We start from the raw sequence: 71,139 nt of genomic DNA, 5'->3' as shown, positions 1-71,139 counted from the left end.
AACACAGTGCCATGCTCTCCTTAGCATACCTTTGGGAGTTCCATTTTCTCTAGAGATGTAGGCTTTGTGGCTCTCTGAATCCTGACCCTAACCCTAATCCTAATTTTTATGGTATCTTGAAGCTAAAGGTGACGTCCTGCAGCAGAATGGGTGTCCCAGATATGAAAGGTGTTGAGGGAGCAATGTTGGTGCAGTGCCATGCTCCCCTTGGCATGCCTTTAATAGCCACAGTATCTCTGCAGCTGTAGGCTTTGTGGCTCTCTGAATCGTAACCATAACCCTAATTTTTGTGGCATCTTGTAGCTGAGGCTGATGTCCTGCGGCTGAATGGGTGTCCCAGATGTGAAAGATGTTGAAGGAGCAGAGTTGGTGAAATCCCGTGCTCCCCTTGGCACATCTTTGGTATCCCCAGTTTTCTGGAGCTATAGGCTTTGTGGCTCTCTGAACCCTAACCCTATTTTTTAAAGCATCTTGGAGCTGAGCCTGACATCCTGAGCAGGATTGATGTCTCAGGTGTGAAAAGTGTTGAAGGAGCAAGGTTGGTGTAGTGCCATGCACCCCTTGACATGCCTTTGGCAGCCCCAGTATCTCTGGAGCTCTAGGCTTTGTAGCTCTCTGAATCTCTTTGTAACTCCCTGAAAATAACCCTAATTTTTATGCTACACTGGAGCCGAGGCTGATATATTACAGCAGAATGGGTGTCCCAGATGTGAAAGGTGTTGGAGCAATGTTGGTGAGTGCTGTGCTCTGCATGGCATGAAAGCATGGACTGCATGTTTTTAGGTAACACAGTCTGCTTGCAGATTTTATCAACCTTTCTGCTTTTCCTCTGTATTAACAGAAACTCAGTGCCCTGAGGTGAGCAAGAACAAACCTCTGTGGTGCAAACCTGGCTCTGGAGGAAGCAAACTGAGTCCATTAATGAAAGGTATGTTACAGTTACAGTGTCAAGACAGTCATTCTATATTGCTGTTTCTTCCTCCTATGCAGTAGCTGTTTTTTAAGTGCAGCTCTTTGGCCTTGACATAAACAAGAGCAACTGCGATTAAGATCCCACAGAATGGAGTCAGAGATGTCACACACTGTCCTATGTACTATGTCTTACGTCCTATGTTGAATCCTTGCTCTCAACTGAGCAAGCCGTCATAGAACCATGGTTCTCAACTCTTTGTCACCACACACCACCTGGCTTCTTCAAAGCCTGGAGTGGACTCTGGTAAAGCATCCACCACAACTGGAAGTTAAGTGCATGAAAAACTCCTTTTTCAAATTCTTTGTGGAAACTGGCATCAGAAAATTCAGGAGGACTCTGCTCCTGCCTCTACTACAGAACTCCTATGTACCAACCTAATCACTTCAATTAGAATGTTTCTGGTTTTCTAATGTCAAATAGTTGCATATATGGCTCTTAAGCAGCTGAAACACTGAGTACTTCCAAACTGCAGCTCAGGTTTGCTCTATGGCTATATACATACATACACAAAGTTATAAACACATATACCTGGTTAGTGATATCCAAGCTGGCTCATTTAAAAATAATTCTGTTAAATTACAGTTCTGTACTGAATTTATATACATATAAATATATGCATTTATATACATATAAATATATGCATTTATATACATATAATGCATGTATAAGTGTCTATACAGGTGTACATATGTGCATGTGTGTGAGCTGTGGGTTTTTTCAGAATTAACTTAAACTAGTTTGGATACCAGTACCATTCTTGCAGCAAGCACCACCTTCCCTATGAGTTATAGAACAGTTTCTTGATGGCAGACACTGCAACTTTCCAGGCAGCTGGTGAGAAATATTTGTGCCTTAATGTCTTTTCAGCCTTCAGAACTGCTGCTTACTCTGTAAGTGCTGAAGCCTTCCTCTACCAACTGGGCCTTGTGCCCTATTGATCAGGAATATGACTTTAATCAGAAAGCTCATTAAATGCATTAATGTTCAGGACTCCTATGTTACAGTAAGATGCCTGTAAAACGACCAAATCAAAGATCAAGCAAAGTTTGACACGGGCAACCACACTTCTCAAAGAAGCAGTTTTAGTTAATTGAATTGTATCTTTCCTGCTTCTTCTTGAGCTAAGGGATACAGCGGTTTGCTGTAAAATTGGTCTGCAAATAAATGCCTTTAGTTAGAGGTTATTTTGAGAAAAGGAGAGCTTACCTTCTGCAAAAGGGAAAATTAATCATCTTCTCCCCTTTAAGACAATTGCATTTTCAGGCCTCTGTGAGTTACAGAAAGTGATGACTATTTGGAGATGAAGGTTATAAAATACATGGAAAAATATAAAAAAGTGGAGACTATTTGGTCTTTGTGAGATGCAGATTATAAAATACATGGAAAAATCATCAAGAATCATACAGGAATTCTTTTTTTTTTTTTTGTAAATTCTTTTGTAATCCATTCTTACAAACCTTCATACAATACTTAGAAAATATTGAATATAAAGCTGAAAAGTCAGTAAGAGGCTATCGCAAAAGTTGTCTGAAAGCTCCCCCTGTACATGTGGCTTACTTCTCTGAAGGTTAACCTGAAATTCATTGCTTACATTTACAGTAATAAGTTTTGGAATAATTCCCACATTGTTATAAGTTACTTTAAATCACTGCCAGATATTTCTACCTCCTATTTTAACATGGTTTGTCTGGAAATATACCAAATATTAATAACAAAGTAATAGGTTATACAGTATTTGATTCCAAACTGTTAAGCACCCATTCATTCACATTCTAATTTGTAATTTATAACGTGGTCCTTTTCATTGGAGGCACACAAACCAATGACTTAATTCCTGCCACCACCTGTCCACTGCAAATTAGCAGTAAGGAAAAAAAACCCCAAACCAAAAAATGCATTGTGCAATGCTGTCATTCATTCTGTAAGTGGAGTTTTCAATACACAGCACCAGATGTTCTGTGGTATATCTGATATAAGTCTCAGGAATGGCAAGCTTTATAACACAGTGGCTCCAGTCTTCTCTAGAAAGAGAAAGAATAGTTTACACTAGGGCTTATAGATAAAAACAAAAACAAAAACAAACAAAAAAAACCCAAACCCAGTATGTTTTTATAATGTAAAAAGCTGTTACCATGAAGAATAACCTCCTAAGCACATTAAAAAAAAAAAAAATTAACAGATAGTCACACTAATCCCACAAATGTAACTGACCACAGGTACACTAAATAGGGTGAGCTTGGTGAGCTGCAAGGAAGACTATTGTAGCACTCCTGAAAACCTCATAACTAAAGATGAAAGGAAGGGAGGAACAGTCTGTTAGCATCCTAATCCTTCACCTGCATGTAAATTGACTTTTTAATGATACATTTCCTAGTACTGAGGTTAGAATGGCTTTAAAGGCCTACACAGAAAAGCTCTTCATTCCTTGGAAAGAGTACAACCTAACTTAAAAAATGACAAATATACATAAAAAAGCAGAATACTTATTTTAATAATAAAATACTGTTCTTAAAACAGGTCCTTAACCATCTGACCTAATCTGATCTGATCATGACCCATCTTGAGAAGAATATTCTTCTCAAGATCTACACCTATTTCATTAGCCTAAGCTCCCCAGCCTCAGCAATTTGGGCTGCTAGCAATCATTTCCAGAATGCCCACAAAAGCAGACATGTCATTGTGCAAAGATATGCTTGAGCACTGGACTAGGTTTCAGAAATATGCATCTTATTGCTCAAGTTTCTTCATCTTACAGACAAATGATATTCACCAGCTTTTAAAAAACATTTTAAGATATATGTGATTAATTATTAAGCAGTGTGGATTCTCCCCTGTAACACATGGCTGCTAATACACTGACTTACCATCTTTCATAGTAGCATCTTTATTTAAACATGATTCACTATTCCTACTGAGACATAGCAAAACATTCATTTTGTCAAACAGCAATTGTAAAGAAGCTTTTATCCAGCACAAGTGTAACTAGAATAGTAGAGAAGTAATAAGATGATTGTCATCAGTTTTGAGTTCGAGGGACTATCTGGTATTTTAAGTTCAAATAACTGCAGTAGCGAAAATAGTTTCCAATTCAACTCTGCCCTCTGTGGCTTTAATGAAACACTGTTAATAAATTTTGGATCAACTGTGTCTTTCTGCAATGAAGTAGAGGAACTAAATTAACAGAAGCTGATACAACTTACTGAGGCCTGTAGTCATTTCTTTTTTATTTTTAATAGTAGTTAAGTAACTTTAGATTTATTTTAAAGTCCCATCAATGCTTTCTGGCAGATTCTTGTTCTTTGGGTTTTCAAAAGCCTACCAACATACCATTCACATCACAGTTGCTGGAACGAATATACAATATGGGAAGGAACAGTCTGCACATGGTTTTAAAGACATTTACTAGAAAAGCAACAGAAAAGTATTTTGCTATGACACAATTAATGTTACATATAGTGCTAAATATACTAGTCAAGTACTAATGTCCTAAAAGACAGTAGTCTAGTACTGTAATTAGGGGCAGCCTTTCCCCGTAAAATGCGACAGAACTTTCATTACCATGCTTATTTTAGAGATTTTTCCATCACAAATCCCACATGCAATTAACTCATCTCTTTAACTCAGGAAGTCTCATTTTCCTTTATATATTTAAAGTAGGAAGGTTACTGGGGGAGGAAAAAAGCTATTTTAATTACCCTTACTCACATGGATTCATCTAGCATAATTTCAACCCCAAGGTGATACTTGTGTCTGGAATACAAAATCTGTACCATTATGAACTGGAGGATGTGATCAATTTGAAAAGCCTCTGGCTCATTTATCTTGTCATCTTCATGCTTCATTACACTTAACAGCACCTAATATCTTGTGACTGCTACCTAAATCTAAAATAAAGGAGTAAAATGTGGTTTCTTCAGATGTGTACTTTATATGTAATACTCACTATCCTCATAGTACAGAATTTCTTCCTAGTGTCTAATCTAAACCTCCTCTTTCTCAGTTTAAAGCCATTCCCCCTTGTCCTATCCCTAAACATCCTTGTAAAAAATCCCTCTCCAGGTTTCATGTAGGCCACTTTAGGCACCAGGAGCTGCTCAAAGGCCTCCCCAGAGTCTTCTCTTCTCCAGGCTGAACAAGCCCAGCTCTCTCAGCCTGTCTCTATAGCAGAGGTGCTCCAGCTCTCTGTCATCTTCTTGGCCTCCTCTGGGCTCACTCAAGCAAGTCCATGTCCCTCTTGTGGGCCCCAAAGCTGGATGCAGGACTGCAGGTGGAGTCTCACAAGAGCAGAGGGGGAAAATGACCTCCCTGACCTGCTGGACACACTCCTTTTGGTGCAGCCCAGGGTACATTTGACTTTCTGGTCTGGGTCAATTCAACTTCTCCTCACTCAACACACCCAAGTCTCCCCAGGCCTGCTCTTAATCGATTCTCCACCCAGCCTATAGTTGTGCCTGGGATTGCCCCAACCCAGGTGCAGAGGGTTATTTTTAATAATCCTAACTGAAAAGCAGCAGCATTGCCACACTGAAACAATAACAGATGATACATTCTTGAAAGGTCATTGGTGGTCTATGCGTTAGTGGAAAGAATCTAAGAGGAACTTACAGAGAGGTGAATTGGCTGTCAATATATAGAGAAGATATACTTGTGTGTCTACTTAATATTTTAAAATTAATAAAATATAAAAACATTTTTCTGGGATAAATATGGCATATGATTATGCTAAAATAGACAAAGCTGGACAGATATTATGTTGACAGGCAAAGATACACCATTTTAAGATATTAAGTTTTATTTTAATAGAATAGTAAAACCATGAGTTGCATTTCATTTAACCCTGACAGCACTACAGGAGACTTGCAAAGGAAGAAAAGAGCTTTCCTTGATCACCCCCTGTTATCTACAAAAGGCCTTAATTATTCCTTATTATAATTCTCAATTACTGATTATAATCCTCCACATATTGAAGATCTCAAAGAATTTTCAGTGAAATCTGAGCTACTGAAATGTGAACAATACAGACAGGCACAAATGCTGATACTTTTGTCAACATTGGTTCCATTTCAAGTTCTGAAAGGCAGTAAGTTCTTCTTGGAGTGTCACCTTTAGTAGACAGCTCATGCAATGTGTTCTGATGGAGCTCGGCAGGACAACTGTTCCTCACCTTGCTGGTCACATTTAGGCCATGCTGAATTAGGAATATGAGAAAAGGGTTGTCCTTAAATTTCTGAAGCTAATTCACCCAAAGGGAACAATCAAGATAAATTAATACCTACATTCAGTTAACCTAACTAATTTGTTCAACATTTAGATATAGCTAGAAAGATTTAGTTTATGAATATACATGACACATTTACTTTGTTGATTGGGTAATCTTATTCAAGATCTGAAAAGATACATATTTTACCTTTGCTATTATAATTTGACCTCTCTAGTTTGCATTGCATGTTGTTAAAAACTATTACAATGACAATGCTACAATATAGACTCTGAAGAATTAAAGCTATGCTTTATTAATTATATAATTTTATTAAATGTATACTATTTAATTCTATTCAAATGTAAGATGTTACATTAAAATTTAATTTATACCTTTAAAAAAAATATTAATTTTAACAAACAGCCTTCCTGTTTGGGAAGTGCCAGAGGAAAAGGATACTTAGGGATATACACAGCAACTGACCAGAAAGAAAAACAAACATTCTAGCAGAAAACCCACAGGGAACTGTTCTACATCCACCTGGTATATTTCAGCTTAGAAGTCCTTCCTTTTGCTTTACTACTTGCTTTCTCTTTGCTTATAACCAGGAGATAATTAGTAGCTGGTTGTTGTATACATTTACCATGTAAAATTTAAAAGAGTGCATCCAAAAGGATTACTGTGAAGCCAATGCTGTGCATCAATCACGATTTTAGAATATTTCATTGTCAGGAAAAGGGGTTTCAGCAGCATGTTTATTTTGTAAACACATGCTAAGAGAGACTGTTACAACAAATGCTCACTGAAGAGAGGAAGCAGAAATACGACTTTTAATTACAATTCTTATTTTTCAAATGATCCAGTTTTATGTTCTGCATTAAAGAAAAATATTGCATTTTCATGTGCAATGCTGTCAACGGATTGCAAAGGCTTACATTCTCAATTTCATGGCTGCTTGCCTTAATACAATGTACTAAGGTCAGAACTGCAATAAAAACAAGTACACTGAGAGCAAAGACTGTTTTGGAAACTATAGTATATTCACTGGTTTTCTCATCTTGTTTCAGTGCCGCAGAAAATATATGGACTCAGTCAGAGATCAATATGATCAGACAAAAAGCCATTTATTACAAAGCCTTAACCCCTTAAATAGTATTTCTACTTGCACTTACAGTGATTTGGCATACTATGATTGGATACATGTCTTGAAGACCCTTTGCAACTAGCATATAATTGGTTAAGCAAAGGTGTGGGAACTTGACCTCAAAAGCTTGCCAACAGTCCACAGTTCTCATTACATCAGTGAATTCTAGCTTCTTCTTATCTTGCTTGCTTAAGCTTCCTTGGGCCTCTCACGGCCTTGCTGTATCTTTCAGGATTATTCAGAGTTTATGTACCAATTATCCATTCTCCTGTGAGAACACTGTCTCCACATCTCCCCCTTTTTGTTTTATATATGTTTTGGGTGACCCTACTTGAGCAGGGGATTTGGGCTAGATCATATCTCCAACATATGCCAACTACAGGCTGCTGGGCCTGCCCCTTTTTTCTCCTTTATGGCTCTCTGACAACAGGGGAGGCCATCCTTCACATCAAGGTCTGGCATGGCATGTGTCCCCACCGCTCCACGCCTGCTGGGTTGCAGCCAACGGCGGAGCTAAAGGTTCTTCTTGGTGGCAAACACAGAGGCCAACCCAGTCTTGCCCTTGGTTGTGGTAGCAGGCATTTTGTCAGCCTCAGTCCTTGCACCTTGTTGTCAATGCAGAGTTTCACCTGCTTCATCCAGTAACAAGTTGCTACTACAGCAAGGCACACACAAATTTACATTAGCAGAGTAACTATTACAGGGTGCAGCAGCGTGTTGAAGATGCTGGTGGTAGCAAGGGACTAGCCAAAGAAATTTCTTACCAGTGGAATTCTCCCACCCTCTTAATTTGTTCCATCACCTGCTTTATAACACTACCATTGTATTAAAATCTTTCTAGCTTTTGCCTTAGCATTTTCTAGCAGCTACTGCAAATTTCCATACTCTAACATCTCTTTTACAAGTGACAAATCTATAACAATACAAGGTGTAGTTTCTTATTAGCAACTAGTTAGTAAATACAGGTGGTTTTATACACGAAATCACAGCCTCTAATAATAGCTACTTTACAAGCACACATATTCAGGATGTTACTTTTCAGGTGTCCCCAAGTGATGCTTTGCAGTTATTCGTTTTTTCTCTTCCTCTATCTCATTCTGCTTGGGGTATTCACGGTCAGCTCCTGTAGCCGAGGCATCAGGTTTTTCCATTTGTCTGTCCAGCTCATGGCAAGGCTTCACAAACTTTGCAGGCAGTCCCGGTTATCAGTTCTTGAGAAGTAGACAGGATAAACTGCATATTTGCAGCATCATTGCTCTTTCCCCCTTTTCCATTTTTTTTTTTTTTTTTTTACCCCTGCAAAAGCCAGCCTGCTGGGCAGCAGCTACAGCTGCCTGCCTGCTTCAGCAGCGACTATAAATACCTGCCGGCAGCCGCACTTTTACATTAACTGTTTCATGCCCGAAATGTTAAACAGCTACCTGTTAAAAACTTTTACTTGAACCCAACAATACACAAAACACCGACTGCCCTCAACACACACACACGTGTGGGATCCCACAAGCACACTCCACACAAGTACAGTATCTGAAACACAAAAAGACAATTATTACTCTCACTACACGGTCCCACGTACAGAACGTAGCATAAGGACCCTGTGGAGACTAACAGAAAAACAGCTCCGAGAAGCACTGTTGCAGTGCAAGGTGGCACTCATCCTTAGCGGGCGTCCCCGCAGAGACTCTGCCTCCCCCACAGTGCATGAGGCTTGGGCTTTTATACTGACCAAAACGCACACTCATTCCAACACATGTGGCCAGCCTATGCTGGAAGAAGTGGCCAGCAATATCTACAAAGGTCTCCAAAGGTTGATAGAAACCTGGACATACTTATTTTTACTAACTTCTAGTTCATAAGTATCACAGAGAGACTGTATTAAATGAGACACTGTATGCCAAATACCCCTGATAAGAGCATACGAAAGACCTTCCCACCACCGAAAACACACACAATATGCCTGTATCCTGTGTTTGTCTCGCTGTAGGTTCTGGGGCGTGGGTGGAGGGTGGTGGGTTTTTTTGTTTGTTTTTTTTTTTTTGTGTGTGCTTTTTTGTTGTTTTTTTTGTTGTTTTTTTCTTTAAAGTAAAAGATTGCTCCCTTCACTTTAAGAAGGACTGAAAACATCCATAAAACGGAAGTCCTAAGCTGAAATTTCAATTAATTCAATCATGGACAAGGGGGTTGCCCTGGGGTGGTGCTGGCTCTTTCCAGGCTTTCACCCATCGAGCCGGCACCCACCGCAGATCGGAATCTGTAATTACGCATACAAAACCTCGACCAGTTAGTTTTACTTTCACAGGACCTTTCCAAATACTGGTTTCCAAATCCTTGTACTGGACCAAAATACCCAGAGTTTTAGTCATATAACCTGAACCTAATGCCTGACCATGTATTATAGCAGGGGGGTCATTAAAGTCTCCTGTCAATTGCACAAAATTCATAACATATACAGCTTTCTGTATCCTTGCTACAGGTGTATGTCCTTCTTCCCGTTTTTTGTTTTTCCAACAGTTGTTTCAAAGTTTGATGTGTTCGTTCAATAATAGCTTGTCCTTTAGTACCCCCACAATCACCCTGACCTTGTTGTAGAAGGGGTTTAACAGCAGCGACAAAGGCAGTAGCCATGTATCCAGCCTTTTCCTCTGCTGTGCCCACTTTAGAACATGCATCCATCATTTCTTGAAGACCAGCAGATTTTGGCAAAACCTGCAAAATACGCTTACAAGCTGGGTTAGCATTTTCCATAGCCAGAGACATAAGCATGGATTCTTTAGCATTAGATGCCAGATCAATATTCTTTTCGATAGCCTCTGTCAATCTGTCAATAAATTGCATATATGGCTCAGTAGGTCCCTGCTTTACTGATGTATATGAAGGATTAGGTTTTCCCGCTTCCGGCACAGCTTTCAGAGCAGCTAAAGCCAATTGCTGTACTTGCTGTAAAACTTCAATTTTCATACGAGCTTGTACTCCATCAGGGTGAAATTGTCCCTTTCCCAGTAACATTTCAGATGAAACACCGTGCAAAGGGTGATGAGGATCACACTCTAAATTCTCATCTGCAGCCTTTGCAGCAAGCTCCTCAAACCCACTTCTAAAATGTAGGAGCTGTGAAGGAGTTACACTCTGCTCCTCAGGAGACTCCCACCCCAGCAAAAATTCTTGGGGACTAAGTTCAGGGGCAGTAGCAGCATGAAAAGGGTTAACATCAGTTTGTTTTGGTTGCTCAGTAGCTACTGACTCCCGAGTATCAGCTGGAGCTACCACCGGTAAAGGCGTTGTTGACACAGGATAGAGGAAAGGTGCAGGGTCCTCAAGCTTTCATACTGTACTGCACTCCAGTTTTTGGCCAGAATGTTTTATGCCTGAAGCAGACGACACTACCATGGCTGTAGCACTGGGTGCTAAATCTAATGTAGGTGCCGAGCCCTGCTGTTGTGAAGGTGAGTCAGAGAGGGCTGTAAAAACGGATTTTGCCGCCTGTTTCTCAGCCTTCATTGCAGCTAGAGTCCCTTTTAGTAGTAACTAGGGGGCAGCAAGAGACTTCACCTCTTTAAACCCACAAGTAACTTGATCCCACAGGCATGCCCCAATTTTTTTCCAAGTCCCGAGATCAAAAGCTTCATTAACCCCCTTGATCAGCTCTTTTTCTTTACTCCAGAGCAACAATCTTTTTAACAGATTATCGTCATATTCTATCCCTCTCACTGAGAGGATATGCTGGAAGAGCTTAAGGATGACCATTTTTTCTTTACTTAATTGATTCCCCATCCTAACCCTTTTCCAGACCCCGTCGGCTGTTACCTTATTTGCACTGCGCAGTGTCTTCCGGGCTCACTAGGCTCCGCTCCGAGGCGACTACCTCCCGATCCTGGTCCTGCCGGATCGAACCCAGCCGACGTCCCTGCAGTTCCGCGTTTTCCACTTTCTTCGGTGCCATGCGCTTTAATTCCTTCAGTTTCAATATGAAAAATATGGGGGGTCCCTGTTCGGGCGCCATTTGCCGCAGAATATATATGGACTCAGTCAGAGATCAATATGATCAGACAAAAAGCCGTTTATTACAAAGCCTTAACCCCTTAAATACTATTTCTTACATGCACTTACAGTGATTTGGCATATTATGATTGGATACATGTCTTGAAGACCCTTTGCAACTAGCATATAATTGGTTAAGCAAAGGTGTGGGAACTTGACCTCAAAAGCTTGCCAACAGTGCACAGTTCTCATTACATCAGTGAATTCCAGCTTCTTCTTATCTTGCTTGCTTAAGCTTCCTTGGGCCTCTCACGGCCTTGCTGTATCTTTCAGGATTATTCAGAGTTTATGTACCAATTATCCATTCTCCTGTGAGAACACTGTCTCCACATTTCAGTCATACTAAAAATCTGCCTAAACCAAACATCTTTTAAATCCTTTAAAATCTTTATAAACGCGTGCTCTCATAACAATATGTTCTTCAGCAACAAAAGCCTAGCTGAGATTATTGACAAATACATTCAAATATTTTTAGAGGAAAACCCTCCCAGAGATACTGAAACCTTCACTGCCCACATGCCCCCCCCCCCCCCAAAAAAAAATAAAAAAAAATTCAAGCTTAATTTAAAACCAAAGAATGAGTAAATATGGATATCAGTTTTGGCCTCAGAAAATCCTTTAATCCATCAGATTTTTGCGTATCACTGAAAGTATGCAAGGAATCAGATGATGGTTTTCATCCTTGGCCAAGTACTGCTAGCATAAAAACATGTATTTAAGAACTGTTGTTTCTTCAGACGAACTACCTATGGTAAAAGGTAGCATTATCTTTAAATATAACACTTCATTTTCATCATTAAATGAAGACTGGGAGAATTGGAAACTAAGGTTTTAAACAAAAGTTTTGCAGCAGGTCATATTCAATTTTCAAGCACAACAGCAGTTCTTCTTGAAGGCCTCTAAAAGCACTTGATGAGCTTCTGTTGAATGCTGTCTCCCCTCAGACTGTTGTCTGTCCTTCACTGGCCTCAGAAGCTGTAAGGAAAAGTAATGAAGTTATTACTGTTTGCACCCAACTCCATATTACTTTCAGCTGCGGTTTACTGTATTGATTATACAAAATTACTCCACTTTGCTTTTTGTTCCTACCACTCTGATCACTTTACCGATTTTCTAGATGGGCATTTGACAGAATCAGTTTTCTTGGAAATACTATCAAACAGTGACCAAAGTACAGCTAATGAGTGTCACAGAGAAATTCATATGAGATATTCCAATGTGGACAGAATTTTTTCGTATATGCATTACTGCTCTGTATTCCAAGTATGTTTTGAAAATAGGATATATGGAAAAACTCAAACATATTCACCCTCAAGTAACCCAGATCTTACCAACATTCAAGAAAGAGACATTTAAAATCCTGATGTTTCCCATGTGACATAATTGGACAGCCTCAGTCTTTTTTATTTTGACTGCAGTGCTTTCCATTTTTGTCTCTTTTTAAATCAACAAGGAACGTCTCCCAGACCAGTAGTTCAGCATAGCTGGGATTTATTAGACTAAATCAATGGGAATACTAAAATGGGATGGAAGAAAAGGACCATCATTGCTAAGTCACAACAAAAATAGAAAGTTTAATTGTAGTACTAAAGTGAGATAGAGTCTCTAGTCATAACATAGGACCTTTTCTACTGAAATTGTAAAGAATCAGTCTGCAATGGAAATCTGTTAAATTCCTCTTACTTATGTTCTCGCATTATTTGCACAGATTTACAATGTAATTCTCAAGAATGAAATACCTCTGGAGTATCTTTGAAATATAAGTTCCTCCTAAATAGTCATTCAAAGCTTTGTTACCAAGCAGATGAATTTAATGTCAGGGAACTGCATTACATTAAAGGGAAAATATCAAAAGTGCATAATGGAGGCCTGCAGGAATTGCCTACATAGAGTTTATGGTGATTTTTCACAAACTTTTATGTGTCACTTCAGTTTGTCTCCTTCTTCAGCCTTCTGAGGTGCGTGCACTGTTGTGGGGTTTTACTCTGAAGTGTGTTGACATTAAACTTCAGAGGTCAGGAATTCAACCTGACATGTACCTTCTGCACCAAAAAACAAAGACAAGCTAAATCCATTAAGCAGAAGGACATTTCCCTGAACTACAGACTGACACACAAGTGATTCAGACATGTCTGTAAGAATCTCAGTTCTCTCCTTTACCCATAAAACCAGAAGAATTTGGCTGGTTTGTAGTGACTGTTTAGTGATATTTATTTGCCATGAAAACACACATTTGTGAAATTACTGTTCATCAAGTTAATAAAACAGCAGGGATTCACATTCTTACTCTCCTAGCTAAAACCAATGCAATTTTATTTCTGATTTTATTGTTGCTGCTGATTACATGAACTACGAGACAAAATAAATTCAAAAAGGTTTTTGTAACAAAAAACTGTCAAGCATATATGGTATTACTGATTTTCTTTTGTCACTTCAGCAACTGGAGCTTGTTTTTCATATTTACTGAATGCACCATTTCAAGTGTATTTCTCTTCATTATCAGCCATAAGGAAAAAAAAAAAAAAAATCAAGTAAATCCAATATCCTTCATGGAAGGATAATAAATTATTAACATTAACTAGTCCCAACGCATTCCCACAACATCCTCCTCCTGTCTTCTACCAATTTCTCTGGGTATTACTTCTCCCTTCAAAACAGCTCATTGTTTCATGCCCCGTCATTGGCATCTTTGCTTTTAGAGACCAATTTCCAGTATTTCAGTTATCTGAATAGTGCTGCCCCACCAGCTTCAATGTGCCAGGAAGATGACGGGTGCTCTTTTACCCTTTGGCTAAGTCATGAGCTCACCAAAGGACTGCTGAGCCCTTATAGCCTCTACCTTCCTAGGTGCAACAGGAGCCAAATAAAGGCACAGAAAACTCCTGGAGTTAGTGCAACCCTTTATCCTTGGCATGATCTGGGTTTTGTGTTGTTTTTGTGTTTTTGTTTTCTTGGGGGGGGGGGGGGGGGGTTGCTGGTTTTTTGTTTGGTTTACTGCAAATACGATACTTTGGATAGTATGAGATTATATGTGTTATGATGGAAGAAGTGCTGTTCTCCAGTCACTTTCCTTAGTTTACAGATATGCTTTCTCAGCTTCAGCCTGTAACACTATATCAATTTGGCCCACTAGCTATACAGAATCAACTTTCTTCACTTGCATATGAAACACATGCACTTGCGCTCTTCTAAGCCACACAGATTTTGTTTGCAAGAAAATTATGGCAAAGAAATACTAACTTTTCTGCTATTCAATTCCTGGCTTCTATAGTTAAAGGAAATAACCTACAAGGTTTTAGTCAAACATTAGAATTAGCAAACATGAGAAATGTGAGCTACCAAGGTAAGTTTCTGTGCTCTGGAAATTATTCCTTAACTTGGTATTGTGAAGGAATGAAGAGAAGCAGCTGGTACATATGGCACATTTCTGTGAATACCCTTCTTCAAGAACATCCACAGTAAGAATATACTGTATTACGTGTGACACTTAAACCCATTTATAATCAAAGGAGACAGAGCTGTTTAATCATTTGGATCAGTTGCTTAATCTATTTGACCTTCTGAATCTCACACTAAGGAAAATATCTTCTGGACTGAATTAAAATACAGTGGGTCACATTCTATTTATAAGAGATTATTAACAAGCTGTGTGCTGTAATGAACAGTTGGTTCTGTATGTTTAAAAAGAACACGCTGTAACAGTAACTACATTGTGGGAACAGGTATGATTTGGTCTACAGAGAAAATCAGTACAGTTCAAACTACTGAAAAACAGGTTCCTGCAGCAACCACTTCTCCTTTGCAAGGGTCAGAAAAGAATGCTGCTTTCAGCTTTTTCTCATTTGACAAGCCACTGCTGACGAATGAGCTTTCACTACAACTGTTCAAAAGAATGGTAACTTTCTATTTTTGAATGTTTGTGCAATTCGACTAGTTTGGAAAGTCTGACATCAGCGATATACCAAAAAAACCTGAAAGGTAATGCAAACCTGTGGATAGAAAGACTTGCTACCTCAATTTCAAGACTGAACTCACAGTTTGAAGAAAAGACTAAGCCAAAAGTAATTTAACAATAATTACGTAGTACCCATTTCAGGAGCAATCCACTGATATACAAGTACCAGGCCAGGTATGACAAAGTAGGAACAGGTGACCACACTGGTAAGTACAAACTCACCTTTAACACCATCCAGAAATAAAGCAACAAACAGCAGTTCAGAGGCAGCTCTGTCTTTTATGGATGAATTATTTCTATTACTAGCTGGCAAGGCTTACACAGGAAAGTGGACCTTAGAATTTATGGAAGATACTACTCCATTTGTATCTTCCATAAATTCTTGATTACTGAAAGTGTTACATTAATCTGGAGGTACTATTTTGACGTAACATCATCTTGGTTGCTGAATAGCCAACTGCAAAAGGCCCTACCTGCAAGATGATACTTTAAAAGTAAAATGAAGGTATCTCAGCTAGGATTTTTCTACCTATCCCAGCAGCTTAACTTCTGCAGAAAAGTGGAGTAAGCCAAAACTGACTGTTAAAAAACTTCACCAAGCAACACTAACTCTTACACAGTCAGTTGAAACAACTGTGCTTCCATTATTATGTGATATTATTTGAAGCACACTTTGTTGACCCCAGTGGCTGAAAATATATAAAGAAAATAGGAGATATGATCACATCATGTGCCATATGTCATGAGCACATGCTCTTTTGGGAAAGATGTAGGCTTACAATCCATGTTTCATACTGATGTTCATCTGCAGATGAACTACAGCACTGGTGCCTAACCTTTCTTTAGGGATAAGCTATTCAGTTCATAAAGAAACCACTCACAAATGCTACGTCTCTGCTTTATTTGTTGGGTATCATTAAATGTGCATCAGTCACATCAACACATTTAATGCACATGAAAGCACAATACATATTGATTGGTTCACACAAGGAAAGGCCTTCTGTGCATTCTGTAACATAACCGCATGTTTGTGCTATCACATCACCAAAACATTCTTTTATCCTCCACATTTTGATTACGGGTAGACCATGGCAAAAGCAAGCTGTGGGCTGCAAGAATCCCTCATGTGGCTTGCAGTTTGCTACCTATCCACACCTGGAAAGCAAGGGGCCACCTATAAGATTGTATTTTTATAATCTCAGAATGGCAGAGCAGGCATCCACACATTGGAAGACAAAATAAGGGATCTGTGCAAGTGATATTTATTACAGCCCTGAATTCTTTTTTTGATCTAAAAGCACTGACATGTTGTTATTCCCAATGTGACAAAATGGCTACAAAACTCAAAATAATTGCCTTAGGCAAAGCAGTACATAACATGCAGAACTTTAAATGTGTCTGTTCAGTAAATCATGGCTGTGAACAAAACTGAATAGATTTCTGCACTGTCACACAGAGTGACTTCTAAGAACATTTTCCAGAGTTTCCACATGTAATTAAATTTCCTTCAAACTATGACTGGAGTTTCATATAGTTAGCAGACATGTTATAGACTGCTGATGTTAAATACTGTAGCCACGTAAGTAGTACTAGCACCTGAAGACCTGGATCTGGCATTACAGCAAAAAGCAGGAACACTACATGAGAGAGCACAAAAACATGGTACAGATATGACATAACTGGCTGAGTCAAGGCCACAGACATCACACAGCAAGATGTCTCATAAGTAGCGGTGTTAAACAGATAATAGCTTGGTGATTTGGGCACTGCAAGGGTTTTTTGCAGAGACCAATCATTTATCAGTCAGAAAACAAAGTGTCCCAGTACTTATCCGGGCTTTGAGTTTGTAAGAACAATAGGCCCTAAGCTCTGTACTGGCATATTGTCCTTCCCCATGTAGGCAGTAAACTTTCACTCCCAGAACTCTATGTTTCCACACACTCGTCACATTGCATAGTATGCTATCAAAGATGGAGAGTCAATTCCAATTTTACCCAGAAATACTTTCCTTATAACTCCAACCTCTACCTTGCACTTACCAAAAGGCATTCCCGCCAGCCTCCGCAGGCAGTGTGCAAAGAGCGTGCACACCTTGACAGCTCCAGGAAAGAAACACAAATACATGAGCGCAGTGGCTGCAGGCAGATGGATAAGACTCACAGCTTTGTAACTCCCTCACCCTCGAACAAACACCCCGATTCTGACGGACTGCCGTTCGCCCATCGCCCCCAGCTTGCGGACCCGATACCCGCCGGACGATCCCTTCAGGGCTGCGGTCCGAGCGTCAGCACCACACATGCGCGCTGGCGGCCGAGGAGCAAAACGGAAACCACGGCTGCCATTTTCTCGCCCTTCTCAGGGCAGGCCAGGACCGCCCCTCACTGTTGCCGCCGCCACCACCACCGCCGCCAAGGCGGTGTCTCGTCCCTGTCACTCACCGGCGGCGCGATGGGGTTCCGCCCACCGCCGCTAGCGCAGGGTTGCAAGGGCAGTTGGGCTCCTCCTCATCTCTCCGTGGCCGCCGGAATGCCGAAGCTTAGCAAAGAGGCCAAGCAGCGGTTACAGCAGCTCTTTAAGGGCGGGCAGTTCGCCATTCGCTGGGGCTTCATCCCCGTTGTGCTGTATCTCGGTCAGTGCCGGACGGGGCACCGAAGGAGGGGTCTGGGGGGCTGGGAAGGTGGGGGCCGTTGTCGAGGCTGAGAGACGGGGGCGCACACACCCCTCGCTCCCATCCCGCCAGGGCCGTTACTGCCCGTCCGGTAGTAAGCGGGGGGGGGAGGGGGGAGGGGGAGAGAGGGCACGTGCGTGGGCGAGGCGCCCGGCGCCGCAACCTGGGCTCCGCGGCCTGTCCCCGCGCATGCGCGGATGGATGAGACAGGGGAGTGCTGAGGGTAAAGTGGCTGCTGGGATGGGTGTGGCGAAGTAGGGTGAAGGTTCGCCCTTGGCAGAACGGCGAGACGGGTTTTTTGTTTGTTTTCTTTTTTTCCCGTCTTTCAAAAAGGCTTTTCTGCCCGTTTTCCTTCCGGGTGGATGTTTCCGCATGCCCAGTGAGGGGAGGACCTCCATTTGGGCCGCGGGGGGAGCAGGCATCGGAGCAGCTTAACAGCAAGCGAAGCTGCGATTAGACCATGCGTTAGAGACTGCGGGCTTTAGCAGGCTCGCCTGCGTGTTTTTTGCAGTAGGCAGCCGTGTGTGAGGAAGAACTCTGTGCGTCCGGAGTTCTGCTTCGTAGCGCCTCAGCTTCGTGACTGAGATTGAATTTCCAGCTAGGTGCAGGTTACAGTCTCTCCCAAAATGGTGTGGGTGCTATTTATGAACTGCTGTGGTTGCCCCGATGTCATGGCTGGCGGCCCAGGGTGTGTTTCACTTGCTCCTGTCATGGGGCTGGCTAGGCATCACTACCACATGGTAGTTGTCCTGCCGAGTTTGGGCGGTGTGCCATCAGCTGTCCTCATTAAAGAACCTGACCCACTTAAAATACGAATGTGTGCAACAGGCCTGACATTTTTTTTTGCTTCTTTTATGACAAGAGGTCCCAGGAAGACCGATTCCTGCTGTTAATCTGTTTTACCATTGGGCTTTTGGGAAAAACACCTTAGGCAGGTGTGCTCTGCCTTGAATGCAAACATTAAGGAGGGTTGGGAGTTTGGTATGTTTACAGTCCAAACTGATAGGTTTTTTTAATTGAAGGGAATACAGCCCTGCAGATTTGCAGGGCTTTGATTGTTCATGTAGTAGATACAATTAGGAAAAAGTTGGTCTCTTTAAGTTGCATTCATGCTTTAACAAGTACAAGAGGTCCCTTCAAACACACACACACAAAAACCCAACCCTGAATTGGCAGTATTAAGTTTAAACTTCAATTGCATTTCCATTTTTAGTTTATCAGTTGTTTTAAATTGGTATCTTGTGGGTGGGAATTTCGGCAGTGTTTTGTGACCTAGTTTTGTGCTTGCTGAGTTTTTGTTTTAATTTTAACTTTATGACATTATCTGTGAATATTGGAAAAATGCTCTTTGTTCTGAGGGACGCCAGAGGAAATAAGTTAACTTCAAGTCATATTAAGCCATCTAATTGTGTTTATGGTTGTACTAGTATCAGTGTGCCTAGTATATTTGTTATGTTGCAGTGAGAAGCTAAGTTGTAGTAGTTTAACCTCATGCCTCCAGAAAATAAGTGTGCTATTCCACATCTGTATTGCTGCCTTCTGAATTTGTCTGCTCTAAGTGTGAGCAGATGGGAGGGGGGTGTGCAGGTGCCACCTTTACTTGCCTTTACTTTGGAGGTGGCATGCACTTGAATTCTGGTAGAATTGGAAGAACCTCTTTTGTTCTGGGATTACATTCGAGTCTGAGAGGGAACGTGTGATGCAGCACAACTGCAAGAGGCTACACAGCTCTTGATGTCACTAGTTGAAAGTAAATTTGTGTATTGACCCTTGTGTATATGAAATAGACACTAAACTAAACATAGGAAAGGAAACTTTCAGAATTAGCTTTAAACTTTTTCTGAAAGGCTTTCTGGGTCTCTAGGTCAGGATGGCATGCTCATGGGATGTAAGAGGGAGCTTGGTATGTGGAAGTGCAATTATAGGTAACTGGTCTGCGTTTTTTTTTTACACTTGCTTTGAAGTGTCTGCCCTTGTTGTGTAGGTAAATTAGACCAGTGAGGGTTTGTTAAATCTGCCTTTTTATTTTAACGTACTGGGAAGAGAGGAAGCCAGACACATTCACACACATGGAGTGTAACTCCATGTCACTGGAGTGTAACTCCAGTGTCACAAATTTTAAAGTGATTTTGCTGGACAGCATGGCAACCAAAGAAAGTGGATCAGTATGTTTAATAGTCTCAAATCACATAAGGTGGGTTAGCTCTTCAAAGAGCTAACGCAGTGCCCATGAAGTTGATGGAAGTTTTTCCATTAACCTTCATGGCCTATGTTTCAGTCAAGCCAACATTATTCATTTTCTGTAAACAAGGGAGATAATATATTTTTCATATAACATCAATTTCTAGGTAGCAAGTGTGGGAGACCGCATGTTGAACAGTGCATGAAATATATTATTCTGCTTCAAGACTTAAATTATGGTCCAGTGGGCAAAGATATTTCATACAGTGAACCTTCAGTTGCTTCTCTAGTTTGTTTTGATCAGTTGGTATTTGAGTTATTATCTGGGCATGAACTCTTCATAATTAACTTTCCATTTTCCTGGGTGTGAGTAGATTCACAAACATCTTATTTCTTTGCAGGCTTTAGAACTAGGTGGGTTTTCAGAAAGTGCCAGTAAAAGTAGAAGATTTTAGGGTTTAATTGATTCAGCATTTAGAATTCTGTCATTCTACATTGAGTGAACTGTTACTGAAATATTACTCGTAAGTTCTGTATCAGGTGTTATTGCAGAACATTGCCTGTTAGGACTCAAGGGTGCTCACTTGTACCAGTTATAGGTGTCACTGGTGGTACTAAATTGCTTTCTGAACAACATTTAAAATCTGTGTGTTTGTGTGTATGTCTTGATAACTTCCTCCGTCCCACATAGCTAGTTGACCCTGAATTTTAAATCAGATAAAGATGCAGGTAAGAATTAAAGGAAAACTATAAAAATGTACACTCATACTTATTTTCTCTGTTTTCTAACCCTGATTAGAACGTGCATTTTTTATTCATGTTTATACAGGACTTCATAAATTGCAGTTTTCAGTGGGTTTTCTTTTTTTATTGCAGCTTAATGGGCTGGAATAATTTGACAGTGATTTAAGTACTTTGGCATCTGCACATACATATTTTTCCATATATGTATATAATGTATGTTTCACTTCAGGTTTTAAGAGAGGTGCAGATCCTGGAATGCCTGAGCCAACCATCTGGAGGTATGTATCTGTTCCAAATGTACATGCAAATCCAGTGCAGGTAGTCACTCTTTTGAGTATTATCTCTGGACAGCAACAGTTGGAAAGGTTGCTTTCAGCCATTTTGTTGTTTTTATTATTTAGGGTGAAAGCATAGCTGCTTGAGGTTCTTTGTTTCTTTAGAAATTCAAATGAGAAGGCAAGCAAACACAGGTTCTTGGGATGGCCTTTCTCTTAGCCTTCCATGGCTTTTAATATATGGGACTTTCTGTACCTTTTCAGTGGAAGCTGCCCCTCTAATCTGTTGTAGGGCTAGTTTATGCAAGCTCCTGCACTTCTCAGCTCCTTACCATGAATTTAAACCAAAACCAAGTCTTCCTCTGCCTTTGAAGATATGGTAGCAACACTGCATAAAGGCTGCATGAAATAAATGGCTCTGTCCTTCAGTATTAGCCATTGTCGTGAAGCAAGTGCATTTGCTCATGTTGCCTCTTCTGTAGGGGTGTTTATTAATGCTGCAATATCATAGCATTAGTAATACTTGAATTCTTGTGGTATGTGAGTTTTATTGGAGGGCTCCCTTGTGTCAAAATAATTAAAGCTCTGAAGAAGGGGTGACACTTCTGTTTTTCTTGAAATAACTTTGATTAATATAAAGAACCAGGTATTACTAAGACAGAGAATTGATAGACTGTATTGTTTGCAAAGTCACGTATTAACTCTTTTAGCATTCACAGAGTTACAGTGTGTAGGAATCCCCTTTTCAAGATACGGTGATTCAAGGGAGCTACTTCTAACAGTAGAAAATGTGGAAAAAAGTGTCAAGATCATGTTAGAATTTCAGTAAACTCTGTTGTCTTAAGAACTGACTTGGAGTTGTTTGTTGTTTGGACAGTGTTTCCATGTTTAGCTTCACTAGCAGTTTGAGACCTGGTCGACTGTGTCTGCAGAGTACACTTACATGCATTTCATACCAGAATGTTATGTACATAGATACCGGAACCATGTGTTTGCTCTAATACAAAGCTTACAAATGCTTATTTCTCTGAGCACATGTTCATGCTCTGTAGGCTTAAATTTTATTTTAAAGGTGGCATTATTTCAGTATTTTGGGGCTAGCATTTATTCTATACATTTATAGGGCTGTTCCTCCAGCTTTGTGTTTTCCAAATATCCATTTAAAAGGAGGTACATGCTGCAAATCTGACTTTCGTTTCCTTCCTCTCCCCTTCCAGTCTACTTTGGGGATGAAGGAAGTGGTGGTCCTGTTCTAGAACCAGCTGATGGACAGAGAAAGTATCTGAAGATGCGCATTCCAGAGGATGGGGCGGACACTTAACCAGCTGGCTCAATCAGCTTTCTAATGCCATAGGTTGTACATACAACAAAATGGAGTTTATATGGACCTAACTTATTTGCATAACAGTGTAATTAAATAAATACAATTTGAATGGATATGCATTGTTTTTAAGTCTTTACATAAGTTTAATGTAGTAATACCTCTGTTACAGAAAGGATAACCCATTCCAAAATGTGGTGACATTCAACCCCCATATTTATCTCAGTTAAAATAGTCTTTTGGGTGGATTCCTTTTTATCTTCAGAGTAACCAGAAAAGTGAGCTAATGTTTTAAATACTTCAATAATCTTCAAAGATTTCTTTCCCAAATGTTGGTAAGCCTCTGCAGCTGGTCATTGTGGTTTTGTGGTTGGATATGTTTTGGGCTTTTTTCCCCTTCCTCTTGGACTTGTTCATCTCTGGAGGCATTAAGAGTTGAGAGATGTATATGTTTTTAACTCTCTTAGTCAGAAAGTGAAAAATATACTTTTCTGCCAGATTTACCTTTAAACATTATGTACATTTTCCATAATTTGGAATAGGATGGGAGAACACAATAAAAGTGCCCTTTGTGTGTTTATGTATATAGTGCTTTTGTTGTAAGAGAACATTATTAATATATAATGGAAGGAAGAAAACAAGGTATCTGCTTTAGTTTTACTCCAAAGTCTTGCTCTTTGGAATATTATTGGTTTGGCTTCAGTTGGTTTTCCCCCTTTTATATTTCAAAAAAAAGGTGGGAAACATTAAGGAGAGTTAATGCAAACCATTAAATTAAAATTCCATTAATCACAGTAATTAAATCAAATATCATGACACAGTGGAATAGTTAATAGATCGCTGACGGGGAACAGAGCAAGGACTGAACACAAAACATTTTTCATGTTACTCTGTATCCTGTTGCTAGTGCTGCTTTTCTAGTGCCTTTGTTCTAATGGTGACGTGAGATTAATGTAACTGCTCATATGTCTTAAATCATGAAAGAAGTTCAAATTTTGATCCTTCTGCTTGACTGATTCTAATTACAATAGTAATGAAATAATTGGTTGGTACTTGATAGTGGCTTTAATGGTGATCAGAAATATTTTCCTTCTCTTGAATCTAGAGGAATAACCTGAGATATCAATATTAAGAGATAGGGTATTCAGTGTAAAGTAACTTGGGTTTCTCAAAATCTGATTTTGTGTTTCACAGAGTTTACAATATCCAAAGTGCAGCTGTGGGTGGATGGACGCACACACCTGCAGGAGGGTATTTCATGTGCTCAGATATTTGAGGATATGGTTTGTGTGTCTTAACCGCCACATGGGTGCTCTGGCTACTCTCCAGGAATAATAGTATTTGGCAGGATGCAGAGAAACAGGGAAATGTTTTTATCTCTTTTGTGAAGTTTTACATAAGCATGGGTAGACCAGGGACAGGCCGGATTCCTTGACTTCAGCATGCTGAAAATGTCCCTTAAAAATAGGAGTAATTCAGGTTTTTTTGAGGCTTGGAATTATTGGATAAATGTTGCTTATGTAATTCTTCCAGAATTTCACTTTATACGCGTTGGATAGCAAATTTTTGATAATTCACTGTTGTGGAAATATGGGAAATTCTTGTACTCTTAAAAAAAGATCAAGTATAGTTCAGGAAGGATGTTGGCATAGAACTTTGGGGTTTCAAATTGAGGGAAAAAGTCTTTCATGGTACATTTAAGTTAAATGGAATGCCCCTATGTAGTATAACACCACCAGACACTTTGATTCAGTATAGTGTGCTCTCTGTAACTAAAAGGTGAGTGAAACTCCTTAAATAAGCACTTTTTTTTCTTCCTCCTGAAAGAAACCCCAACAGAATAAGCATTATTCATAGGTGTTTGTAATTAATTGGAAGGTAGCAAAAAAACAGAATGGGAGAAATAATTTTTTTTTTTCAAGTTTAAAAATGAAAGCATCTTTAGTAGCAATACCTTGAAATTACTTTGCAGTTAATTCTTTTGCACAAAATTTAGATGTGCATATTAAGAGTGAACTTTTGTGAAGTTGTATGTTAGTTTCCTGTGAAGAACCTTAGTTCCTTAAAATAACTTCAGCAAATATGCTAGTTTTATCAAGTCTTTGTTTTGGTGGTGGTGCTGGGGAGGACAGGTCTGCGGAGTAAAGTGGAGTGGCATTTGTCAAGCTGTGAGCTAGGGACTTGGGCTCCTCTACTTGACTGTATTGATCTCTGTCAAGTGAATTGTTGGCTTCTGCAGCCAAGTATGGATGCTTCCCTGTAGTGGAGTTTGTGATGCAGTTCTACAAGAACAGGTATGAACTCAGTGTTGGAATAAAGTCGATGAGTGTAGTTTGCTGAAAATTGAGCTGTGACTTCCACAAATGAGCTCAAGTCTACAGTCTGAGCTGTGTGAAATAGTCACTGATGCCTTCCTGTGTGCTGTGAAGATAGTACGAGCTTTGAAGTATCCAGCTGATTTTACATGGAGATATGAATTCTTTGTGCCTCAAAGTGGAGGTGGAGTGTCCTTGTGGTTGCCTTAGTGTTGGGGAAATACACCAGTGAGAGGCTATGCTGGAGCCTGTTGAACCTGGTTACAAGCAGTTGCACAAGGGGCCAAGAGGAATGGTTCCACCTGGACCAGTCTTAAGAAAATCAAGGGTTGCAGTGGTTAAATGAAGGTCAAAAATAAAGGCATCTTAAATTAAGGCATCTTGAGGATTTTAATGCAAGAGGAATGTCCTGTTCTCCATCTTGAATGACCTGCAATCCCATGCCCATGGTGCTTTCACATCAGGACAGCATTCCTCCTTGTCAGAAGGTGCTGGTCTGCCTTTTGGCCTCCTCCTGTGAGGGTGACAATGGCAGCAGTAATTGTTGCTTGGCCTCTGAAGAGGGTGTCTGTGAACAAGAGATTGTCCTTAACCCAGGACTGAATAAACAGGCTGTTTCTCCTCCTCTAGCCAGACTGTGTGTGGAATGCTGCCAAAGTGTCAGAAGGTTATAATGGGCAAGGAACAATATGGTATCCTGTCTTTCCTGGTTTCAGCTGTAAGAGTTATTTTGCTTCCTAGTAGCTGGTGCAGTGCTATGTTTTGGCTTTAGTCTGAGAACAGTGCTGGTAACACACTGATGTTTTAGTTGTTGATAAGTAGCACTTACCTTGATCAAGGATTTTTCAGTCTCATGCTCTGCCAGTGAGGGGGAGCACAAGAAGCTGGAAGGAAGCAGATACAGGACACCTGACCCAAACTAGCCAAAGGAGTATTCCATACCACGGCACCTCATGCCCAGTATATAAACTGCAGGGAGTCACTCGGAAGGCCGAATCCGTGTTCTGTCGGGCTAGGTATGGGTTGGTGGGTGAAGAGAAATTGTATTTTGCATCACTAAGGTTTTCTGAGCTTTCATTTCTTCTCATTGTTTCCTGTTATTGTTGGTATTCTTTCTATTATCACTGTTCTGATTAAAACAGTTCTTATTAAAACAGTTATTAAACTGTTCTTATGTAAACCCGTGTGGTTTTACATGCTTCTCCCATCATTGTATTCAGCTGGATTTCTGATTGGGAAATGGAAGGCAACATGGTGGCCAGCACCTCTTCAGCCCACAGTTGTGACAACCCCTTTAGCAAAGCACCTCTTGCAAGCTTGGTTCTGAGGAGATGCGCTAGGGTGTGGGCAAAGATGTTGGGCTAAGAGACAGAGAGGCAGGAAGGTAGGGAGAAAAGTTAGGGTTCCGGAAAGAGAATAAAGACAAGGAGGTTGGTCAGAAGAAGAATAAAGAGTAGGATAAACTGATGAGGTTTTTAAAGGTGAAATGAAGTAAGAAGTGAGAAAAAGGTGTGCTTATCAGAGAAGCCACAGAACCCTGTGGTGTTTGGTGTGTGATGCTGAGGGAGTCTTGGTGGTGGAGTTTGGTGGTTGTCTTGGTCTTGATATGAGGACTGGGGATCTCTTGGTAGTAGGGGGTGAAAAATTACTCCATTTTGTGTCAGCGTTAAAGAAGGGAGGGGAAAAAGAAGTTACCTGGCTTTCAGTATAAATTTGTACTTTGTAAGAGGATCCACAAAGGAACCTAATTGTTTGCTCCAAAAACTTTTCAAGGCCTGGCTGTGAGGTAAAAATGAAGCTCATAAGAAATTTGGAGCAAGTATTTAATTCTGCTACAAATTCCTGGTGTAGACATGGCTGGTATAAAAACACTGTACTGCATCTCATCACAGTTATAAACCAGAAGATACGTGCTTTTATTTCTTGAATTCAGCAGCAAAACTAACATGAACTTAAACCTATAGCTTTCAGGTATGTGATCTCTGCACACTAAAGCAATGTTCATAACTTGGTCACAACAAAGTGCTTCTGAAAATGTGTTTTCATTGCATTGTGTTGTAGGTGAAATGGATCTAACACATTGGTTTTTATCTGGAAAAAAAAATGTTTAAAAGAGCTATATACCCTGGATATTTGTTACAGACTTGGAATTTAAGCTATGATGATATATTTGGAAATAAAAGCTCATTACGTCTGTTCTCGCCACAGGAGCAGAGACCACATCCTGGTTAAATGTCATATGACTAATTTAATTTTTACAAATGACTATCTAATTGCAATAATTTCTAAATAACTTTTCCATGATCGTGTGCAATGCATTAGCTATTTCTTGGTTAAACTTGTGGGTTGCATACATTGTTTCTTGGTTATGCTTAGGTTAATTCAGTATTAAGGGGTGGGTAAGACCGGAGGGATGCTTATCTGCTGAGTGGAAATAGGTATATACACTTTGATTATTTCCTCTGGTAAAGAAATGGATTCCAAATTTCTATCAAAAATAAGAAGTTTGGGCAACTGCAAAGCAGGGGGTAGTTATTAGCCCGGGAAGTGAGTAAAGTCCGGATTTCCAGTTATGTTCCAATTCTGTTTCTCAAGGTTCACTTTATTCTTGTAGAGATCCTCCCAAACAGTGCAGTTTGTTCAGTGCAACCTGAAAGCAGTTCTTTTCCAGCCGGGCTGGAAGTTTAGCTGTACATCTGCTTTCATCCCTGATGGTCTCTCTTTTATCAAATTCCATTTGCTTTTATAGTCCTGTCCCAGGCCACTGAGCTATAAGTTTAGGAGGGATATATCTTTGATATCTTTGAAATTGATTCTGTTTGTTAATGCATGCTAATGTGGGACCCATGGGCATAGTCAATATATGGGAACTTTGTATATGTTCCCAAATTGTTAGACATGTAAGAGGACTATTGCTGTGCAGTGGTGATGGTGTAGCAGCTAATTTTTCTCTTGAGCTAAGGATGTGACTTCAAGCTTTCCATAGGTGATTTTACTTTTGTGTGTGTGGCAGCTCTAAGTGATTCTCTTGGGTAATAAACCTGTTAATATAATTTGCTTATACATCATATTGTTCTTATAGTATAGAAAGTAAAGAATGTAGTACTGTATCTATTAATACTGAAGTTCAAAGGGATAAAGAAGAAACTAATCATAAATACATTTGTGTTATCAAAACCAGTCAGAATTCTGCCCTCAGAATGGTTGAAATGCAATAAAATCTTGAAAATAATGTTAGATAAGCACTGTCTGGTGGCAGTAGGTATGGCAGAGCAAATGAAATCTCTGTCGTTAATCTGAAGATTAATGTTTAATTTCTTTAAAAATATATTTTTCTCATGAAAGATTTAATCTTAGATTCTGAGCACTGAATAGAAATTCAGATTGCAAAATTTATGTAGCGCTTTTTTTTTTTTTTTGACTGCCAAAATCAGTCTTGAAAGTATACTAATGTTTGATTAAATAAGTTTAGATGACAGAAATCAGTTGATTTTGGTAAGAGTTCAGGGAGGAAATGGTATTTCAGTGTTGGTGCCTAAAGAAGTTGCATTTTCTGGAGGTGAGGGGATGAGTTTTGTTTCTTCTCTTATCAAGAAGAAGAAAGAAATCCACGGAGAGCAGAAATTGTTGTCTAATCATTTGACTAGAGAAGCAAGGATTTACAGAAAGCTTTCTACCCAGTATCACATGATTTGTAGTAATATGCATAGATCTGGTAGCACTTCTTGACCATTAAGATCTGACTTTGTTGTGCAGTACTGAATATGTACCTTTCCACCATTTTATCTTTGAAACTGAATACAGAAAAGTATTACTTGCAAATAATAGTGGCAGACTTAGCTGAATGGGAACCTTCCCCCTAAGCCAACCTAATGGCTCATTACCACTGAAAAAGTGATCCTGCTCCCCTTGCTTCACTGGTGGTGTAACTCTTCCAACTCCTGTAGCATCATCTCTGACTTGCTAACCTCGCTTGCCATCAGCTGCTGATAAAATCTGTGAAGGTGCTAGAGATGCAGACAGTCTCTTTCAGTAGCTGTTGTTCTTTCTGACAGAACTTACCAGTGTCTACATCAATACAGTATGGTTAATAAATCAGAAAATGATATTTCAGACACTGTCATTGTGAAACAGAAGTAATTTTGCATTACAGATGAGTATTAGGTTGCATTGTCTTCCTTATGTAGCATTTTAGTGTCTTTCCCACAGTACTGAAGAATTTTTGTTTCTCATCTTTATCACTGTCTCTAAACACCCTGGGCTTTTTCTTGCATACTGTATAGTGTATGCATGCTTTTTAACATAGCTTTACCCTCTTCCTGCATTGGGAAAGCAAATTCAGGGTGAAGGGAGTTAGTAAGCTGTTGAGCATTCCAAAACCTCTTTGTGAAGTTAATGAGTAGGGATGCAATGGGAATGCAGGGAAGGGCTAGATGGGATCTGCAGGGAAAGGGGAAGAGGCTCGTTGTGTACAGCAGCAGTCAAAATGCTGCTTTGCTGGGTAGTTTCCTAGGGATTTTTTGGCAATTGTTAGCAGGGCTTTTTGGATTTGGTTTTGGTGGTGGTGGTTTTTTTTTCCTTGCTCTCCAGTAGATGCAATGAGATATTTCATTGTTGCAAAAGTACTACAGTTGTTTTTGAGGATTCATTTATAAGAGTTAGGAATGCTCATTTTTACTATTGTTGGGTGTGTTTTGTGTTTGCGCTGGTCTGACAAGTAAAATAAATGTCCATGTGTGTTTACTGATTATTGTAAAATACTTTCTACACAGCAAACTGGAAAAAGGACAGTAAGTTCGTTAGTTTGAGAAGTGCCATAACATCCTCAGCAGTGTGTAGTTCTCCTCTGACTGCAATGTGGGTCATGTGCCCCAAGCACCAGTGAGTGTAGATTTCAGCAAGTGGTGCTTCCCTTTGGGACATCCCCTACAGTTGGCACAGTGAAATAATGGCCAGCCAGGCAGCTGCTGCATTGAAGTACCCTGAGAATTGCAGGTGGCTGTGGAGGAGCTACAGGTAAAGTATGGCAGCTCAGTAGCAGCATCAGTAATACCCTTCACTCCAGGCAGGACTTGGAATTTTACATCCCCACCCAGCAAGTGGTTCATTTTTACTCATCTTGTACATTGTGAATGCTTCACCCCTGGCAGTGTTTAAGGCCAGGTTGGATGGAGTCTTGGGTGACATGGTTTGGTGTGTGGTGTCCCTGCCCATATGAGGGGGGTTGGAACTAGATGATCTTAAGGTCCTTCCAACCCTAACTATTCTATGATTCTGTGATTCTGTGTCTTTGCTAGAATTGTGGACAACCTGCGGTGGCCACTAGCTGAAGGGTGCTGGTGGGATGTGTGGACACTTGTCCATCAATTGTAGAAGATTTCAGTACCCCGTATCTTAGATACTTGCTGGCAGTCAAGGAGGAAATCGGTGCAAGTTTGTTTAGGTGTACATAGTGACTAATGGTGATCTCAGGCAGCCACCTACTACTGGGAGAGGTGAGGCCGGGAGATGCCTTTCCTTTTGGTCGATCCATCTTTTTTCCTCCCCCGTGTTCTTCTTACATAGTAATGAAGTCTTTCAAAGGTCCACATGTGGGATCCACATTCAGGTCTCATAGCTATTACAGATACAGTAAGGACCAGAGTGGTCTCTAACCTAATGATCACTAAGAAAATCTCTGTGAAAGTAAGCTGTGAAAAAGCCAAACTAGGCTTTCCTGTGTCTTCTAGAGCACATGCCAGGGCAGCTAAAGCAGGATCTTGTGTGGTGAGAAAATACTGTTCACCATGGACATCCTCAAAGTGACCAACTTGAGGTCTCCTTATTCCTTCTTGAGATGTTGCATAACTGAAGGCATTGGTTTTACCATATTGGGCAAAGCTGTGGTTTGTTTTGAGCCTCTGAGATGTGGGCTCTGGGTGGACTGGTCACTGTTTTGGCATCCCCAGCAGTGGAATACATGTGTGGACAATCACTCAGAGGAAGAGGAAAATTCACTGACTTCCTTATCCACATTCCAGGGCTTGCCTTTCATCTTCTCATCTGCACTGCTGTGCTGCAAGAAAGAGGATAATTAATGTTCTGCCACTTGTAGGGACAAAGCTGGAGGGGTTCCTGCTGCTTGAATCCCTTGTGAGTGCTGTGAATTCCCCTCAGTTTGGCTATACAGGTATCTGCATAGCCACAGTGAAGCAGATGATACACATAAGAAGCGTTTCAGCAGTTTGGTACTCAGGCAAAGGACCTAGTTTGTTGGTTTTTTTTTCCCTATACAGTATTGAAGAGTATGCATACATGTTACATGTATGCCTTTCTGTGCTAGTGGAATATAAATGACAAAAGACAAACGCATTAGGTTGTTGATGGTGATTGACATCTTAGCAGTAGTACATTGAGTTATATCACCTAAGGAAAGAACCTAAGATTTTTGTTTTTCTGCTTCTTTGGGGAGGGAAAAGAAATGTTTAGTCAAATTTGGAAAATTCCCTTGGATGACAACAATAAATCTAATCAGGTCATAGCGTTCTTGTCAAAGCTGTTAGTTTGGTATCTTACCATTTTATTTGTTTAAAAGAGATTGCTTGACATGTAAGCAGGTGCTTACAGTTACTATTTTATGGTGTGTTCCTTGTTAAATATAGGGGACTCATTGTTCATTTGTTTCTTGAGAGCAGTGGTGCTTTATTGTGTTCATTCTTAAGTGCTATGTTCAGTGTGTCTGGTTCCATTATATCCCAGTTTAAGAACTGTATCTTGATCAAGCTGTCTATCTGTGTATGTGCTATGTAGATAACTGAACTAATTATATAGATAAAATTCTTGAAAGTGGTTATTTTGGTAATTGCAGGTATAAAAAAATGGGTATGTTACAGTTCCTTAGTATTATTTAAAGTTCAAACAGATTATATGGTTTGTTTTTACAAATTGTTTTTCTTTATTAAAAAATATAAATAAGTCATAAATACCATTTCTCAAATATTTAAGAAGTATAAGTTATAAAACAATTTTTCTGGCTTCTGAAAATATTTTTTGTTGAATACATATTTAATAAGTTGATATTCTGAATAGTACCATTAGCAGTGAAATAAAATACAGCCTTTGTTTAAATTATTACTAAGTATTGAAAATATAAATAGAAAACGTTAGAAAGTAATAAATATTTTAAATACAATAAATAGGTTCCTAGAAGGAAATGAGAACATATCTAAATGCAAACTATTGTTACTCTTTCTAGTTCCTAAAACAGAACAACACTGTCATCTGCCACATGACAGATTTATAACAAAGGATTGTGCCTGAATTAAAACATTCAGACACTGAAACTCCTGGTGTTTTTCAAATAGCGAACAGCCCTCACTGTTTTCTCCATAAATGAAGTAAAGTCTCGGAGGATGAGGTGGGTGGTGATTTTCTCTATCCAAGTCTTATCAGACTTCAGCTTTGCCTGGAGGGATTCCTGGGTAGCTGAGTCCGGGATAATAATTTCTTCGGGATTGATCACCTGTGAAAAAGACAATATTGGGGTGTTCTGGTTAAATCATTGTAATTGAACTTGTTGGGGAGCAGCAGTTTAGGTGTGTGACGTTCCCAACCAGCTACAAATCCACCCTTTCTGTAATGTGGACAACAGACTTCTCTGGGACCTACGCTTCCCTACAGCCCCACTTCTGTCTTGGGGTTTGAGGTATGTTGATGCCTGCTATGGTTACTGTGGAACAATCAAGAGTGTCTTGTCTGATCTATACTGTTTGTCCTGGTTTGAATGTGACATCTGCCATTGCAGTCCAACACGCTGCACTGAACAGATCCATACGCTTTTCCTGCTATCGGCCAACCATGTGGTGAGTTGGGAAGATGTGGACTGTGATTTGTCCCAAACTGTTTTGGCTGCTCCATCCTGAGTCATAAGTTAACTGGATGACGTTGGAGTACTCTCCTGTTTTGTAGTAGAGTAACAGTTTCCAAAGATGTCAAACTTGTTTAGCTGCCTAACTTTTACTTTCTAGGCATTTAGGCACGTGGGTGTCTTGATGTCACCAACTTTCACTCCTGTGTAGGATCCTGACTGCAAGATGAGTAAAAGAAGTTATGTAGTTAATGCTGACTGACAGCACTGGGCACCTGGTACCCAGATGTCTTTTAAGAACTTGTCCCATGAACTGAGTAGGTGACTTCTGAAAATGGGAGTTACTCACCCAAATCATGGACCTGGTTTAGATGATTTATGGTCTAGAAGTCTAAAGTATCAGCTTCATCCTGGTTTTAGAATCTCTCCTACCCATTAACAAGTGACAAAAGCATGTGCACCTCCTTCTGGAACATCTTCTTTGTGAAATTCAGTAAGATATTAATTGCTTTCTGTCCAGACTACTTGGAAGTGGTGTATCCAACTACTTGTAGCGTGCTCTGAAAATTTTTTGTATCTGGATATACATTCAGCTAGCATGCAGATAGATCAACCTGAGCACAAATGACAGATTCTGTCCTTGCTCTCCTTGCCTTAAACAGCAGATGGGCTGCTTTTGTAAAGAAAGGATTTCAAACCTGGAGATCAAGATACCTCTTTCTCAAAAACCTACTTTCTCAGAAGTTTTGCTTTTGGTTAGTGTGTATGATTCTGCCTGTTACAGTTGCCTCAATCCTACTAATTTTCCACAGAAAGCTGTTCTCCCCCAGTTATGAAACAAACTTTCTGCAGACTATTACATCAAGTTGGAAGCCAGCAGTCAGTTGCTGTCTTTGTGACAGGACTATTATTCTTAGCTAGCACAGTGGGAAAAAAGCAGTTCAGCTCCCTTTCGCTTAAAGAATGATGGACATAAGTAAATGTTAGGCAAGGTATGGCAAACACACAAAGGGCTTTTCAGGTGCTGAAAAACACCTTGAAGGAAATCATGCCCTGAGATTTCTGCAGATCTTACTCACCTGAATGGTTCTTACTCAGGCAAATAGTTTCCCTGATTACAAAAGGAAATATTCATGTTAAGGGTTATTAATGTGAGTAAGAACTGCAGGAATGAGGTGAATTTTTGGAGCATGAACTTTCCAAGCTCTCCAAAATGATTGTCAGAGATGAATAGCATTTAGTTTACTGAATCGAAAGAGAATTTTTATTAGTGCTAGGTTTACAATCAAAATGTGTGCTTTTCAATAGGCAGCACCTTTTGTTTAGTCAAGTCACTAATATTCTGACTTTAACTGTCTTCCTTCATTTGTAAGCTAGATGGTATATGGAGATACCAGTATCTTGGCTTAAAAGTTTGGTCTGGAGCATATTAAAGATAAATAATATTGCAAAGATGTATTTGCTTCTATTTATGTGGGTTCTTAAAAAAAAAAAAAGGCTTTTTTTTTTTTTTCTACTTCTCAGGGGGTTGCAACATTAGAAAAATTGGAACTGCAGTTCCAATTAGGAACAAGCTCCTTGCGAAATCTCATTTCTGTCAGCCAGGCAGTGTTAGTGTATTCATTCTTGAAACAACTATGCATTTAATTGTTAGTTTGGAAATTAGAAATAGCAATAACAAGTAGGATGAAGAGTTGTTTCCTTAAGAAAAGGAAACCAAACCTTGTGAAACTGGTAAGTTAGTCATAAGGGTGAGTGAGCAGAAGGAACCATCATGTCTATCTGGGGAGAGAAGTGAAAGTGGGAGATGTTGAGCTTCACACAGCATCCTCATTCTCTGACTACACATCAGTGCCAAGCCATAACAATTATTGGAGAGAATATAAAACCAACTCACCATCTGTTTTATGGTATGTGCCAGGTGCTCTGTAGCATAGCACAGTGATTCTATGTTCTGCTTTTCACTAGTAAAAGTTTCTTGTATGAATTGAAGATATGTCTGAAATGTATAAAGCCCACTGGAGATTTTCCTCAGGCATTTATCCTGAAGTGAGAGAAAAGTAAGAAGGTCACTTAACAGCTCAGGAACGCTTTGATAGTGGCATTGTGTGTGCAGCACAGGTAACTGGATGGTGCTGATACAGTGGAAGTCTGTGCCATGGCAAAGCCAGCTGGAGCCGGCACAAATCTTTAGGTCAACTTCCACAGGTTTTTTTAAGCAGACAAAAATTACCCCAGGTATAGAGGATTAGACCAGAAAGGAGAGCAGTGGTTCCTTGCCTCATTGAAGCCGGTGAGCAGACACCCGTCCTCCTCTGTCACCTTGGGGAGGTTGAGATTGTTCTGGATGAGCATTTCCATGCTATTCTCGCAGACGGTAAACTTCTCGCACATCTAGGGAGAGACATCGAGAGGTTTCATTGCACCTTGGCCGGTGGCAGCAACCTCCGGGTCTGGTGTGTGTGTCGCCCGAACCCACCTCCTCCTGTAGCTGTGCGGCCCGGGCGTGCAGCAGCCGCGCCAGCCGCTCGCAGTCGGGCAGCGCAGCCCGCCGCCCCGCCGCCTCCTCCAGCTCTGCCTCCCCCGAGGAGTCGGCTGCAGGCAGCGGCGCGGCGGCTGCCCGCGGCAGCAATAGGAGCAGCAGCAGCTGCAGGACGGCGCGGAGGAAGGTCTGGCGGCGGCGGGCGGCGCGGTTACGATCATGGTCACAGGCACAGCCCTGGGGAAACCTCATGGTGCGGCTCCTAGGCTCCGGCACCGGCCCTTTCTCGTCGGCGGGGCTGGCGGGTTGAATGAGCTCCGGACATCCTTGAACGTGTATTTATTGAGGGGGCTTCGAGATTATTCATGGACAAGGGAAAATCCGACATGAGAACACGGGGGTGTGTGCGCGGCGAAACACTGCTTTGGACAGTGCGGCGATTGTGAAACTACATGAAGTCATCGTGCTACTGCACCGTAATTCATTGAGGACCGGGCTATCTCCCATCCCTGCCGCCGGCAACGGCTTACCTGGCTCCACCGGGCAGGGGCTGCGGTCGGGTCCAGCTGCCGGCAGCCTTCGAGTCTGCCAGCTCCAGGTGCACAGAACATCTCTGAAATTGCATGCACCTACTACCTGTGTACACACATACTTACATTATATATATGCGTGTGTGTGTACATACACTTATGTGTGTACCTATACCTATGTGTGTACATATGTGTGTATGTATGTATATTTTTCCATATATTTTAAAGTGGTTTAGTGTTCTATAAATTTTATGTTATGTGTATTTATATTCTAGCTATTTTCATTAGTTGTGACCTCCAGCTGTCCCTGGAGGTCCCTTCCTACACTAACAATTTTGTGATTCTGTGATATATCTGAAACTAAATGCTGGATATGTGTAAGTCATAAGTGACCTCTCTCCCTGTTGACCTGTGTATGGCTGAAATGAAATACATCATGCTCACGCTCTTTAAGTGCGCCTTGAATAGGCCAAATCCAGCTCTGACAAGAGGGTGGCTGTAGGAAACATCACCCAGTTCCCTGCTATCTGCTGCCTTATCTCTTTCTGCCCATCTGGGAGGGGAGGTGGGATTTTTAACCTTTCACATAGGGGCTCTTTACCCAGGGCAAGTATGGCTATTCAGCTCAATTGTGTAGAGTGTGGACTGAGTCAAACTGTGCAAGGCATTCTGAAGTTGAACTTTTGGAATGTCTTAAACTGATTTTGGACAAGGTGACTTTTATCTTTTTTCTTTTTTAATGAAATTGGTGTTTTCTTACTTAAGGAAGACAGAAAAAGGCCTGATTCTGCTTCAGGAGGTGTTAGCAGGAGGGCACAAAGGGGAGAGAACAGGACATGGGACATAAGAGACAACACAGTGACCGAACTTGGGTGTCCTCATTTAGACTCTCCAAAAACCCCAGATATTTCTAATTCATTTTCTAAGGACATCCTGGATAGAGAGCTGCAGGAAAGAAGAGGGTACTACTGCATTTTTATTTAATGTCCTATTCCTCCAGTAGAGAGAAGCAGCTGCGGTTATTTTGCCCAGTAAAGAGATGTTAACACTGAAATGCAGGTGTGAGAGAGCCATTTCCAACAGCAGCAATCCCCCTCTGCCCAGTTTCCTGAGTGCAGCAGCGGGGAGCAACAGCAATAATGTTCTGTCATGTTAGCTCTCCCTCAGCAGGTCTGTGTCATTAGGCATAAGAATAAAGCACCCCACTAACAGTCTGTTTCATTAATATCAAATGAAAAGACCAAGGTGCCAAAGGATTAAAACAGCCAGAGCAGATGAGCTCAGTGCTCCTGACAGTCTGATAACCATCAGGGGCAGATACAACAGGATGGGAACTCGTGCATCCTCCTCTGTTTGTGATAGCACGTGGGTGTACATGTCTTGGATAGGGATTTCCTTCCACTGCCGGGTGGCTCTTGGGCTCTTCCCTCCAGACAGCCAAACTTTTCCTTTGCCTATCCAAAGGTTAAATATTAACGATTCCTAAAATCACCAAAACTCAGTAAAAGGCTGCATTTCCTTAAAAATATATTTTCAGCAGGTATTCTGTAAGTTAATCTTGTTTGTAGCTCTGGAATTTTTAATTCTGTAACTTTATTTTGTGAGCTGTCCTTTTCTCCTGGTGTCATGAAAATATTTGTGCCCTAGCAGTCTACAGAGAACCTTTTTGTGCTGAGCACTGCTGTACAGGGCCAAGTCTTACTAATGTGTGTAGTTATGTTTTCAGAGTGAAATAGAAGCAAATTTCAGCTGTTGTTCCTCATCTAAAAGCCTCTCAGCCTTCAGTTATTAGTGTCTCCTTTTGGGGTTTCATTTACTCTTTTACATCATTGTCTGTACGACTTTTCAGAAATACAAAGTGTGCTTACATACAACAGTGGAAGTTGTTCACTAATGCCTTAGAAACTCAGTTCGACAATCTAGGACAAAGCGTAGCATTCAAGGAAAGGAGGAACTGGAATTTACACAGTAGCATTAATATATTTCTGCTATTGCAGCTTCTTATGGAAAACCCACTTTTTAAATTGGTACTGCACGTCAAAGAAATACTTTGTGCTAATCTATCTATAATAACGGTTGAAGTCTGGTTTAAAGGGCGTTTATTAATCTGCACTGTACTACACTGAGTTACACTGATTCATCAGTAGCCACATTATTCAAAATGTAGTAAGCTCTGAACAAACAGCCCTTGCTCATGAGTTAGCTACCAGTCAGGAGATTTGCCTGTTGGTACTTTAAAATGTACAAGTAGTATTACTGAGACTCTGAGGTGTAATTCCTAGATACAGAAGAATTTCTTTCCTGCATAGCATCTTTGTAATACTGCATATTACTGTTCTGATGCCCTTTTGTTGCTATGGTTCTTCACGCCACTGTACAGGTTTTTTCTCCTGTAATTTATACTATAAGCCAGATCTTCTTAAGGTCGGATTTCAGAAGTTCTCAGTGTTTATCCAGCTTTCTCTTCTGTCTGAGCAATGAGCATTACTCCTGTACATTTCTGTGGGAAAAGAGGGGTCCTTTCTGAATGTTGTAAAATTCTCTCCTCTCAGACATGAAAATGACTCCTGGTTACAGTTCGAGTTTATAGCGAGGGAGCCCACCCAGGATCATCCCATGCATCAAACTCTAGGATCAGTGTGGCAACTCAGAGGCCCATTTCTAAACAGGTTCTGTTTCTTCTAGAATTGTTCTGCCTGGGAGCAAGCCCATATCACTTTTGTTCCTGATACCTGAGAAATTTGCAAACAAGAGGCTGTTTTCACGAGAGGTGGGTGACAGCAGTGTGGAAATGCTGCTGCCACTGAAGAATTCAACAGGCTGTGGAGCTGTCATGGTCAAAGCTTGTCACCCTTCTTCTGTCAACCACCAGGCACATGTCGTCAAGGAGTCCCACCATCAGCCAAGGTAAAACCCAGCAGTAGGAGACCTTGCGTGCTGAATTCTACAAGTCAATTAAATGGCTGTATAAGTGCAATTCCTAGATGGAAAAATAAGGTCTTTTAATAAAGCAGGAGGATTACTAAGGCTGCAGTATGTTCTACTCTGATTTATTTGGGTATTTGGTTCGACTGTTTTTTTCTTTCTAATAAACTACACTATTCTATGGTAGTAATACAAACCACTAATGTTTATTCAGAGATTATGATTTCAGATTGTACTGTTGGTAATAAGAGAAGAAATACAACTAAAAATGCAGTTCTTCCATAAGTGTTAGTTTTTGTGTGGAAGAAAATGCCAATGGTTGGTAGACTGTTCAAGTGGGATCATGACAATGACTGAAAAAAATAACTTCTGAATGTCTTGAATGAGGTTGGAAGATTATGTCCAATTCCCCTGACATATTTTTGGTTGAATCAAAGCTAGGAATGAGGAGCCTTGAGTTTCTACAGATCTTGTAAAAAGTGGAGATGAATTCTTTGTTGTCTATCAAGATGTGAACACTTCATCTTTTCTAGAGCTTGTTTCTTTTAAGGATCTTTATATTCAGCATTCACTGACATTACAGTCACTTATCTCTAAACGCTTATGTGCCTCTTCTCTACTTTTTCTGGAGTTTTTTGTGTCACAAAGCATTAGCAGAATCATCTTCAGCAGTCTCCATCAAAAATCACTAGCTTCAAAAACTAATTCATTTTTGTCCATGCATTTTCAAATAAATGGTCACCATTGGCTCTGCTAAGAGATGAAAGCATGAGGCTTAAAGCAAGCTGCCCTGTGCTGCATTTGAACTGAATGGGTTGAAGAGGTCATTAATGTCATGTGTTCATGTTTCTCGTAAGCAAACATTGCTTTCAGAAGCTGCACATCACCAAAAGGCACTGGTGGACTTGACTAATGGCCCTTGGATTTTGTGGCTTTGCAAACTGGTTCTCTCTTTGTTGTTTCCCAGGTAAATGCAGAGTTGTTTGTGGATTTTTGGTGAAAAGCTTTGGGGATTGCTCATTTTACTTCATTTTACGTCATTAAAGGTAGACTTGCATCATTTTCAAGTAATACTGGGATGTGTAGTAATAGACATTCCCCCCTGCCCCCCCCCAGTGTTTTATGTGCAAATACCATGAATTTCCATGCCTTAAGCTAAATCAGAGGTTTAGAGGAAAAATTCTTAGTTAGCTTTAGATTATGTCCTTATTTTCAGCTTTACCTTCTTAATGTTGAGGAGAGAAATCATGTCAATGAGAAATGAGACCATGAGAAATCATGGTCTTCTCTAGTCAGCTTCTCTAGTCTCTTCTAGTCTCTAGAAAGGCAGGTATGCAGCTGTAAGTGAAAGATCTAGAAACTGTTCTTGGGGGATATCTGAATGCCACAGGTCACTTTAAGTAGACGCATCTTCAAATCAAAACAATTGCAGATGGTTTAGCACTGCAATAGAATATCGAAACGCTCACCAGTGAACCTAGATTTGCACAAGGAGCACTTTGCTGCTGTTGCTGCACTGATGGTGTCACAAAGCAATTCCACAAACTTTTCCCATGGAAGAAAGGTAGCTCTTGCATTGTCTCCACCATGGCACAGTGTTCCTTATGTGGTGATGCTTCTTTGTAGGGCTGCATGAATCACAAAAGCAGAGAACTGGCCATATTAGAAATACCCCGGTGGCCTTCTGTCTTTCACAAGCAAGCATGATACCTGCATGCTGTTATCTGCCTTGTCTGTGATCATAGTCCACCATAGTCCACCATGGCAACACACTGTTTTGACAAAGACCCCATCTTATGAGTACTATGTCGGTCTGCACTTGTTGGTCTGCACTTCTATAGAAAATGTTATTTGAACTAAATTCCACTTGTGTTTAAGGAACTTCTTAGTTCCCTTTGAGTTCTCTTCTATGCATGAAAGATGAAAATTTGAAGAAGTTGTATGACAGAGGTGAAGAGTGAGGCTTTTCGGACACTGGGGAAGATGATGAATCTGAAAAGAGAACACTGAGGAGCCTGAGTGTATGGGAGGTACTTAACAGTATGTTTGTTATCTTTCTAGTTTGATGCTTTTAACATAATACAGTAGACAGAGATTTGGGTTAGAAAGCGTTCAAAAGACAAGTTCTCTCTCTGAGATGCTTGCTCAGTGCCAAAGAAAACTGAAGGGGTGTCAATGTTTACCCATAAAGTAATCACACTTGTGAATGCATACCAAGCCTAATTCGGTTCAGTAACCATCGCATCTATTTCACTCTTACATAAAAGTTTGATATGTTGCTCAATGAGACGTTTGTAGATCTAAATGTGTTTACCCTCATTCATGCCAAAAATTTTGGTGCCCATAATCTCATTATTGGAGTGTTCTCTTGCTCGGTTTCACATTTAGCCATGCATTCTTGTTCTGCTTTTCCTTCTGATTGCCTCTCTGTGATGTTGTAAATCACCTACACATGACCCAAGGCGCTTAATAGTATTTTTAATATTTTTTTCCCAGAAAGCAACAGTTTCTTTCTGCACTGAGAACAGAAGTTGGGTGGCATCAGTGGTTATTTTTGCCATTCTATGCGGAATGATGCAAGAGATAGTACCTTTCATGCTTCAGAGAGCTTTATTTCTCCATTGGGGGTTATAATAGGGAAATAGAGCTGAAAGTTGGTAGGTGCAAATTATTTCCCTTCTGAGTATAATGAGACCTTTAGAGTGTCCAGCTGGAGGTCTATCTTTTACACATGCTATAATGTGGTAGTGCTGCTGATGAAAGTATTGTAACTCCATCACCAGAATCAGATGCAGTATATTCCTTTTAGGAGATAACATTTAATTAGCAGTTCATATGTGTTGCAAATTTTTCTTAGGAGATGGGTAACTAGAAAACCAAAATATACCTGCAATAACTGTTGTGTGGTTCCATGAAGGTTTTCTAGCTCAAGGATCCTGTAGTGACATGGTGGAAGTGCTGTGGAATTTGGCACTTATGGTCACATTTTTGGCCTTACAACCTTGTTGAGAAACCTGAATATCAGTACTTGGAAAGTGCCTTACACATTGGGTGTTTCAGGTCTTTCTTCGTTTCTGGGTGAGTTCTAGTAAACTCCTTTATTGTTCTAAACTGAATTTGTAAAAGGAAACCTACTTACTATAGTGGGAGCCCTTTCTAATTACATGCCAGCACACTATAATAGGATTAATAGGTTGTGCTGGATCTGTAATCTTCATTCTTCCTATGCTGCTGCTTTTGAAGTAAAGGTATCCTGGGGTCCAGGCTAGCTATAAGGACATTGATTATTGATTCCATTATCAGAGGATTCAAGTGGTCTAGATCCAACAAGATTTTTCCTTGAGATGACCAATTAAATGGTCAGGTGCTTTTTGTTTATATTGCTCAACCAGGATGTGGAGATTTTGAATCATATCCCTTCCCTATCTAAAGGGCTTATGAACCCAGATTTGCTACTTTACAGGAAAGTCCCCCAACTCCTAAGAATAATCTTGGCCAAGATGGTTTCCAGTCTCTCTTCCTAAAGTGGACCATTTTTTATCAGAAAGTCTGAGGTCCACGGTACCACCTTGGACTGATCTGGATTCCAGGTGATATTTGCTCGATACAAGAAATTCAGCCTTTGGGCAGAAATACGAATTGATTCCGAGGAAGCACTCTGACCTCAAAGCTGTTGGGTAAGCCTGGGCATGGGTGAGGGCCTCAATTCCTCCATGGGGTGTATTTTGAGAGGAGAAGCTGATCTGTATAGTGAAACCCAGGAGGACCGGGTGTTGGATCCTCCACAGCAAAGATCCTGGCTGCTTCTCAGGAAGAGACACCTGCTTTCTAAGGAAGGAAAAGTTTTTCTCCCTCGAGTTTCTTATGGGCTGGTGCAAGAGCTCCTCACACAAAAAAAAACCAGTTCTCACTCATTTCTCAGTGGGGGCCCTGCCCATGGCTGGTGAACACCATGGCTCTGCCCTGCCCCAGTCAGGCTCCTCTTGCTATGAAGTCCCCTGGTACTGCTCATCCCCAACTCAGTGTGCACTGTTTCTCCCTGCTGATGTTAAAAATACAAGAGAAACTGGAAGTTAAATATAAGAACCAGAAGCAGGCTGGTTGGAACTGAAAACTCCCCAGCTCTTCCCTGTGCCTGAATTCTGGTGTGGAGAGGGAAAGCGTTGTTTATCTCCCTTTGAACTTTAGCTATGCAGCATCAAGCGTCACTCCCTGCTGCTCTTGCTTTGGTCTTCATTTCTTGTAATTTATAGTTACTCAAATCTTGGGATTTCTATGGTTTGCTTTTTTTCTGATATTAGTTGTCTGGGCTTGTCAGGGTAAAGTGCTTAGACTTCCAACACAAGTCATGGTGAATGCAGCAAAGTGTATTTTCCTTATTCGCTCAATAACCACTGGCAAGCATCAACAGTGAGCAAAGACTTTGATCAGAATTACAGGCACTTTTAAGAAAGGATAAATTAAACATCTCTGTTTCATTTTGCAGTGATTTTATTATGTGTTTGCAACAGTCTATGCAAAATGTCTGGCGTGAATTTCCATATTTTATACATTTTGTAAAATTACAAATTTCTGGAAGTTTATTTTCTACTGTTTTTTTATAGAATCATAGAATACTTAGGGTTGGAAAGGACCTTAAGATCATCTAGTTCCAACCCCCCTGCCATGGGCAGGGACACCTCACACTAAACCATATCACCCAAGGCCTTGTCCAGCCTGGTCTTGAACACTGCCAAGGATGGAGCATTCACAACCTCCCTGGGCAACCTATTCCAGTGCCTCACCACCCTCACAGGAAAGAATTTCCTCCTTATATCCAATCTAAACTTCCCCTGTTTAAGTTTTAACCTGTTACCTCTTGTCCTATCACTACAGTCCCTAATGAAGAGTCCCTCCCAGCATCCCTATAGGCCCCCTTCAGATACTGGAAGGCTGCTATGAGGCCTCCACGCAGCCTTCTCTTCTCCAGGCTGAACAGCCCCAACTTCCTCAGCCTCTTCATACGGGAGGTGCTCCAGTCCCCTGATCATCCTCGTGGCCCTTCTCTGGACTTGTTCCAACAGTTCCATGTCCTTTTTATGTTGAGGACACCAGAACTGCACTCAATACTCCAGGTGAGGTCTCACAAGAGCAGAGTAAAGGGGCATTTTTAATAGGAAATTTTTAAAGTCATATAGAAGACATTCCTTGTACACTGCTATGCCATCATCAGCTAAGTGCTGTGTCTCCCATTTAGTCTGGGTGGCACATGCCTGTTTTAGTGAAATCTGCTTCTAATTCCTATGTGACCATTATCTGGCACTTCTGTGGTTTCTAACACACTACCAATGTGTGTCTTTGCTGACACATGCATCTCCATCCTATACCTCCATGGCAGACTGAAGGACCTTGCTAGCACACTGTTCCTCAAACACTGGGGTGCCGTCTCCAGATTTATCTCTGGCGAGCCTGGTTTCCCCCTTCAAATCTAATTTAAAGTTCTTTCAATGAGCCCTGCTAACTCTTGGGAGGTGGGAATGTGCTACCAAATGGGTGATAATGTGGGAAAGATGCTACCAAAAAGAGTATCAGGCTAATCCATAATCTGCCTTCTGCCGTGAGTCACTTTTTCTCACCACCTCCCATGTGTGTCAGTGCTGAGCAGTTGTGTCAGACTAGGGAGAGGATCTAGTTGGAAACTGAGACACCAAAGGAATTTAATACAAAACAATTTTAACCAGGATCTTTTGTGTGATCTGAGTCACTGAACGTCTACCCAAATGCTTGTGTCAGTGTGATGGAGGCAGCTGCAATGCCTGACTACTAGGACCATACCAATTACAGCTTTATGTTGAACATGAGAAATGTTTTACCTCATCTCAAATAACATTCACCTCTCGCATTTCCAAAGCAGCAGATACTCTTGAAACCACGTAATAAAAAGAGAAAGTTTTAAGACATTAACATGTTCATCACTCTATTAACAGACAAATTCAAATTGATTTCATGAGGACTTTTGTCTCCTCACCTCCTTTCAGCTCCAGATCATGCTTTGGGCATATTTGCTATTCCCTGAATGGTTGTCTTGGCCTACAGAAAGCAATTGCATATGTTTTGTGCTGTTTTAACTACTCTGATTTTGACAGGACTCATCTGATGAAACAGCAGAGAAAGTCAAGTTGAAGAGTTTTGCAGCCACACACCACTGTCAGTGCATGCTTTGCAATCCAAATAGGTAAATCCACAACTGACAATTTTTTCTACTAAGCAATGTGATGGGGTTGCACAACCTGTTAGACAACAAATTTTGCCAGAGCTCCCAGTGATCTTGGGTCTACTGAGAGCCTCTGCAGAATCAAAAGCCTGCAAAGAGTCAGCAAAACAGAGCTGATGTTTTTTGGCTTCTGACGATGATAAGAAATGTGTGGGAGGCTCCTTTCACATCTCCAGAATTCCATTACTTCATTCTTCATAGTTTCCTTTTCGTGTCCCTGTTGAGCAAATTTTTATATATTGTTTCAGAGAACCAGTCACAGGGGTAATGAAAATAGCTGCTTCTCAAAAGCGAAAGATCAATGCCACACAGAGGGAAAGCTGTTTTAAAACTTTCTCAATGGTATGGTAAAATTACTGCAAGGGGGTGAACTCAATGGCAACATTTCTATTAAATCCATTATGAACCTGGCAGGAAAGACAGACAAATGGGTAAAGTGGGAAATATTTTCTACCATCCCTCCTACCTTCTGTACTATTTGTTCACTTTCTTTTGACCTTCAGCTCCTTCTCAAAAAAATTTTTCTAGAAGTAGTACCATCAGAACAAACACTACCACAGAGAGATAGATATCCTCAAAGAAGAAAATGAGTCAGAGCATATATATCAGAAAAGGAGGAACTAATGGTTCCAAACATTAGATGACATCTGCTTGAAATTCTTTGCTTGCCATTGACTAGGACACTTCTTTGCCAGGGGACAAAGTCACTCTGCCTGTTCTGCCACTTGTTCCTTTGGGTTAGGCCCTTAAGCACTAATAATCTTCACATACCCTGGAGTAACAAGGAGAATGTAATGATTAATTGTCACAAAGTACATGATGGGACCATGACATTTTGTAATTCCAAAATGAAGTTCCAGGATTTCTGGAGTAACAAGCTTTTCATTTTGAAATGAATTTTACGTGGTTGCTTGTGAGAAGTGATACCTTTTTTCAAAGATTTTTAAATAGTTGTGGGTTGGTTTTGTTTTTTTTAATTTGAAAAAAAAGTTGAAATACTTTAAAGTGATTCATTAAGGACCTTTTCCTGAATAGCTTTTTATGAACAGGGACATGTAGGGACCTGTAATCCCACACAGCAGTGTCTCTTGATACTCCTGAAGTTTGGCATTAATTCCCTGCTGATAGGCATACTTGCTGTATCCTCAAAGCCTGCCCTGCACTTAGGTTCTCTTTCACCAAAATGTCTTTTCCCTCAAATCAGATTTTGCCTAGCATGTTCCCTTGTACACGTGCAGTGGGCTTCCTTTCAATGTTAATACAGCATCACACTATAAAGTATAGACAATTTCAGGTTTGACCTGGACTGAAAAAGACATGGCATGCCATTTCCTCTGTTAGCATCAGACAATACGTTTTATTACCTGTAGATCACTGTTCCAGCTTCTGTGGGTATTTATCCTACTTCTGCTCTTTCCTATCTTTTTTTCTTCTTTACTTCCCTCTTGCTTTAGCACTTCAAACCTGCCATTCTCAAGCTATCAGGAAGAAAAAAAAGTCACATGGAAAGCATCCTTATGGTACTCTACCACAACCCAAGGCTACTCTGCAACCTTGCAAAAGAAATATCAATGACAGTTTTGCATCACTTTAATTTTCTTCCCTTCAGTAACCCGGAATGGTTTTAATAAATCAGAAGTAATTTATATGAAATAGAAAATGTTTCTTTTTAGCTGGGAATGCTCTAAAATATCAGGAGCGGCTCTTGGCACCTCCAAATTGCAGGACAGCTGTGATAGCTGCTCAGCTTTCTTGTCTTGACCAGAAAGTGAATTAGAAATGACAGCCTACAATGTGTTAGCTATTTATAAACTTACATTATATTAAGTGATGTGTGAGAAATCCTTCCAGTGGACCATTGTCCCTGATGTCCCTTGCTCTGCAGCTTGGTAGCAATGCTCTGTGGATGCTGTCACACTGCTGCAGGGCCTGGTTGGCACTGAGCGCTGCCACAAAGCTTATAAGAAGCCACAGTGTCAGACTTTCTGAACCACAGCTCCTATTTTCTTAAATATCACCCTCAGTGATACTGCTGTTCTCTTCCTGATACAAAAAAGGAGCAGAATTTCATCAGCTATACTACATACCTACACTACAGACAGTATTTGCACTGTACTATAGTCAGCTGTACTATGTCAGCTATACTGATAGTGACAGGAGAGAGGGGAAGCTGGAGCTGGTTAGCCATCTGGGGGCATTCCCATGCCCTGGGTTCAAGCTCCCTCAAGCTGATTCATAGCAAAGCTGCTGAAAGCTCAACACTGTTTTACACTCCAGAGAAAGGAGGAATCGGCTCCTTTCCCCTGGTGGACAAACAGCAGCTGTGATCATGCTGCAGTCTGGAGTAACTCTGGTTAGAGAGACAGTCTGTAAATTTTAGTCTTGGCTCTGAAAGGAGAAAAAGACATGTGATGCCTTTTGATGGCATAAACCATTATGTTTTACATAGTAACTAGTTGGGTTTATGTAAATAATGTTGTCTTATTCTATTATAAATAACCATTCACATTCACATGGTTTGTGTTACTTCTCTCTGCTGGCTTCCAACTTCCCAGTCTTCTGCATTTTATTCACTACAGTTAGTTTCCAGTACTGATAAATCTAATCTTTGACTATCCATACCATGCAGGTACCATTTTTCCTAACTAAATAACAGCACCCACAAAATTCATCTTTTAAGATTAGTGCTGTTACCATTGAGCTGCAACAGAAGGTTAAGGTTATTCTTGTTGGCAGTTTTACTTCTGTTGTGTTTTGTTTTTTTTTAATGATGGTTTTGTAAGGAACTGAGCAGATGAAAGAATTAGGTCTGGTTTAAATTTCTAGGATGAAATTCCAGAAGTTCCACTTGGCATGCTTAAGACATTTATATTATGTTTTGAGCAGGGGATCAGGGTTTTTATTCATAACTGTGGTTGAAATTAGAAAGTGAAACTCCTTAAATGTGGAGCATGACATTAAAATTTTTTAAGAATCTATTTCTATGTGTAGATTTCTTAAAGATTACTGGGGAAAAGATTTTCTTGTACCAAGTGATTTTTTGCCCCTTCAAGAAGAGTTCAAGAAAATTGGCAGGAGGCCAACAAAATCCATCTTGTTGATATTCCCCATATTGCAAAACTATTTTAGCTATGGGTACTACAAAATCAGTGCTGGTAACTGTTTTTCTGGGAAAGCTGATTGAAAAGGATAACACACTGGGATAATAAGCCATGTGTCAACAAACAGAGAGATTAGAAGGAAACTGAAATCTCTCCTATTGGTAGCTAACTCCTAAGCCTTGATTTCACCTCTGCTCATGTTTCTCCAGCTAGTAACTCCAGAAATGAAACTGAGCACTATGGCAGCATTTTGTATCCCCATGACCAAACAGATAAGCTCTGACAATAGAGATACGGTTGAAGCTATGAACACACTGTCAGCTACGGTGCAGTTAGTTTGTCTCTTTTTTCACACTTTTGGGATAATCATAAGTCATTTTGGATCACAAGTGTGTCATCATTTTTTCTGCCCCTTCTGCCATTCAAGATACAGCAAGTCTGGCATTTTCCCAGAAAACTTCTAGATTATTGTGGGGCAAAGTGTGCCTGTGAATTTTGGAGGGACTAGTACATGGAAGCAGAGCCCTGGGAGCAAGTATTCTTAGTTTCAGACCTCTCAGATGAGGACAATAACACACATGAAGAAAAGCAAACCTGGGCCATTTAGTTAAGAGGGTGGGGAGAGGAGATGACCCAGGAAGCCTTATGTGATTGGCTGCTATAGTATGCAAAGCTCTCAAGAAAACTTTGGATGAAGGGACAAACTGGGAGGTGAACAGGATAAAATTAAACATGTCTTTACAGCACTGGATAGTGTCAGCCCAATAGACTCTTTGAGAAGCGATACATGTTTTCTTCCCGGGAATTTCAGTTAAGCCTTTTCAGAGTCTTGTGTGATGTAGGGATGAGGGAGCTGTGAGAAAACAGGGATTAGGTGTGTACAGAGTTGGCTAAAAGGGAGATATCACTGCTTAGTGTTAGTATGTATCAGAGAGGAATTCATGAGCTGGGTGCTGTGATGGCAGTAAATATATTGGATGGAAATAATTGTGGAATGGAAGGAGCCTGGTGTATACAGTGGATGGGCTGTTAATGTGCCAGAGTGGTCTGGTGAGGTATATCCAACAGAAAAGAGGGAAGCTTACTGTCTTGATTCAAAGATGTTTGTGAGAATCCATTTAAATTTTGCTGGCACAGGTGCCCAGAGGCTGTTGAATAACCATCCTTGGAGCTGTGCAAAGCTTGACTGGATGGGGCACTGAGCAACTTGATCACACTTTGAACTATATTTAAGTGAGGAGGTAGCCTAGATGACTTCTAGAGGTGCCTTCCACCTGAATGATCCCATGCTCCATTGGAACAAAGAAGCTCCCAGAAACCGTTCACAGCACATGAGTGAGAAGCAGGAGGAAAGAAAGGATAAGTCCTCAAACCCCAAAGTGCTGTTATGTCAGACCTTTAAAACAGGATTATTTTATACATGTAGGTGGTATGTAGGAAAGAGACTGAGCACCAGGGTGTTCTTTCCAGGCTGTAAGCCTTACAGGGAAGACATGCAGGGACAAGACAGAATGTCTTGCGAACTCTTATGTTTAGGTCTCACAGCTTCGCAGCAACAACAATCCCTTCTTAGCATTTTTTGATAGAGAGGAACTCAGGAAATTATTTATTGGCTGTCTTTATCACTCATTTCCTCAGTATAGCTTTCACAAGGTTCAGGGAAAAGCTTTGCAGGAAAGCTGAAGATGGCCAAGTAATGAACAAAAGAGATGTGCTGAAGTTTGGGAAGAATCTTATTTTTCAGTGGAAAAAAAAGTACATCTGAGGCAGAAATAGGATTAAAAAAAAAAAAAAAAAAAGGAGTGGTGGGAAAAGGAAAGAACCAAAACAGAAGCAAGGAGAAGAAGGAGAAAGAGGAGCCAGAAGTCCAGATTTGCTAAAGAGATTAGAAAATTTGATTTTTTTTGGCAGATACACAGCCTCTCCTAAATCATTTAGAAAGTGAAATGAAGTGGGGAAGAAAAATTGACCTGTTTTTGAGCCATGGAATTACAGAGCTTGCAAAAGATGGGGTATCTAGCCACAAAACCAACAAATTGACTCAACCTTCTCTCCCTAGCAACTCATCTTCTCCAGTGAGCCTAAGTGGGTTGGTAGGATTATCTCCAGGGGAAAGAGGCAGTTGATTCATCAGGCCCATCCATACTGAGACTTTCTTGTTTATAACTCAGTTTTCTTCCAATGTCATTCCACTGAAACAAATTCAAGCAATTTAGCTCTTTGTCCAGTAGACCTATATTAACAGAGAAACACATGTGCAAGGACTGGGCTTATAGTTTACTGAGCTCAATAGAAATACTATAACTAGATGGCCAGGATAACATTTTTTAAAACAGTATTTATTTTTATATTGAAGTAGCAGGCAAAAAGATAAACAGAGAAGGGCAAAATGGAATAAATTAAAAGATATTTTCATGTGAGAGGATATCTTATTCACTGGTTTTATTTGTACCTGGTAGGAAAACCTCCACATGCTTTTGGTAATCTGTAGATAGGGCTACAACTCTGATGCTAAAGAGGTACACAATGAGTTGTACGATTTCTAGTGACTTAAGGCTCAGCTTGCCCTAGGCTATATACTCAAAATGTAAGTATAAACCTTCACTGACTCATGATAAAATTCTCCTGGTATGGCCAATGGGGACCCTAAAAAGTCTTGGCCTTTATATACCTGTGAGGTGCAAGACAGCTATACATGCAAGATGTGTGTAGTTCTGCAATACTCTCCCTGAAGCCTTTCTCTGAGTTCGCACTGATTCAGCCTTGCACCAAGAACCAGGGCACAGCTTTCTGTCTCCTGGTACCCTACAATCTGCTGCCTCTCAGGTGACTGTCTCCATCGCATGGGTGGCTCAGTGTGACCCAGGTTGCTTGCAGCACACTCACCAGTATCACTGCTCTCAGCCTGCATTGTGAGCTCTGCACGTATCTATGTGTGTGACCATGTACTGGGGGCTACTTGCTGAGGTGGCAGGTGTCCTGCTCTCCCAGCACAGGCATGGGCAGGATCATTTGTCTGAACACTTCAAAACAACCTCCACAGGAAAAAGTGTTTGAATCATTTGGAAATGCCCAGAAAACAGCGCATGGGCTGGCACCTCTCCAGTGACTCAAAGACCCAGGGCAGTTATGCATATGCTGGAGGAAGACATGAGGGAAGACACTTCATTGTGGCGAAGGCATCAGGCACTTTCAATTGCCTGACACTTGAGGAAACAGCAGTAGAGAGAAGTATGCTAGCTTGGCAGTTGGACACTGCAAGAGAGACCAAGTGAAAACCAAAACATGTTCATGCTTGCGCAGAAGAGGATTCTCAAATGCTTTCTTCCACTTCTCTCGCATGCTTGTTTCTTTTTTCCACTGCAGTCAACAGAGAGTCTCATAAACAATAACCTCAGTCAGTTGCAGATGTTTGCCTCTGATAATGTATTTACATTGCATTCATTTCCTGTAAGGACATGTTGTCTTTCTCACCATAAATATATTTAGTAGGATTGATATTCTGAGTGGCTAAAAATTTGCTCTTGCATCCTCTTCTGAACTCTCTGGTCTTTAAGGATCAGCTTTTCAATAAGCTCTCTTACTACTACTCCTTCTAGTATCTCCTTTCAGCTTTAGGAATTCTCAGTGGCAAGTGGTCTCTGGATCTATCTCCTGAAGTGTGGTTTCTGCGTCTATCTCCTGCTTTGGATCACAAAAACCTTCCCTTGTCTGATCTACCTTTCCCAGTTGAACTAGCTGTCCTTTACCCCTAAGCCCTTTTGATACGGCTTGTCTGTCTTAGTGGAGGATGCAGTGTGGCTTGAAGACAGTGCTGCTGCAGTGCACCCAAAAACCTGAGAAAGGAAAGTTGTACTAGCTTTGGGAGGCCAACAACTCCTCTGCAGGGCCTTGAATCCAGTGCTGGACCTGACTACCACTGCCTTGCAGAGACCAGTGCTGCCTCAGGAGAAATGTTTGCCCTCCAGCTGGACTGTGTTCTTGTAAAAACAGTAGTCTGTGTCAAAGTGAGCTAAACAGAGCAATCAGAAGAGGAAATGAAAACTGTCATTCTTTGACATATCATACAGTGCAATAAGAATGCAGAACAGCTGTAAGCTAAATAAGCCACCTAATAATTTTTCATGTTGTCCTTTTTACAGACTTCACTATAGTGTTACTAACTTGTGGCTCTTGTCTGGCAATTAAATGGTTAGCGATGGTAAAGTATTTCTGCCATTTAAAAATGTGTTTTTCATACTCTCTTGAAAAACAAACAGGATAAACTGTAACTGGTAACTGCTTTTGGAATGTGACTTGCTTTCTAAGTCTTCTAAGAAAACAAAACACAATCTCCAGACCCCACTCCTAAAGAAGCAAAAAGCAAAACAAACTCGCTTGCATTTTACATGCATTTTTTTAGAGAATAAGTTTTGCTTATTATTCTTTCCACTTCATCTAGAAATATAAGTTACTGCGTACTTTAAAAATTAAAAGGAAAAAAACCCAAACCGCAAACCAAAAGCCCCTCCAAACAATTCAGTCAAACCCTGTTCTCATTTTCGCCTGTCTGCTTAGTTTTAGAAAAGAAAATATTGGCAAGTGACGAAGCTAAAGTTTTCTCTTTTTAAAGCCCTTTATCTTCCATTTTCGTTATGATTTCAGGCAAGTTTACAAGAACTATTTCCTGGACTTTCTTAGAATTGCTAAAACTCGTCCCTCTGCTCCTCACTCCTCAAACAAGATCTGCTTCATGCCCTACACTGAATGCATCTTTGACAAACATTTTCATTGCCTTCTCTTGAAGACGCATATAACACACAGGAGCCATGGTGCAAAGGAAATGAGGAAATGCTCTCTTTACTACTGTTTCAAAATGAAAATTAAAATACCCTCCCCATCCCTTAGGACAAAATGGCAGTGGCAGTGCAGGCTGCTGCATGGCCTAGGTGCCCAGGCATACTGAAGGAACTGCCACGGGCTGCTTCTGCCTAGAGATGGGAAGAGCAATGGGATCCTCATCTCTTTTCTCTTGCCTTCACTTCAGCCTCCTCAAACTTGCCAGCTTTCTACTCTATTTTCCAGCCTCCTAAAGAACAGTACTTAATTAGCTAATCTCATGTGTCCACTTCTGTTCTGTACTGCAGGTGGTTTCACAGCACCAATCTCATCAGGAGGATACCACAGTAGCAGTGCCACCCTTACATCATGCATTAAATAAGCATCACAGAGAGCAAAAGGATAAACATGTAATAAATATTTGTTTCTTTCTACATTTGCATTACTGGGTTTGAGCATCTGAGGCATATTTAGCTGTTTTTCAAACTCCTATCTACCAACACAAGATTTAACAATCGCTTTATTATTATTACTGTCATTATTGTCACTATTATATATGAAATTCTAATCCACCATAAGGACCCTGAGGATATTATGGTTCTAATAATGGTACCACCCATACTGGAACTCTTAATAGAGTACTGTGAGCTGTACTGTGAGACTGTAAAGAAATGCTGGCTTTCAGAATGTTTATAATCTTTCTTCCCGAAGATGAATTGCCTAAGGAAGAAAATACGAGGAAGCTAAATTTGCTGTTTTGTTTCAACATAAAATGTGCAGGGAACACTACTGGCATGGCCAAGTTAAACACCCTTTAACAACTCAAGTAAGCATAAGGACCTCAGGACACCTTTCAACTGAGGAAACTTCTTTGCTGGCATCAGTGTAGTATAGCTGTGTAGTATTGTTCCATAAAATCTCAAATTCTCTTTCTGCCATTCACGGTACTAATGCAAGGTAAGGATTAATAAGTATTTATACCTTGCTGGCTTCTGGTAGTTTCTCCAAACTGCTGAAATATAACAGAAATGCAGCCTCTTGTCTGAGGGTTTACAAGGGTTGGTGTTTATCTCAATTGCTTGTCAAGGCTCACAGCATATTTCTTATGTGTTAGAGATGGTAGCTAAAACAAGGATAAAAGCAGCAATTTAAGTCAAAAGACAGAGCGAAGAAGATGAACTTCTAATGATGGATTTATTGCTATCTTTTGGTTTTGGCTTAGGCCCTTCCTTAACATGAGGTAAGCTATAGCCTTCATTTTAGTTAGTGCTGAAGAGAGGGCTGCTTGTCAGAGAGAACTCCTAAGAGAAGTTACTGGCAGCTTTGGACTTGTGTGCAGAGCTATCACCAGGAGAGACACCGTTGAAGCCATGGTGGTCCTTGGATGACCTCTGGCAGCCTGGGTTGAAAACTGTACTGTTCAGACAAGACAGAAACCAGGGCCTGGGTACATCTGTGAGCATGCAGTTATGCCCAATGACTGCGAAGTTGAAGTTCACTCACTCCTATGATTTCCGCTGTAAGGACTGGTGTCACTTCCAACAGCCGGTTTCTTGGCTCACCCTCTGGCAGTGGCCCAATACCAGCACTGTATTCTAACACATCACCAGGGGTTGTCAGCAGAAATTTTGGGAGAAAAACCCACCAGCATTGCTCATTATAATCTTTCAGATGTCAGAGTGCTGAGCAGTGAGGTTTAAAAGAGAACAGCAGCAAGGAAAGAGCATTTGTTCCTCATGACTGATAAAAGTAATAGTGCAGATCCCAGCGTCAGTTTCATGGACTTGTAATATATCCATGAATCCATCCAGTAATTAAAATACCTAACATTTTTGCATATTGCACTATTTCAAATTCATAAGACCATCATCTTTTCTTCACCACCAAATCCTAGCTTTTCATGCTGTCTGCCACACAAATGATCCTGAAGTGCTTGTAATTACCCAGTCTCTGTAGTGACTAGGTCACATAATCACACCTAACTTCACTGTCACTGTGTATCAGCTTTCCCTTGCCTGCTATTTAATTTTATTTAGGTTTTATTTAGTCTGTTTATTTTACTTACTTAGTTTCCTTTAACTATTTACCTGCTGCTTGTTGTCTGTATCTTGGGTTATAAAATCAGGGCAGGGGAAAGTCAGCTTCCTGGTGAGTTGTAGACTGCTACTGACCATAGAATCATAGAATGGTTAGGGTTGGAAAGGACTTTAAGACCATCTAGTTCCAACCCCCCCATGGGCAGGAACACCTCACACTAGACCATGTCGCCCAAAGCTCTCTGCAACCTGGCCTTGAAGACTTCCAGCAATGGAGCATTTACCACTTCTGTGGGCAACATGTTCCAGTGACCATGAGATTTACTTCTGGCAGGGGTCTCCAGACTGTCATATAACATAAAATGGTGAAAACCACTACGTAGGTTGATCTGAAGGGTTTATGAAAAATTAACATTTCCTAAAAGATGAGTAGGACAGCCTAAAAGTCTTTAAAACTCCTTTAACTTGTATTTTGATTTAGTACCCAGGTACCATTCATTGCTCTGCAGAACCACTTAAGTAAATCAGAAAGGAGAGAGCAATTGGATAACATCCTACCCTCACAATGTCTTTCTTGGGAATGAGACTTACCTTCTTTTGACTCCATGAGATGAAAGCTCAAAAAGCTTTCATCAAAAATGAGATGAAAGCTCACTTCATTGCTTGTGGTCATTCTCAGAAAAGACAACACATGATTTATTTATCCCCTTTTCTAAGAGATTTTCCCCTAAAACCAGCACAGACTGTGGTGATAGGAGTTTTTTTACCTCATTTTTCTTTTTTTCCTGTGGAAAAGCTGGTGATGTAGGTCTGTACTACTACCAGTTTAGACTACTGTACATGTCAGAAGGCTCGGTGTGATACACCACCCTGCTTTGCTAGGACCATGCCACAGGAGCTGCCGTAGAAATATCAGTGCCAAAGAAGACACCACAAAAAGGAAAATGATGACTTCTGTACTTCTATTTCTGCTGTGCAGTCCAAATCCATACTGGCTATACAAGACAACATGAGGTGTTTCTTTATAAGCAATCACCTTATTCCCAAATTTTCAGACTGTCTGGAAGGGAGGGTAAAGGTAACAGCCCAAATCCCAGGTTTCCCTGACTCACTGCTGCATTGTGGCTGTGTCCTCCAGCTGTTTCCAAGTAAGTAATATTTTCTGCTGAGTCACAGTATTACAAGGCATTTTCTCTTTGTGATTAATCCCTTTACCCCAGAGAAGACGCAAATGTGCTTCTGGTTTCTGTTCTCTCCCACACTGGGGAAAGTTCCTGGGTCATGGAAAATGTGGTTTCTCCTCCCTTTTATGTCACACCCCCCTTTTTCCTGGCTCCTGCTCACACCCAGCCTTATCTCTGGGGTATGGAAACCACCACAGCTGCCTTAGGGAACCTTCAGTTATCCCACTTACTGCCCATCTTACTAACCAGCCTCTGTCAGAGGATGGCTGTAAATGCTTTTTATGGGGATTTTCTTCAGTGTGAACTGCTGTAGTTGCAAAGTACTTGTAGTACTCCTGCTGCCTTTGCTGCTCTTACTGGATGTTGCAACTGCTTGCACAGCCAGTTTCCACACACTGTCACATGTTAAATCACTCTTGACATCAGCAGATAAGCTTGTCAGAGTCTGCAGCCCAGCCCCAACTGAGCACAAACAGGTCCTGAGCTGTGCTTTCTCTCTCGATTGTTATGAAACATTTTGGACTCCATCTAATATCCCTAGGCTGACCTCACATCATCTGCAGAGCAAGGCCACTAAGGAGCACGTTGACTTCCAAAGGCACAGAACTAGAGGCACCTATTTTCAGCAATAGCAAACAGTATGTGCTGAGGCAGGTTGGATTCAAAAGCAAACCAGGTGCCAAGATGGGGCAGTGATTTATTTTTCTATTTGTCTGTGTTTCAGAGAGATAACTGTTGGGGGGTTATTTTTCTTGGCCAAGATCCTGTGGAAAGCCTATCCAGTGAAATCCGTGAGCTCGCACGTAAAATGATAGCATATGCTCAAGACATCAACGGACGTCAAGCACCCAAAGCCACTACAGCTTGGCCAAAAGATGCAGTCTAGAGGCCTGTGTTTCTGGAAGGTGTTGTCACTTCTGACACCAGAGGGGGAAGGCAAAGTCACTTTAATTTAGAACCCTGTGGTCATGGCTCGATTAAAAGTCAAAAAAATGCAGAGGAGTACAAGTAGTATTTCATATACACATTGGGGAGCCATCACAATCCCTGATTTCCTTTGTACAAAGCTGGTGTCACTCTTGTCATATTTATCTCAACCCCTGTTCCCTGCAGCTGGCCAGTCCTGACACAAGGCACAGCTGTCACAACAGTGCTGCTAACAGAAGGTTAGGATGAATGGATGTCTAGATGTGAGCTGAATCTACTGTATCTGAGGTCTGGAGTAAAGTTAGCTTGTCAGGAAGGAGGGGGGACCATGAATGGAATTTGGCAATTATTGTGAAATTTCAAAATATCCTAAACATGGAGCCTTGAAGAAACAGATTTGATTTTTTTAACTTCTTTTCTTTTTCTTTTTTTTTTTTTTTTTTCATATTAGGCTGCCCTTGCCAAACATTGGACGTCAGAATCACAGAACCGTAAGGTTGTTTAAGTTGGAAAAAACTTTCAAGATCATGAAGTCCAACCATTAAGATATCACTGCCAAGTCCACCGCTAAACTGTGTCCCTAAGTGCCACATTTACATGTCTTTTAAATACCTCCAAGGATGATGACTCCACCACTTCCCTGGGCAGCCTGTTCCAATGCTTAACAATCCTTTCAGTGAAGAAATTTCTCCTAATATTCAACCTAAACCTTCCCTGACACAACTTTAGGCCATTTCCTCTTGTCCTATCACTTCTTCCTTTGGAGAAAATACCAACCCCACCCCTCCCCATTCTCCTTTCAGGTAGTTGTAGAGACTGATGAGGTCCTCCTGAGCCTCCTCTTCTCCAGACTAAACAATCCTAGTTCCCTCAGCCATTCCTCATCAGGCTTGTGCTCTTGACCCTTCACCAGCTCTGTTGCCCTTCTCTGGACCCACTCCAGCACCTCAATGTCTCTCTTGTAGTGAGAGGCCCAGAACTGAACTCAATATTGGAGGTGCAGCCTTACCAGTGCCCAGGACAAGGGGATGATCACTGCCCTAGTCCGGCTGGCCCCACTATTTCTGATACAAACCAGGATACTTTTGGCCACCAGGGCACAATGCTGGCTCATATTCAGCCAGCTGTCTACCAACACCCCAGTAGCTTTCCAGCCACTCTTCCCCAAGCCTGTAGCATTGCATGGGGTTGTTGTGACCCAAGGGCAGGACCTGTCATTGAGGCTTGTTGAACCTCATACCATTGGCACCAGCCCATTGATCCAGCCTGTCCAGATCCCTCTGCAGAGCCTCCCTGTTCTCCAGCAGATCAACACTCCTGCCCAACTTGGTGTTGTCCACAAACTTGCTGAGGGTGCACTTGATAAGTATATTAAACAGACCTGCCCCCAATACTGAACCCTGGGGAACACCACTTTTGACTGGCCACTAATTATTTCCAGATTCAAGAACGTCAAAGAACTAGTGTAAGATGTCATTGGAAGAGGTGTTGAATGGACAGAAGTTCCCTAGGCAGCCTGGCATTGCAGCAAGATGTGATGCCACTGCATAAGCTTATAGAGCTCTGCTCTAAGAGCTGCCACTGCTTTCAGTTCCTGTTATGTTTCAAGAAAACTCACTCAGTCTCCCTGAAAGTGACTGAAGTGGTTTCATTCTCATTACTTTGCAGATGTCCGTGTCAGAGGAAAAAGGGAAGGTGAAAGGCCATCCCTTGAGCAGAAACCCGATGTACCTGCTGAGAATAAAATAGAGAAGCCACAAGCCTTGCAGATGGCTGAAGTGCTGAAGGCATTTCCCATATTTCCAAGAAGCTTGCAAAGAGGAAAAAAGGAATGTTATCCCCTTACCTCCCTTCCCAATTTCCTCAGCTCTTTGTTCTGATTTTTCATAGACTAAAGATGATTCACTGAGTAACTGACCCAAATGTGTTCAGTGCTTCTTGAGAGCTGTGGCCAGTGTAACAGCAAGCCATAAGGGCAAATGCAGGAGTGATGGCAGTGACTTCTCTCAAAGGGAGGGCAAGAGCCGTTGTTCAAATCTTTCCAGGATTGTGCAGGGTTCTCTCCTGCTTCCTTTTTTGTGAAGGTGACTGTGATGAACTGGGGTGCCTCCTGTGTGTGACAAAACAGTGCTGCCCAGCTGAGTGTGGCTGCTAGCTGTAGCAATATTACAATGATTAGTCAAACCAGCAGTCTCTAGTAGATTAACTACAGCCGTTCACTTCATTGAACAAGCATTGTACAGGAATTCAGAATGCAAACTATACTGTCCAAACACACCTAATGAATTAGCATTAAAGCTCACATGAAAATCCTTGAGGTCAAATGCTAATTTTGAATGCCTACATTAACTAGTTATTTGCATCTTCAAAAGTATTTAACTGATGTTTTGCATGAACATGTCTTTACCAATAATTCAAGATGTGACAATTTATATGTCTAGAGTTACAATTAAAAGTAAGAAAACTCAGACCTGGTGGTTAACTGTAAAATGCAGTGAACCTGAACCCAAGGGTAATTCATTGGCTGTTTTCTACTGATGGTGTTTCAATGGCCAACTTAAAGATATTGATGCTTCATCAACTGAATGAGAATATGCAGATTTTTCCCGCATCATACAAGCTAAGAGAGATCCCAGCACAGCTCTAATCAGAACAGCAGCAGAGCACATTGCGATTACATATCTGTTTTTTCTCAGCACCACCCAGAGCGAGACTCATTACAATTGGATTCATTAAAAAAACACTCTTAATATTTACAGCACTCTCTTATAATTGACCATCAGGTGTCTGGAGTTTAAACACATATTCATTAGGATTGTGGTAGGCATTTTGTCATAGCTGTAAATGTTATGCTCCATTCCTCCAGCTTCAGGGTTTGCTATGAGCTGCGCTTGCTCCCTACAGCCTTTAAAAGATACTGAGCTTTGTGAATTTTTCCTGTTAATATCGACTGTATCTCAGACAAGTGGAGTTTTAATAAATTCCCAAGTCTTTCAGGCTAGCAGTGGAGGTGGCACTCTCTGAAAGAAGTTACAAAAGTTAAACTTGGAAAATATTTAGCCTATATTGGAGCTTGCGGCTTGCAGGCACCATCACATTCCTCTCTACAGCTGTGTATTCAGAAGTTGTTGAAAGTTAAGTTTTCTTACTTTTTTTGATGATTATTTTGCAGCAATGTAACAGGGTCATAGACACCAGTGAAAGCTGGACAGGATCCTCCAAGTGCTTTGGATATTTTTGGAAAAACATGGTACATGGCTGTTTCCTATAAGTGTGACTGATTGCTTCATCCCAGTATCACTTCTTCCAGCCTCCCTTTTCTCTCCTTACCACATATCGTGCTATGTAACCACAGCTTCTCAGACTGATTCTGGGGCTGTGAGCCTTTCAGCAAAGAATGTTATTCTGTTCATCATTTCCCTCGACCTAATTTCTTTGTACGTGCAGGAGTGCCTAGCATTAGCACTGGCTGGCCTCATGTCACCATTGCTGGTCTTTGCTGCTGAAGTATTAACATTTCTGTCCTTATGGGTAATTCTCACTGAGAAAATCTGGCTGCTTCTTCTTCTTCTTGGCCAACAACAAGGGTTACTTGAAAAATAAATTGTGTAAAGCGTATTCTGGTGCAAGAGGGCTGAGAAGGTGCTGGTTGCCCAGCACTGGGCAAGGATGTGAAACTTTCCCAGTTCTCATTTCAGCTCAGTAATACTTGCCAGGGTTTTGACTACGTACACCAGCAGCAGAAACTTCTGAGAGAAACTGGCCTGACTCACTGCCATCAATTTGGCTGCTGATGCTATTGCTGGATTTCCTTGCAATCAGAGATCACAGCCTCTAAACAGTGCAGCTTCCCAGCAATATGCTGTAGGAAAGAACATAGACACTAAGCCTTTTATAATGTTTGGCTTAATAGCAATTTATATGAAAAACAACCGACATACACAAGCACCCCCCCCCGAAATAGGATGACCTTTTCTTACAGCGGGCTGAAAGCTGTGTACTCTTTTTACATCTCCCTGTTTGACCACTGTGCTTGTTTTTCAGTAGTGATGGGGACTGGCTCATCACAATATTTTGGCTTTTAATCAGGTTAAATAATGCAGCTTTATCCTGACTATTTTGATTCTCTCTAATTATCCTGAACATTGCTGTAACTGTGGCATAAGGCTGTGTTCTGAGCTACCTGTTCATCCATGCTTCATGTGCTAACAGGTGTCCTGCTCGGACCGTGCTGTCTGTGTCAGGCTGTGAGGTCAGACATGAGCTATTTCCCACGATCAGCTTGATGTGCTGCATGTACTAGCTTTTAACAGCCTGATTCACACACCTCTTTGGCAAAAAACCCCAAATGCATGGCTTTCGCAAAATGGACACTTTTTTCTCTTTAGAAGGAGAGAAAGTGAAACCCATCAACAGTTGGTGAGTGATATTGGATAATGGGACATATTGCCAAACTGTCCCATTACTATGAGATAAAATAATGTTAGAATCACCCTTGGGCTGACTGTGGAAAAAATAATGACAACAGAATAAAGTGCATTTGCCACACAGAATACAGTATTAGTCATCTAGAAGCATGGTGCGTATGTGCCTTTTCTGGAAGGGGAGTTCAGCACTTTTTGCAGAGAAATGAAGGCCAAGAATGCTACATTTTCACACTCTGAAGAAGAGTGTGAAGAGAAGATCACACTAACACTCTTCGACCTCTACTTAGCATGGGTAAAAAGCTGCCCGTTCTTTGCTTTCGAGGCCCTGGGGATGGAGGTTACAGGAAACTGAGGGCAGTAACAAAAAGACTCCACATCGGAGATTTTTGCAGTAAATGTAGTGACTAAGGTCATTGTGTTTGAAGTAGCTCTCTTGAGCATCTTCTGGCAGTATATTCGTGGCAGCACAAGGTTCACTAGAAAGTGCAAATCTTTCCTAGAAATCTGGGGAATTAATTGAGTACTTATCCTAAATTCAGTATTGCCATGATTAATTTAAAAGCTTAGGTATAACAGGATATAACTATCTAAAATATCAAACTTACCTTGTTGGATTTAAGGTCTGACTCTAGCCCTAGACCTTATGTTTTAAAAAAAGCTGCTACAAGAGAACAGCAATACTACACGTAGTCTTTCCTTCAGGTGAGGAATGGAGAAACATATGACAACATCCTCTTTGTGGGAATTTACAGTTGTTCTTTGGTACTGATAGTATTTTGTATCAACATTCATGGACAAAATGAAGGGATATGAAATGCACTGAAGACTAAACTGCAGAAGACTACATGCAGAAAGGCTACTGAAACCAGCAGCTGTTTTTGTGTATGGTTTAATTTATTTCTCTGCTACAGAGCTGGGCAAATAGTCCTTGTGAGCAGTTCAGTTTCATTTTCTCCAACATATGTATATATTTTCTCCAGAATGTACAGCTCATTCATCCTACATCTCCTGGAAAGGCGGGGGAGCTCTCTGTAAGACAGCCACCAGATACTCCCATGCCCATGTCCGCTCTCCATGAGCTCTGCAGTGCCTCTGCGTCAAGAGAAGTGCATGGGGAGCCAGGGGGGGTGGCAGTGATGGGACAGGGATGAAGGGGGAAGGCTGTCAAAGACAGCAGTAGATGAAGGGCATGGGGTTACAGTCGCAGTCTGGGGAAATGTTAAAGCACCTGCAAGGTGGTGAGTTTCTTTGCTGTACCAAAGTTGTACTAGATAAATTTTTAGGACCATTTGGTGTACAAGGAATGTAAAATGGTCTCTGATATAATGTGGAAACAACTATCCCCAAATGAGTTACTTAAGTTGAAAAACTACTTATTTTTTGGCAGTGGAAAATTGCTTGGATGAAAACGTAAAAAAAAAAAAAAAAAAAGTTTAGCAGCCTTTTGGAATATTTCACATTTCTTAGGAATGGCGTGGGTTTTCTGGAGCAACAGAGTAGGATTTTTAAAATAGCATCATGGATTCCTACTATCTTTCTAACAGCTAATCAGTAGTTTTACACCAGGATGAATTCTTTTTATCAAACGTATATGAGGTCCTCTTTGATTGCTCAGTGACAACTTCCTACAAAGTCCTAAAAATAAAGAATATTTCCCAAGTGTTCTGTAAATAGCAGAACTCATTGTTGGCCAAAATGGTTGGAACATTTTTCTTACCTTATCATATTCATGAATTATTTTTACTCTGTTACTTTGCACAATATCGCTACAATATCTGCCTAGTAATATTTTAGTAAGAGTCTTCGTTCTATAAGTATGCTTTAAACATCTTGTGAATCCCCTGGCTGCTAATTTTGATGAGCAAGATGCACACATCTGGCACTTAGTCTTTGTGCAAAGTCCTGCTTTGTAGTTCAGCATTAGGTTCAGTGTTTAATAGACCCCTATTCTTCCTTCTGCTCCAACACATAAAAATCCTATGGTGACTCTTGAATAAGATGCCCTGACTAATATACCATATTAAGGAGGTGGGATATTGTATATAGACAATGAAACCTTCAGTTTATGTTTTGAAAAAGGTTTTGTGTCCTTGTTAGTGTTTATATAACACTAATAGCCAGTTTAGATATATTGTAATGAGTTTGATCTGTAAAAGTCTCATTAGTTGCTCTCTGACTGAGTTAAGGAAACTGGAAGCAACAGGCAGAAGAGGAGGGGCAAATTCAGCTGTTATTTGAGAAAGTGTAGTAACTGGTTAGTCTGGGAAATTATGCAGACATCACTTTAAGATAGACATGACAGCTGTGAATTGTGGTATTTGTTACCCACGTTCTCATGCGTTATTAGGCTTGTTCATCAAATTATAGAATTAATAGCTTGCACAATCCATGTAATTTGTTCCTTTTAAATTCCCTCCCTTGAAGTCTCAATCATAGTGTGTTCCAGTAGGTCAACAGCAGAGGGTTTTTTTCCTTCCTGGTATTTGTCTGAAGCTTCAAATAATGTTGGTTTAGTCCTTACAAATTGAAAGCATCCAATAGAAGTTGGACATATCTCTTGCCTCAAAGTTGTCAGACGACCCTGTAAAATCCCACACATGCACCTCCGCCGAGTGGAGGGAGAAAGCAAAATGAGGGAAGGAGAGTCACCGCTATACTGTACAGCTGGCTGGCAGGAGGTGCATCAGCAGAATGACTCTTGACACAATCAAGTAGGACGCGGGGGGCCACGAACAAATAATTAGGCTTATTTCTCCTCAGGGCTTTGTTCACTGCTGGAAATTATATGCAAAATGGAAGAAGCAGATTAGGAATGAGGTCTGAGGGGACACTGAAAATTTGCTCATACTGTAACCACCTTTGCTGAAAGAGAAATCCCCAAGGGTTAATTTGCTTCTGCAGAATTGTCTCAACACTTTGAGAAAATAAAACAATGAAACTATGTTGGAAACTTTTCTTTCGATAATCTTCTTGTTTAGGGTTAGTCCTTGTAATGTTTCAAAATGTCATTTTCATTGAAGTATTTTATATTCATTTAGGTACTAATTGTGCACTTCATACTAAGGATACAGCAGTTGCCTTCCAAGGTTTAGGATACAAAATGAAGGTGTTCAAACCTTTCCTCCTTGTTGAACCCTAAACCTAATTTTGAGAGGCCAGTTTAGTTCAAATCAAAAAAATAAATGGAGGACTTCAGCTTGAAGAATTCGTAGAGACCCATTGATTCTTACACTTGCTCAAAGACAGTTTTTTTTGGCACTGGAAGTTACCACCAGTAGGGAAGGATTCAGGCACAGTTCTTTTGTTACTTTCTGTACTCCAGGAGGTGAACCACTGGCAATGTCTTGGTTGCCATAAGAAGCCCCTATAGGCCACTGATAATCACCACACTTTAAAAGCTAAAGCAACAGCAGTGTTTTTAATTTTCTAGATACCTACAGCCAAAGTCATTGCAGTGTTCACCACTGTAGCAAAGAAACTGATATCTGAAGGAATACAGTATCAGAGGGGAGGAGGGTTGATTTCTTTGCCATTAATTCATTTGTGTAGCTGAAACTGTCTTAAATAATTTTATTTCACAAATCAGGCAACTATTTCTGAAGGAAACACTTTATGAAAAATGTCACTGGTTTTGATTTTTTTTTGTCAGTCTCTGGGTAGCCTCAGAAAAAGGACTTTGTCTTCAGTTTCACAGGAGAATAATATTAATGACAACTTTTGCCTCAGACAAATTGATATTTTTTAGTGTTTAGAAGGTAGTAGTAGGAATCCTGTTGTGGTTACCACCTCCCTACCATTCCTGGAGTAGAAAACTTCAGGAAAAATGCAAATAGCTATAGGCGAGAAAGGGATCATCTGTTGAACAAAGAGCCAAGGTACTGAGGAGGTGTCTCATCCCCTGAGCAGCACTCATCCTGGACTCTGCATGAGAACAGAATCCCCTGGAGAAAACAGTCTGTATTCCTGGAAGTATAGGCAACCTCACAATGTATAAATGCAGGAGGAGTGTGCTTTTAAGAGAGCAATGTCCTATCACATGTATCTTTATGTGTGTCATGGTTTAAACCCAGTCAGGTAACTCGTTCACTCACTCCCCCCTTTCTTTCCCTCCCCCTACTCCCAGAGGGACAGAGAGGAGAATCAAAAAGAATGCAACTCCTATGGGTTGAGATAAGAACAGTTTAGTAACTAAGGTATAACACAAATCACTACTGCTACTACCAATAATAACAATGATAAAGGAAATAACAAGGGAAGAGAATACAACATCTCACCACCAGCCGACCGATAACTCCCCCCCCCCCCCAGCCCGACCAAGCCCCGACCGATACCTCCTCCAACCCCACAGTCTACCAGTCCTTCCGGGTAACTCCCAGTTACCTCCTGGGCATGACGTGCTGTGGTATAGAATACCTCTTTGGCTAGCTTGGGTCAGGTGTCCTGTCTCTGCTTCCTCCTGTCTTCCCCTCCTCCCTGGCAGAGCATGAGGCTCAGAAAGTCCTTGGCCAAACCAAAACATCGCTATCAGCTCTGTTCCCAGGCCAAAAGTCAAAACACTGCACTGCACCAGCTACCAAGAAGGAGAAACATGACTGCTACTGCTGAACCCAGGACATTATCCACCCCTTATTCTATACCATTCACGTCAAGCTCAGATCCCACATTTTCAATATACCATCACTCTTATCTAAGTGCATGGACCAGTATCTATAAAGCTGCTGCGTCCATCTGGTCCATGATGTCAGGCTCCATCTCTTGTAACAGTCTTCCAGAGCAGGAGAGACTGTGTGCAGTGTTCACACTCGTGAATAACCTGGGCAACAGTGTCCATTGCTAAGTCCACCCCTCGATCATGAGTCCATCTCTATGTTGCATTTCTGCCCTGATGGCCTGAAGTGCCATGGGCCCACCAGGCTCAAAATAATTCACTGTCCCCTTCAGCAGTTTCTGCGGCTTGTTGCTGGGGACTCCACAGAGCTGCCTTCCATCTCCGATGATTCCAAAGCACTGGAGGGGCCCAGTGGACTAGGTACTTGTCCATACTGTCCCACACACCCTGCCACTCATGACAGGCCAGCTTTGGGGAAAATCTCCTGGTCACCCTATATCGTCGTCTAACCCCAGACAAGACCCAAACCTGACTCTGCTTAACTTTTGAGACCAGACAAAATGGTCGTGGGTAGAACACACTCTGTGTGTGTGCCAACATGCTGATCCCCATCACAATCAGCAGGCAGGTCCCAAGGATACCCAAAGGCCATTCAAAACCTTCAGAACTCTCAAACGATGCTGCTGTACTTGTCACTGGGGCTGGTGTAGCTGCTGTGCTTGCCGGCTCTCCCACCACCAGCTTCTCTTTTCCTGAGTCCAGATCTTCCTCCTCTGCCTTGCTGGGAAATGCTGCGTGGTCTCCTGCATCCTCCTGGGGCTCGGCGGGCGGCTGCCGGGGAATGCTCTCAGCCGTCTCGGGGCTGGGCTCGGCCGCCGGGCTCGGCTCCTCCTTCTTGGGGCTCGGCTCGTCCGCCACCTCCTCCCGCTGCTCGGCAGCCGCTTCTTTCTGCTCCTCGACCGCCCCGACCTCCTCCACCGGCAGCCGTCCCCTCACGGCCTCCGGCCCCGCTCCCGCCACCGGTTGCTCCCCGGGGCCGCCCTCCCGGGCCGCTTCAGCAGCCGCCGGCTACCGGGACCGCTCCTCCTCGGCTCCCCGCGGCCTCGCAAAGATGGAGGCGAGGGGGAGGGCCAGGACGGTGAAGAGCAGCCGGACGGCCAGGTACAAGTCCACGGCTACGTCCGTCCCGCCCTGCTGCTGGAGCCCGCCCGTATTACAAGCCATGGCCATAAAGCACAGTGAGACAAGAACCTTAGCCCAAGCCCCACACTTGATAAACACTAACACAGCAAATACCGGCTCTAAGTAATGTACTGCATTCTGAAACTGTGAGATCAAGAGAAACAACTCTGAGAGCCAATAAATCAGCATTGTGACTAGTGACTATTAATCCGGTCAGATCGGTTGTTATCTTAACCCTTCGTGCCGCACGTTGGGCGCCAAAAAGAGCTGTCGTGGTTTAAACCCACCTAGGTAACTCGTTCACTCACTCCCCCCCTTCTTTCCCTCCCCCTACTCCCAGAGGGACAGAGAGGAGAATCAAAAAGAATGCAACTCCCATGGGTTGAGATAAGAACAGTTTAGTAACTAAGGTATAACACAAATCACTACTGCTACTACCAATAATAACAATGATAAAGGAAATAACAAGGGAAGAGAATACAACATCTCACCACCAGCCAACCGATAACTTGCCCCCCCCCTCCCAGCCCGACCAAGCCCCGACCTATACCTTCTCCAACCCCACAGTCTACCAGTCCTTCCGGGTAACTCTCAGTTACCTCCTGGGCATGACGTGCTGTGGTATAGAATACCTCTTTGGCTAGCTTGGGTCAGGTGTCCTGTCTCTGCTTCCTCCCGGCTTCCCCTCCTCCCTGGCAGAGCATGAGGCTCAGAAAGTCCTTGGCCAAACCAAAACATCGCTATCAGCTCTGTTCCCAGGCCGAAAGTCAAAACACTGTACTGCACCAGCTACCAAGAAGGAGAAACATGACTGCTACTGCTGAACCCAGGACATTATGGTATGTAATAATCATCATGGAGAGTAGCCATGGACTCAGAGTGGATGAACATTTATAGCATGTCTAAAAAATACTTTTAAAAGTATGTATGCATATGTAATTTCACTTGAAGAATCACAGTCCCTTTACAAGTAAGGCAGTAAGGCATTTGATACTGTCTCCCACAGCATCCTCATAGATAAGCTAAGGAAGTGTGGGCTTGATGATCAAGTAGTGAGGTGGATCAAGAACTGGTTGGAAGGAAGAAGGCAGAGTTGTGGTCAATGGAGGTCTGTGACTAGTGGAGCCCCTCAGGGGTCGGTGCTGGGACCAGTGCTGTTTAATATTTTCATCAACGACCTGGATGAGGGAACTGAATGTACCCTCAGCAAGTTTGCTGATGATACTAAACTGGGAGGAGTGGCTGACACACCAGAGGGCTGTGTTGCCATTCAGCGAGACCTGGACGGGCTGGAGAGCTGGGCGGAGAGGAACTTGATGAAATTCAACAAGGGCAAGTGTAGAGTCTTGCATCTGGGGAATAACAACCCCATGTACCAGTACAGGTTGGGGGCTGACCTGCTGGACAGTAGTGAAGGGGAAAGGCACCTGGGGGTCCTGGTGGATATGAGGATGACCATGAGCCAGCAATGTGCCCTTGTGGCCAAGAAGGCCAATGGCATCCTAGGGTGCATTAGAAAGGGTGTGGTTAGTGGGTCAAGAGAGGTTCTCCTCCCCCTCTACTCTGCCTTGGTGAGGCCACATCTGGAATATTGTGTCCAGTTCTGGGCCCCACAGTTCAAGAAGGACAGGGAATTGCTTGAAAGAGTCCAGCGCAGAGCTACAAAGATGATTAAGGGAATGGAGCATCTCCCTTATGAGGAGAGGCTGAGGGAGCTGGGACTCTTTAGCTTGGAGGAGACTGAGGGGTGACCTCATCAATGTTTACAAATATGTAAGGGGTGAGTGTCAGGATGATGGAGCTAGTTTTTTTCAGTGATGTCCAGTGATAGGACAAGGGGCAATGGGTGTAAACTGGAGCATAGGAGGTTTCATGTGAACATCAGGAAAAATTTCTTTACTGTGAGAGTGACAGAGCACTGGAACAGGTTGCCCAGGGGGGTTGTGGAGTCTCCTATGTTGGAGATATTCAAGGGCCGCCTGGACAAGTTCCTGTGTGATGTACTCTAGGTTACCCTGCTCTTGCAGGAGGGTTGGACTAGATGATCTTTTGAGGTCCCTTCCAACCCTTAGGATTCTGTGAAAAAAAAAAAAAAATCCTTTGAAAACAACTGGAAGCTCTTTTTAAAAAAATCCCCAAACCAAAAAAAAACCACAAGAAGACAGTGATATTGGTTTCCATGTCCTTTTTAATGAATATGAAAAAAACTGATTCTTCTGTCCAAATACATCCCCTTTTTTTCTCATTTCCTACCCCAATTTTATGGAGCAGGTTGGCCAGGATTTTCCCCTTTCCTTCCAAAATAAAACTGGAATTTTGGAGAGCAAATTATTAAGAAATTAGTATGTGTATTGTTCTTGTCATAGCATGTTACATATAACTGAAAAATCTCTTTAGCAAAACCAGTCTATTCTTCAAGCTGTCTTCATGATTTTTAGCTATTCTTTTTTGTTAGCAATGACAATACAGCATAGACATTTAACTGTTAGCACTTTCTATAAAAAAGAAAATCACTATACATCATTAATGGGGTGAAAGCAGGTCCCATACTCTTTGTATGAGTGACACTGGGGTTATTGTCCCTAATGGCATGGGATTTGAAGGGGCATTTTGAGCTGGTTTATGTGCTCTTTCAATCTGCTCTCCTTAAAAGTCAGGGTCATGGCAAAATGAGGAAGATAAACAGTAAAATACAGTTATTATTTCTGCTGTTATTATTTCTCTTAAACAGATGACATCAAAGCAAGGGGGAGTACGAAGCATCCCACATTAGTCACTCTTGTAGATCAACAAAAGCTTTCTTCTATTGCAATAGGAAAGCTGCAAACTTCCTTTAACCACAGTGTGATTTGCTAAATCTTTGTGCTCTTGCCACATACAAATGAATAGTATTGCAAAAGGTAGGACAGAAATTCTGAAAGTCTGATATCCTGTTTCACTTGGGGGAAGGAAAAGCATACTCATATAAGAAAATGAAAGCAAGTTATGTGGTAATGAATTCTGCAATTAGTTCAAGAAAGCAATAGTGAAGAAAAACCACAAGTCAGCCTAAAAAAGTGCCTGCCTGGTGTTCTGTTTTTTTGAGATCTCTTATTCTAAAAGAAATTTAAAAAATGCCCATTATCTTGTCACATACCTAACTGCAGATGAATTATACTGATTTTACAGACTGCTGTAGCTGTCTCTAAGACTGCTACTCAAAATTGGATTTCTTTCTGAGAAATTTTGCTGTCCTAAACTTTATGCATTTTTAATTGTCTGAAACATTTGATCACAAAACTTTATTTTAAAGTTTGATTTTTGATTTTTCCTCTATTTTAATCCATTGAAATGACTTTTCTTGTCTGGTAAAAATAATTTTTCAGTTGTCCTTCTGAGACATGATTTTCATAGATAAACCTCTGATAGAGGAATAGCCTCTACCTGCATCAGTGCATAAAGGGTACGCAGAGCGTGGACAAGGAACTTGTGCAGGTACTAGAGAGAGTGTTTGCTGGTACTGAAGGTATTTCTCTGTGCAGCAAATTCAAGACACTGCAACCCTGTTCCTGTGCTGCTGCTTGTGCCTGACCTGCATTGTGTATGTGCAGAGCTTTTGCACAATCTCTCTCTGGTGCCCTTGCCCTAGTTGAGCTCTGACTGCAACACCAGCAGAGATGCAGAATGGCGACTACCACTGCAAGCACTCTATTTTCCAGGTCTTTTCTGATCAGATTTAAAATTTTATAGTAACATTTGTCTAGCTTTGCTCATACTCTGAAGGTCACTCATACAGTGACTAAGTTTACAGTAGAAAAAAGTGTTTATGTACCAATCAGAAGGAAACTAAACTGTGTTTAAAAACACAGAACTAATAATGGCTGTTCAGAGTATCTATTTATGGAGATGGAAAAACTGGTCACTATTGGTACAGACATAAAGCTAGACTGTGTTAACCAGTGACTTTTGCATTCAGGATTGTGGAATATAATCTTAAATTTAATTCTTCTGCACTAATATCTTGTA

General features: G+C 41.3%; 2 protein-coding genes, 3 long non-coding RNA genes and 1 other non-coding gene across 8 annotated transcripts; 3 read left to right on the top strand and 3 right to left on the bottom strand.

Moving 5' to 3' along the window:
- Nucleotides 1–11,951: 11,951 nt before the first annotated feature.
- On the bottom strand, nucleotides 11,952–17,861 carry LOC134162718 (uncharacterized). 2 transcript variants are annotated; one of them, XR_009964418.1, is made up of 2 exons: nucleotides 17,749–17,861; nucleotides 11,952–12,330 (listed from the first exon to the last, which is right to left on the bottom strand). It is a non-coding gene; the product is annotated as an uncharacterized LOC134162718 (long non-coding RNA). The 2 variants fall into 2 exon arrangements; XR_009964420.1 differs by lacking the exon at nucleotides 17,749–17,861 and adding an exon at nucleotides 17,350–17,682.
- LOC134162750 (small nucleolar RNA SNORD93) lies at nucleotides 11,957–12,044 on the bottom strand. The gene has a single exon (XR_009964437.1). It is a non-coding gene; the product is annotated as a small nucleolar RNA SNORD93 (small nucleolar RNA).
- Nucleotides 17,704–22,615, top strand: TOMM7 (translocase of outer mitochondrial membrane 7). Of its 2 annotated transcripts, XM_062616903.1 has the most exons (3): nucleotides 17,704–17,939; nucleotides 21,133–21,181; nucleotides 22,396–22,615. In XM_062616903.1, exons 1-3 carry the CDS (start codon nucleotides 17,759–17,761, stop codon nucleotides 22,409–22,411), a joined length of 246 nt encoding a protein of 81 aa, XP_062472887.1. In that variant the 5' UTR covers nucleotides 17,704–17,758; the 3' UTR covers nucleotides 22,412–22,615. The 2 variants fall into 2 exon arrangements, with proteins under 2 accessions (XP_062472887.1, XP_062472884.1); XM_062616900.1 differs by lacking the exons at nucleotides 21,133–21,181; nucleotides 22,396–22,615 and adding an exon at nucleotides 18,359–18,794 and having other exon boundaries at nucleotides 17,759–17,939.
- An 8,586-nt stretch (nucleotides 22,616–31,201) lies between these two features.
- Nucleotides 31,202–35,836, bottom strand: IL6 (interleukin 6). Its single transcript, XM_062616887.1, has 4 exons — nucleotides 35,140–35,836; nucleotides 34,941–35,054; nucleotides 34,558–34,704; nucleotides 31,202–32,315 (listed from the first exon to the last, which is right to left on the bottom strand). The coding sequence occupies exons 1-4, from the start codon at nucleotides 35,392–35,394 to the stop codon at nucleotides 32,124–32,126; spliced, it is 708 nt and encodes a 235-aa protein (XP_062472871.1). The 5' UTR covers nucleotides 35,395–35,836; the 3' UTR covers nucleotides 31,202–32,123.
- Nucleotides 35,837–39,927: 4,091 nt separating this feature from the next.
- On the top strand, nucleotides 39,928–43,288 carry LOC134162689 (uncharacterized). Its single transcript, XR_009964407.1, has 2 exons — nucleotides 39,928–40,637; nucleotides 42,146–43,288. It is a non-coding gene; the product is annotated as an uncharacterized LOC134162689 (long non-coding RNA).
- A 5,461-nt stretch (nucleotides 43,289–48,749) lies between these two features.
- On the top strand, nucleotides 48,750–64,282 carry LOC134162684 (uncharacterized). The gene is made up of 4 exons (XR_009964404.1): nucleotides 48,750–50,538; nucleotides 53,078–53,179; nucleotides 55,861–55,953; nucleotides 58,585–64,282. It is a non-coding gene; the product is annotated as an uncharacterized LOC134162684 (long non-coding RNA).
- Nucleotides 64,283–71,139: the final 6,857 nt, after the last annotated feature.

Source organism: Pezoporus occidentalis, unplaced genomic scaffold (assembly GCF_034315485.1).
Source record: "Pezoporus occidentalis ecotype Australia unplaced genomic scaffold, CSIRO_AGI_Poc_V1 ctg103, whole genome shotgun sequence".
Taxonomy (NCBI): Eukaryota; Metazoa; Chordata; class Aves; order Psittaciformes; family Psittacidae; genus Pezoporus; species Pezoporus occidentalis.
This window is presented reverse-complemented; position numbering and strand designations above follow the sequence as displayed.

What these genes read in the sequence shown, in the direction of transcription:
- TOMM7 (XM_062616900.1), top strand. Translation starts at nt 17,759, where the DNA reads ATGGGGTTCCGCCCACCGCCGCTAGCGCAGGGTTGCAAGGGCAGTTGG. An exon ending in CCCCGTTGTGCTGTATCTCG is followed by an intron (nt 17,940 to 18,358) that starts GTCAGTGCCGGA and finishes CCGCATGCCCAG; the next exon opens with TGAGGGGAGGACCTCCATTT.
- IL6 (XM_062616887.1), bottom strand. Translation starts at nt 35,394, where the DNA reads ATGAGGTTTCCCCAGGGCTGTGCCTGTGACCATGATCGTAACCGCGCC. An exon ending in TGCTCACCGGCTTCAATGAG is followed by an intron (nt 34,705 to 34,940) that starts GCAAGGAACCAC and finishes CTCTCACTTCAG; the next exon opens with GATAAATGCCTGAGGAAAAT. An exon ending in CACATACCATAAAACAGATG is followed by an intron (nt 32,316 to 34,557) that starts GTGAGTTGGTTT and finishes TCTTTTTCACAG; the next exon opens with GTGATCAATCCCGAAGAAAT.